Raw genomic sequence first — 72,089 nt, 5'->3', positions numbered from 1 at the left:
TGGGCATGAAGTAGCGATCCTGCAGTCCTGATTTACGTTTTCATTAGTTTTTTCCAGATCGAGTAACACGAGCGCCGATGTCATTTGAAACGATCACTGCCAATTTCCTTCGCTGTCCTTGCCCAAGCCGATGCTGAGCTCCTATTTCAATAACCTTGTCGTCGACTCTGATTTAAGTCCTGTCTGTCCGTTCTGCCCTCGACTATTTAGAATGTACCAAATGTTATTTAAAGAAATGTATAGCTTTACAATAAAACTATGTGAAAGCTTCGAATCTACAAGCTCCTACTCTTCTCCTTAATACCTTACTGGATATGCACACGAAATAAGAATGAATAAAAGATTCATTCGCGTTTAAAAGACTATTTCCTCTACATGAATGAAGATAGAAACTTAAGTAAATTTTAAGCATGGAAACTTAAGTGTACCTTGGCGCCCGCTTTAAGTTGATGGTTCGTGTGTTTGCTGTCAGGGATCTCCCTGGAGGTGTGGGGGGGGGGGGTGGTGGGTGGGTGTGGGTGTGTGTGTGGGGGGGGCGTGTGGGGTGGGGTGGGGGGTGGGGGGAGGGGTGGGTGGGGGGGTGTAGGTGGGGTGCGGGGGGTGTTGGGGGGTGTGGGGGTGTGGGGGGTGGGTGGGTGGGGGGTTGTGGGGGGTGTTGGGGGGGGTGGGGGCGGGAGTGGGGGTGGGGGTGGGGGGTGGGGGGGTGGAGGGGGTGGGGGGGTGGAGGGGGTGGGGTGTGTGTGTGTGGTGGTGTGTGTGTGGGGGGGTGGGGGTGTGTGGGGGGGACGTGGGGTGTGTGTGTGGGGGGGGGGGGTGGGGGGTGTGTAAAATATAATGCAACTTCCAGAAATATTAAAGCAACCATGAAGTGTGCAAGAATGTTTCAGCTGATACAGGAGTTGTTTCCGAAGTGCGAAGTTCTGTATTTGAGTCCATTCCCAGCTATAATAACCTTGCAGAAATGCCCACTTCACATTTCTGATACTTAACATTCAGAAAAGCAGATAGTGGTAAATTACAGTGAGAAATTTTTACACTGCACATAATTACCTACGAGACACGCTGTTTGAGGCTTTCCCAACGTAATGATTACTTGAATGCCTCACAATATCTCCACGAGGCAGCTGCTCTTTATCTTCAGTTGCAATTGACATAGTCCTGTTTTGGCTCCCCATCTGAGGCGCTGGCTCGCTAGAAAAACAGAGGTACCAAGCGGAGAGACAGTAACGCTACTGTACACAAATCGTAGAGGACGTCGACATTCAGAGCCCCATGCGCTGCACGCGAAGCCGTGGTCATAGCGTACGCGTGTGCGTTAGCTGTTGGTGCACGGCGTAACTGTCCTGTCTTCGATTTCCCACTAACTGAATTAGTTTTTCTGAAGCCAAAGATGTGTTAGCGCTTATAATACTTGTTCACATGCTTTGTAGAGTACAAATTCCGTGTCTCTGCCAATTAAGTCTCTAGTTACGCATATTGCTACCGTTACTTTAGTGATCGAGACGCAGCACTTGGGCGTGGACGAGAGGATTGCTCTCTATGCGGAACAGGCCATGTTCCTTGTTAAGTCAGTGCTCAGGAAGAGCAGTTTTTTTTCCTGACCCAGTCTGTCATGGTGTCTACGTTAATCGCTTCTGTAATCGCTTATGTGGAAGAGTTTGACGACAAAATATTTCAATCGGCGGTTGTTAAACCTAAATGTTTTTAGAGATATGCAGACGATATCTGTGTGATTTGGCCACATGGGACAGCAATGACTCCTTCATTTCTGGAACATCTTACTTCCATCCAACCGAGCATTTGCTTCATCATCGAAGTTGAGGAAGAATGGAGACTTCCATTTTCTGGTTGACGTGGTTCGTAGATAAAAGATGGCTCCTTCGTTCACACGGTGTTTCATAAACGAACACACAGCGACCTGTATCTACGAGCACCAAGCTGTATGGTCGGCCGTTGTGGCCGAGCGGTTCTAGGCGCTGCAGTCGGGAACCGCGCGACCGCTACGGTCGCAGGTTCGAATTCTGCCTCGGGCATGGATGTGTGTGATGTCCTTAGTTTAAGTAGTTCTAAGTTCTAGGGGACTGATGACCTCAGAAGTTAAGTCCCATAGTGCTCAGAGCCATTTGAACCAATCTGTATGACTCACCCAGAGCAACTATGTATTACAGACTTCCGTTCACAGGGTTAGAGCTATCTTCGATTCAGAGAGCTAACCAACAGAGTTATCCATCTCCGCTTTGTCCAGAAGGGTATTGATAACCGGATTAGTAATGCATTTCGACAATCACGCATTGAGCCTCAAGAGCGGGCAGGAGAAATGCAGAACTTCACGAGGATGGTTTTTCTGTATTATGTTCGTGTTATGTGCTTAAGATTGGCATTGTTAAGGATAGATACATCACACCAAATTTGGTCAGCCAGAAAAAAGTGTTCTGTTGCTGTAAACTGTCATGATACGAGACAGGGCACGAGCTACGGAGATACAAAGATCATCTCTTCCTCAGTGACGTACTCGGACGCCACCATTAAAGAAACAGCTTCGTTAACAGAGACACTGGATTTCAACTGAGAAAAGTTGGCACTAAGACACCGTCGACCGCAGACAAATGAACGCAAAGAGTTAACAGAGATGGGAAATCGAACCCAGGCCAGATATCGACTTAACCATATTCATGCTCTGCAGTGAACTGTGCCCTGAAATGAAACTTCTTGGTGGATTAAAACCGTGTTCCGGTCTCGAACCCTGGACTTTAGCCTTTCGTGGCCAAGTGCTCCACCAACTGAGCTACCCGAGCAGGATCCACAACTTGCCCTCACAGCTTTACTTCTACCAGTACCTCAACTCTTGCCTCCCATACTTCACTAGCACTCATGAAAGGAAGGATACTGCGCAGACACGGATTAGCCACACCGAGGTGCTGGATTCGTATGATGATCACAAATGCAGTAGTGCAGCAGCAGTGCAGTAGGGAGTCGCATATTTAGCTTTCATATTTGTTTTGTGGTTTGATTCTTAATTTCTTTCCGAGTGTTTGTGCGCTTGCATATTTAATTACATAAAAATCCTTGCGTATTCTCGTATTTGAGATGAGTTATATTGCGTATTGATAGCTGTAAAGTATAAATTCTCGGAGTCGTTAGTCAGTTGTTTGTTTTGGACAGCCAGTGCTTTCTGATTAATTCTTAGAGTCAATTAGCAGCAGACAAAGGCCAGTGCAGTTTCATCTGTGCTTGCAGAGTGACGTGTGCGAGCAGCAGTAGCAGAAACTGGTCGTATTCAGTTTTTCGTATTAGTTCCGCAGGTTTAATTCAAATTACTTTGTGCTTTTGTGTGCTTGCGTGGTGAAATTTTTCCGATATTTGCGTATTTTCGAATTAGAAAGGGGTAGTATCAAATTTTAATAACGGTAGAGTGTAACATCGCGTAGGCGGTTGTCATTTGTACTAAGACAGGGGTAGGACCGCATTGTAATATCTGTATAGTGGCGTAGTCGTGGTCATTTGATTGCTTAGTTCGTAAGTAATTGTTCATATATCGCAGCTCAATCTGGCGCTGGTGACGCAACTATGCAGTCGCATATTGCTGTTATATTTGTCGCAACTCTATACGTTCAGGTATTAGCAGTAGGATGGATAGGGTGTGCGTGCTGTGTGCGGGCGCAGGAGGAACTGGCCGCGATTCGCAAGCAGCTGAGCGTGCTGTTGGCCACGGTCAGCCACCTTCAGGCTGCTGCCTCGAGGTGCAGCGACGGCGGAGGGTCTGGCGCGTCGCTTGAGACACCCCAGGTGTCGCTTGCTGCTTCCGCTGACTCAGCCGCTGAAGTACCTTCTATTGTACCCGGCGCGTTGGGGCCGCCCTCACCTCAGGGTGAGTGGCGGTCTGCAACGCGTTCGCGTCGCTCGAGGAGGGTCAATGTGGAGGCTGGCCGGCTGGCCTCGCCCGTTCATCTTGTCAGTGGGCCGGTGGCCGCTCCTTCAGCAGGGCCCGAGCAGGTACAAGGGGGCAAAGGCTTGGTGGTTATTGGGAGCTCCAACGTTAGGCAGGTGATAGAGCCCCTTAGGGAAATATCGTGCAGGGCTGGAAATAATTCGAACGTGCACTGGGTTTTTCTGCCGGGGTGCATCATCCAAGATGTGGAGGTGGCCTTGCCTGCGGCTATCGAGCGTACGGGGTGCAGTCGTCTGCAAGTAGTTGCTTACGTCGGCACCAATGATGCCTGTCGCTTGGGTTCTGAGGCGATCCTCAGTTCGTACAGGCGGCTGGCGGATTTGGTGAAGACCGCTGGCCTCGCACGCGGGGTGCAAGCAGAGCTCTCTATTTGCAGCATTGTTCCCAGAGTGGATCGGGGTCCTTTGGTTTGAAGCCGAGTGGAGGGTGTCAACCAGAGGCTTCGTCAACTCTGTGACGGTCAAGGCTGCAGATTTCTAGACTTGCGCTATTTGGTGCGGAATTGTAGGACGCCCCTAGATAGGTCATGGATGCACTACACAAAGGAAGCGACTACTCTGGTAGCAGAGTACTTTTGGCGTGCACATGAGGGTTTTTTAGGCTAGTGCGAGGTGTCCTGATGAACACTCACCAGTCGACGTGCAAGCAGGGAAATCTGGACGCGCTCAGTGTAAAGACACTTCAGCTATCAAGATATTATCAGTAAATTTTCAGTGTGTTCGGAATAAAGTTCCTGAATTTACTGCCCTCCAGGAAGCGTGTGGTGCGCAAAGTATTCTCGTGATTGAGACCTGGCTGAACCCTGAGATAGGAAGTTCTGAAATATTTAGTGAGGGTTGGAACATGTATTGGAAAGACAGATTAGACTCCGTAGGAGGTGGTGTCTTCATTGCAGTTGACAAAAATATTATGTCTACTGAGGTCGAAGTAGAGTGTGATTGTGAAGTTATCTGGACACGTTTAACAGGGCTAGGAGAAATGAAGTTAATTGTTGGATATTATTACCGGCCACCAGGTTCCACCGTGACAGTTCTAGAATCATTCAAAGGGAGTCTACACTCTGTATCGCAGAAGTACCCGGATCATGCTATATTAGTCGGAGGCGACTTCCGCGTACCTAGTATAGACTGGGATGTCTATGGATTAATTACAGGTGGTACAGACAAGCCGTCGTGAGAATTACTTTTGAATACATTATCCGAAAACTGTCTTGAGCAGCTAAATCGACAGCCAACGCGTAATGGAAATATTTTAGATCTGGTAGCCACGAACAGACCAGACCTCACCGACGGTGTCAGTGTTAAGACAGGGATTAGTGATCATGATGTTGTCATTACGACTATGGTTACGAAAGTTAAAAAGTCGGTCAAGAAGGCTAGGAGAGTATTCTTACTAGAAAGAGCAGATACGCAGTTGTTAGCATCCCACTTAGTAAAAGAATAGACTTCATTTACTTCCGGTACGATGGACGTGGAAGAATTGTGAGCAAATTTTAAACACATTGTAAATCACGCATTGGAGAAGTATGTGCCGAAAAAGTGGGTTACGGACGGAAAAGACCCACCGTGGTTCAACAGCGCAATTCGGAGAATGCTCAGGAAGCAAAGACAGTTGCACTCGCGGTACAAGAAAGATCGGGAGAATGAGGACGGGCAAAAGTTAGGAGAGATTCGTGCTGCTGTAAAGAGCGATGCGCGAAGCATACAACCACTACCACCGTCATACCTTAGCAAAAGATCTTGCTGAAAACCCAAGGAAACTATGGTCTTACGTAAAATCGGTAAGCGGGTCGAAGACTTCCATCCAGTCACTCACTGATCAGTCTGGCCTGGCAACGGAAGACAGCAAAACGAAAGCTGAAATTTTAAACTTAGCATTTGAGAATTCTTTCACGCAAGAGAATCGTACAAACTTACCGCCGTTCGAGTATCGTACAGATTCCCGTATGGAGGACATAGAGATAGACATCCCTGGGGTTGTGAAGCAGCTGAATGGGTTGAAAGTAAATAAATCGCCAGGTCCTGATGGGATTCAAATTCGGTTTTACAGAGAGTACTCTACTGCATTGGCTCCTTACTTAGATTGCATTTATCGCGAATCTCTTGCTCAACCTAAAGTCCCGAGCAACTGGAAAAAAGCGCAGTCGACGCCTGTATATAAGAAGGGTAGAAGGACGGATCCTGAAAATTACAGACCAATATCCTTAACATCGGATTGTTGCTGGATTCTCGAACATATTCTCAGTTCGAATATAATGAATTTCCTTGAGACAGAGAAGTTGCTGTCCATGCATCAGCACTGCTTTAGAAAGCATCGCTCCTGCGAAACGCAACTCGCCCTTTTTTCACATGATATCTTGGGAACCATGGATGCCGTATTCCTTGACTTCCGGAAAGCGTCTACTCGGTGCCCCACCGCAGACTCCTAACTAAGGTAAGAGCATATGGGATTGGTTCCCAAATATGTGAGTGGCTCGAAGACTTCTTAAATAGTAGAACCCAGTACGTTGTCCTCGATTGTGAGTGTTCATCGGAGGTGAGGGTATCATCTGGAGTGCGCCAGGGAAGTGTGGTAGGTCCGCTGTTGTTTTCTATCTACATAAATGATCTTTTGGATAGGGTGGATAGCAATTTGCGGCTGATTGCTGATGATGCTGTGGTGTACGGGAAGGTGTCGTCGTTGAGTGACTGTAGGAGGATACAAGATGACTTGCACAGGATTTGTGATTGGTGTAAAGAATGGCAGCTAACTCTAAATATAGATAAATGTAAATTAATGCAGATGAATAGGAAAAAGAATCCCGTAATGTTTGAATACTCCATTAGTAGTGTAGCGCTTGACACAGTCATGTCGATTAAATATTTGGGCGTAACACTGCAGAGCGATATAAAGTGGGACAAGCATGTAATAGCAGTTGTGGGGAAGGCGGATAGTAGTCTTCGGTTCATTGGAAGAATTTTGGGAAGATGTGGTTCATCTGTAAAGGAGACCGCTTATAAAACACTAAGACGACCTGTTCTTGAGTACTGCTCTAGCGTTTGGGATCCCTATCAGGTCGGATTGAGGGAGGACATAGAAGCAATTCAGAAGCGGGCTGCTAGATTTGTTACTGGTAGGTTTGATCATGCGAGCGTTACGGAAATGCTTCAGGAACTCGGGTGGGAGTGTCTGGAGGAAAGGAGGCGTTCATTTCGTGAATCGCTACTGAGGAAATTTAGAGAACCAGCTTTTGAGGCTGACCGCAGTACAATTTTACTTCCACCAACTTATATTTCACGGAGAGACCACAAAGATAAGAGATTAGGGCTCGTACAGTGGCATATAGGCAGTCATTTTTCCCTCGTTCTGTTTGGGAGTGGAACAGGGAGAGAAGATGCTAATTGTGGTACGAGGTACCCTCCGCCACACACCGTGTGGTGGATTGCGGAGTATGTATGTAGATGCAGATGTAGAATGATGTCTGGAAACATTTGTTCTCCTGGGAGCCTCCACCCCCAGACAAATTTATTGCGATACTGTACGTAGAAGCAGGATTCGTCTGAATGACAACGTGGTACCAGTCCTGCGTCCAGCGCTGTCATTTGGCGCATCACTGTCAGAGCGCGTCTCTGCTGTTACATCACCCAGTCCTACAAGCTTTGGCTAAGCGATCTCTATGCAGTATCCTTTCTTTCAGGAGAGATAGTCTCTCAAGTTTCTCAGGAGAATTTCTCTGAAGTTCACAAGGTAGGAGATGTGCTACTGGCGGAAGTAAAGCTGTGAGGATGGATCAAAAGTCGTGCTCTCTTAGCTCAATTGGTAGAGCATTTAACTACGGAAGGTGAAGGTCCCTCATTCGAGTCCTACTCCGGCGCTCAGTTTTAATCTGCCAGGAAGTTTTAATCGACATGTCGTCTACGATCTTATTACCGAAAAGGTTAACTTCCTCAGTCTTTCTCATAAACTTTGAGCAGCCAAAACTATTTGTACATAAATAGAATTGTAAAACTACTGCAAGTTACCATAGACTGAGTATGCGCAGACTAAGATAGTTTCCTTTACAGCTTTCATAAATTAATATAGTAACCACGTGACCTGTACGTTAGATGTGTTGCATACGTATCGGGAGTTACTTCATATGAATCGCTTCGTTTACTTATGCAGTCAGTGCTGTTCTAGATTCCGCTAGAAACCGGAACTGGTGAATGCTCTAGAAACTGAATGTGGGTGTACAAAAGGCCACGTAACCTGTAGAACATTTTTGTTGAACTCTCTTACTTAAAAATTAAGAGTATTTATAGCAAAATTGAAGCTATTATCATTTCATTCAGGATTATTCGAAAACTTTTGATTTTTAACGTAAAACCGAGGGGGGAAGAAGGGAGGGGGTTTGTGGTAGACGCGAAAAAGAAACACATATTCATATATAGCACCAAAAAAAAACACAAATTCCTCAAAAAAAGGTAAAGTTAAAAATAATGAAAAACAAGATCACATCAGACGTAGCTTCAATGCTTCGTCCAGCTTATATTGTAAATGTTTCTGTTATTGCTATACAACTTTCGCACTTGTCAGTTATAATAGGAAACTCTTGCCTTTGATCACGATGAAGATCATTCTATTGAGTACAAAATAACAATAACAATTATATAGATTTTCTATTGTGTTTGTGCTTGTAAATTGTACTTGCATCAAATTTAATAGTTTTGTGAGCATAAAAGCGCAGAATTTACGTGAGCAGCTAAGTGTAATTTACTTTTAAAACGTAATTTATATGGTTCTAATTACGTACAAAACAAGTAAACAGACAAAAATGAAAACAAAGAGAAGTCGTTGGCTTCCAGTTCCTTTCTACCACTTCCAGTTATTTTTCTTTCCCTACCAGTATTATCAATATTGTCGCTAATCTTGCCGTTTTCCTTGCCATTTATGTACAGGTTCAAAACTATCGGAATGTAGTTTCGCAAGAACGCCACTCTTTGCGTAAGTTATTATATTTATGTCACAGTCTTTAGCTTTTTACAGTCTCTCAATGCTGATGTTACAATCAGTAATCGGCGATATTATTATTAGACGCGCAGTGACTCAGTATCAACTACCCGCGCACTACGGGCGACGCGCATCAGTTTTACGGCCTGTTATTTATCGCGCAGGGTCAGGCCAATTAGTAAACACGGCGCGATGGTGAATAATGCGATAAAAACACTTCCCGACGCCGCGTCATAATAATTCCGCACAAACGGGCGCGCGCGCGCCGCTGACAAACTGCGCGCCGTTCCGGCCCGCGGCCAGACAATGATCATTTATCTGTGGATCTGTTCCGGGCGCGGCTCGCCAATCGAATCGAATTACCGCGCCGCGCGCGCCGCGCCCTTGTTCACGCACTTCATGTAAGCTGCTTACGGGCCGTGTAAAACTGTCTGTTCTGTAAAACACAATGTTTGCAGAGCGCAGCACAATGCCCCGTGCCGAGGCATTCACACAGCACTCTTTAGGCCGAACACGCTGCTAACTAGTTCTGCACGGGCTGAATTCCATATCTTTCAGCAGTGAATAATAAAAATATAATAATTTCAATAATACAGATTAATATTTTGTAGGTATTGTGCTCATTAAACTATCCAAGAACGGAGTAAATATGTATTCCGCTGCAGGCGATTAAACCTGCATTACCAGAAGGATGGAAAATAACAAAATTTTATTTATTGTCCGAATACAGAATGCGGTATCATTTTTCGATACCACCCCATGGCCTCGTTATCTTGGTATTGGAATTTCAAGTTTCCATTGGATGGAAACAGCGGTGCACGTCTGGTGAAACACACTTTCAGGTTTGCTCTTCAAGCGCCCTCTGTCGCCGCAATACAGGACGGCCAGGGGTATCCACCCATCCACTCGCACTTGCGACCTCCTCGCTGTGGGACGCCACGCAGACTCCGCCTAGTAGTGTCTCCAACCTCATCATTGTTACTATTGTATGAGCTGGACTCATTTGTTTCCAACCGATTTCTCATGCTCAAACAGCAGCTGACCGGCGCTGCCTGGTGAAACGTTGTTGTGATGCCTCGTGTAAGGAGGAGAAATGCGTACTATCACGTTTCTGACTTTGATAAAGGTCGGATTGAAGCCTATCGCGATTGCGGTTTATCGTATCGCGAAATTGCTGCTCGCGTTGGTCGAGACCCAATGACTGTTAGCAGAATATGGAATCGGTGGGTTCACGAGGGTAATACGGAACGCCGTGCCGACTCCCAACGGCCTCGTATCACTAGCAGTCGAGATGACAGGCATCTTTTCCGCATGGCTGTAACGGATCGTGCAGCCACGTCTCGATCTTTGACCAACAGAGAGGGACTTTAGCAAGACAACAACCATCTGCATTAACAGTTCGACGACGTTTGCAGCAGCATGGACTATCACCTCGGAGACCATGGCTGCGATTACTCTTGACGCTGCGTAACAGACAGGAGCGCCTGCGATTGTGTACTCAGCGCCGAACCTGGGTGCACGAATGACAAAACGTCATTTTTTCGAATGTATCCAGGTTCTGTTTACAACATCATGATGGTCGCATCCTTGTTTGGCGACATCGCGGTGAACGCACATTGGAAGCGTGTATTCGTCATCGTCATACTGGCGTATCACCCGGCGTGATGGTATGGGGTGCCATTGGGTACACGTCTCGGTCACCTCTTGTTCACATTGACGTTACATTTCAGATGTGTTAAGACTCGTGGCTCTACCCTTCATTCGATCACTGCGAAACCCTACATTTCAGTAGGATAATGTACAACCGCATGTTGCAGGTCCTGTACAGGCCTTTCTGGATACAGAAAATTTTCGACTGCTGCCCTGGCGAGCACATTCTCCAGATCTCGCGCCAATTGAAAACGTCTGGTCAATGGTGGCCGAGCAACTGGCTCGTCACAATACGCCAGTCACTACTGTTGGTGAACTGTGGTATCGTGTTGAAGCTGCACGGGCAGCTGTACCTGTACACGCCATCCAAGCTCTGTTTCACTCAATGACCAGGCGTATCAAGGCCGTTATTACGGCCAGAGGTGGTTGTTCTGGGTACTGATTTCTCAGGATCTGTGCACCCAAATTGCGTGAAAATGTAATCACGTGTCAGTTCTAGTATATTTGTCCAATGAATACCCGTTTTTCATCTGCATTTGTTCTTGGTGTAGCAATTTTAATGACCAGTAGTGTACGTTTAGAAAAATGCAAGTTAAATAAATCCGATTTTATGTTGTGTTAAATTGCTCGCTAATGATTCCTGTTCCTGTCCAAATTTCCTACGGAAACGGTTTCCGCACCACGCTGTAGCCCATCTCTCCTTAACGCTGTGCACGAAGTCACATACAACAGAGTATACTGGGAAGAAATCGGGAATAAATTTGAAGGTTGCGTAAAAGCGCAGAATTTACATGAGCAGCTACATTTTATTTACTGATCAAATGTAATTTATATTTTGCAACTATATAAAATACACGACGGACTAACACTGAACTATGTGCGGCTTCAATTACGTGCCAGATAAGTAAAAATAGAGAAAAAAAAACAGAAATCTTCGGCACCCAGTTCTGTCACACATTCATTTATGTTTCATTCCCTACCAATACTACCATTAGTGTCGGTAATCCTACAATTTACCACGTCATTTATGTATTGTACCAAAACTACCGAAACGTAGTTTCGCTAGAACGCAATTCTTTGCATAAGTTATTATTTTGATGTCACATTCTTGAGCTTTTTACACAGTCCCTCAATGCACCGCCCATTTGTGACTCCGGACTCATCATTGTTGCCATTTTACGAGGTGGACTCTGTTTCTTGTTGCATCTGTTGTGCTAATTTGATCGATAATCATTTTTGCTCCTGAACAGCTATCGTACGACAACAGCTGCGCACCACTCTGTAGCCCACCTCTCCTTAACGTTCCGTACGAAGTCGTACACAACACAGTATACTGGGAAAAACCGTGATTAAATTTGTAGGTGATTTGGGGGTATATGTGGCGTGAAATTTATTCAAATAATTGCCACTACTGGCTGCAAGAATGACTTTAAGGAGATTGAATATCTAGTGGAACAGGGCGTCAGTGACAGACATGGGTACATCATTCCAGGCTTTATTAATTGTGTTCCAAATTTCATTAATTGTCTTGGGTTGAACATTCACTGAGGTGAAAAAGTTATGGGATAGCGAAATGCATATTACAGATGGCGATAGTATTCTGTACACAAGGTACAAAAGGACAGTGGAATCGCGGAGTTGTCGTTTGTACTCAAGTGATTCATGTGAAAACGTTTCCGACGTGACTGTGGCCACACGACGAGAATTAAGACCTTGAGCGCGGGATAGTAATTGCAGCTACACGCTTGGTACATTCAATTTCGGAATTCGTTAGAGGATTCGATATTCTGACATCCAAAGTGTCAAGAGTGTTCCGAGAATACAACATTTCAGGCATTACCTATCACCACAGGCTGCGAATCGGTCGACTGCCTTCACTTAACGACCGAGAGCAGCGGCGTTTTGATTTGTCAGTGCTAACAGACAAGCAGAAGTGCGTAAAAGAACTCCAGAATTAATGCGGGACGTACGACTAACGTACCCGTTAGGTCAGTGGGGCGAAATCTGGCGTTAATGGCCTACGGCAGGAGATTATGAGCGCGAGTGATTTTGCTAACAGTAGCACATCCCTCGCAGCAACTCTCCTTGGCTCGTGACCAAATCGTGACCGCAGTCTAATCAACAGTGTCCCGATTTCAGTTGGTAAGAGCTGTTGGTAGGAGCCCACTTAGCCATGTATTCAGGTTGACAACAGGGCACTGTGCAAGCTTTTGGTGTCTCCATAACGATGTCGGCTGTGTTTATATGGAATGGACGGGTCCTCTGGAGGTCATCTGGTACGATAATTGACGGGAAATGGTTACGTTGGACTACTTGGAGACCTTTTGCTGCCATTTATGGACTTCATGTACCCAAACACCGATGGAATTTTTATGGATAACAATGTATCATGTCACTAGGCCACAATTGTTTTTGATTGGTTTGAACAGTTAGAGAGAATTATTTGGCCATCCACCAAACATTTATGGGACATAATAGAGAGGTAAGTTAGTACACAAAATCCTGCACCGGCAACGCTTTCGTACTTATGGACGTCTACACAGGCAGCTTGGCTCAGTACGTCTACAGGGAACTTCAGATGAGTTGCTGTGTCCACACCACGTCGAGGTGCTGCACTAAGACGGGCAAAAAGATGCCCGACAAGGTATTAGGGAGTTTCCCATGACTTTTGTCAACTCAGTGTACATCGCATACAGTAAAGGCGGTCCTTGATTAATCACACAAGTCTTCAACTGAAGACGGTTGACTGAACGACTGTCGTGCATTTTTCTTGTGTTTCCACATTTTTACTGTCAATGCCAACAAGTGGAAGAGTTTCATTGCCCCAGGTTCGTGCACTGCGTGCTAGCACAGGAAACTCAGTTTTCTGTTACATTTTTTATAGCGTCATGTTTACGTGATTACTACACTGTGATACTATAATGGTTACAAAAGGTCTTCAGGGTAGAAAGAGGATTGTAGAATAAATATATCGGATACTATTTGAAAACGTCCTACTTCTGTTCATATTTTAGTAATAAGCGGTTACAAGAAAGGGAATCATGATGATTAACATCCAACTCGTAGCTAAGAAACAGTTTCTTGAGACATTGTTATTTTGCTTCTGGACAAAACGTTACTTTAGCACTCAAGATAAAGGCGAGACCATTTATTCGTCGAGATTAGAAATTGGATTATTAGCACGAGCAGTTGCAGTAACCATTAGTCCATTCAAGCGCGCCTCCTAGGCTTTCATTCTCACCGAACGAAGTGGAACAGAGGTAGTACAACGAACACGAATTAGGATGGAAGCTGGTAAAATCCTCGTCCAGCCCTCCAAATTTAGGTCTTCTGAGATTTCCCTAAATCGCTTATGGCAAATTCTGGGCGGTTTCTTTGAAAGGACACCACCGGTTTCCAACTCGACCCCTGTAATCTGTCTCTAATGACTTCGTCAACGGTGGTTAAATCCTAATCTTCCATTCCTCAATGCAGCATCGAATGTGTGAGAACATCAGTAACAACGAAAGCTAGTCAGTCTTGGATCCCTGCACATAGTAGTAGGAAAGTAAAGAGAGGACGGGAATAGAAGCAGTCGGTATAGGGAACCCACACTTTCAGTAATAAGATATGACCACCGGGAAAGCCCCATCTGCCCACGCTTCCGAGTCAACTGCGTGAGGTACAGTTAAGTTCCTGCACCCTTCCTCCTGTCCCCCAGGCCCGGATCAACAGGAATCGTGGCCGGTCGGTGTGGCCGAGCGGTTCTAGACTCTTCAGTCTGGAACCTCACGACCGCTACGGTCACAGGTTCGAATCCTGCCTCGGGCATGGATGTGTGTGATGTCCTTAGATTAGTTAGGTTTAAGTAGTTCTAAGTTCTAGGGGATTGATGACCTCAGAAGTTAAGTCCCATAGCACTCAGAGCCATTTGAACCATTTGAATAGGAATCATGTTCCTCCTCCCCCTATCTATTATAAATTCAACAGTGTGAGCATCATCATTCGAAGTCTGTATGTGGTAGCGAAACGCCCAACATGGGACAGCATTTGTGGCGCCCTCTTTTGCTGCCTAGAGTCGCTTGCACGATCAGCGAATGTGTAATGCTCTTTTTCTATGTAGGTACAGTTAGTGTTCTTTACCTCGTCGAAATACGCGAAAGCGAGGCGGCACAACACCATCTGCCACTGCAGTCAACATTTGTTGACGAATATGCTTAATTTCAAATTATTACCCTCGGCTAGCTGCGCCGGCCGAAGTGGCCGTGCGGTTAAAGGCGTTGCAGTCTGGAACCGCAAGACCGCTACGGTCGCAGGTTCTAATCCTGCCTCGGGCATGGATGTTTGTGATGTCCTTAGGTTAGTTAGGTTTAACTAGTTCTAAGTTCTAGGGGACTAATGACCTCAGCAGTTGAGTCCCATAGTGCTCAGAGCCATTTGAGCCATTCGGCTAGCTGCGCTCTTTAGCGGTTGCTGCCAAAGATGCTCATTATCAGTTACTAGGTGGCCGATCACTGTTTCAAAATGAGTTGATATCTTTGATTTTACGAAGCACATGTACACCGAATTAAATCGTTCAAAAGTCAAAGGGTTCGCTTAACTCAGTTTTTCTGATATGATCTACTACGATGGCTAGTCATATTTAAGCGCGATAATAAAAGTCCAAACAGGGTCTACAATCGAAAGTCAAAGATATTTACTTTTAATCAGCCCGGCTTCCAATGAGATTAAGTGTTTCACACAATGGCGTATGAACTCAAGAGCCGCAAATGTTTAGAACTAGAACGCTTACAGCTCTTACACTAAAATCTGGAACACAAAGACTCCCAGACGCTAAGACCTCACTAACGCTAGAGACTAACAGACGCGAAAGACGTTTAAAATCCGTGCGTTGGGTTTATATAACAGTTATGAAACAAAAGGGACATTCGTTAGAAACTCTTCCAATAAAGCCCCTTGGTACTTTGCTTATGGTACTCTATTCCATTGACTCTTACTCTCCTTTTATTAAATTTTTTCTGCTTTAAAAAATAATTCGTGATTTTATATGGAATATGGGAGTTGTTTGTGGCCAGTTAGAATAAATCTTAGTTTCAAAAAAGACTAGATATGTCGTGAGGGGTTAGAGTGGGTCGACTTCCAAACCCTATCCCAGATCTACCCTTGGCTGTGGGGGTCCACCGCGAGTTGGGCTGTATTCTCTGTGATTAACATACGAGAAAGTACAAATGGATATCACCCTTGTTAGATGAGATGGTCATAGCGTGAAATTCTTTAAGAAACAGTAACCATGAAGCCATCATTAAGGTAACATAATCCGCCAATAGAAAATTCGGATACAGGCTGAGTTGGCATCCCTTTGCTCCCAGCTTCAGGCAGTGTTGGCTTCGGTCACACAGCTTGAGGCTGTTGTCAATGGGCATCACTGTGGGGGTCCGGATGGGGGTTTGTCGGGGACGGCCAGCTCCTCCCACGCATCCCTCGATCAGACTACGACTGTGGCTGCCCGGGATTCTGCCGACATTGAGGCTGATCCCTCACCTGTGGTAGAGTGGGAGGTCGTCTCGAGGTGTGGCAGAGGGCGAAAGACATTCCGGAGGGCTGAACGGAAGGCCTCTCCAGTTTGCCTGACGAACCGGTTTCAGGCTCTGTCTCAGGCTGATACTGGTCTTCGGCTGGACATGGCTGCTTGTCCTGTTCCAGAGGTTGCCCCTCGGTCTGCAAGATCCGGGCGGTCGCAGAGGGTTGGCTTACTGGTAGTTAGGAGCTCCAACGTCAGGCGCGTAATGGGGCCCCTTAGTGATATGGCAGCAAGAGAGGGGAAGAAAACCAATGTGCACTACGTGTGCATACCGGGGGGAGTCATTCCAGATGTGGAAAGGGTCCTTCCGGATGCCCTGAAGTGTACAGGGTGCACTCATCTGCAGGTGGACGCTCACGTCGGCACCAATGATGTGTTTCGCTATGGATCGGAGGAAATCCTCTCTGGCTTCCGGCAGCTATCTGATTTGGTGAAGACTGCCAGTGTCACTAGCGAAATGAAAGCAGAGCTCACCATCTGCAGCATCGTCGACAAGACTGACTGCGGACCTTTGGTACAGAGCCGAGTCGAGGGTCTGAATCAGAGGCTGAGACGGTTCTGCGATCGTGTGGGCTGCAGATTCCTCGACTTGCGACATAGGGTGGTGGGCTTTCGGGTTCCGCTGGATAGGTCAGGAGTCCACTACACACAGCAAGCGGCTACACGGGTAGCAGGGGTTGTGTGGCGTGGACTGGGCGGTTTTTTAGGTTAGATGGCCTCGGGCAAGTACAGAAAGGGCAGTAGCCTCAAAGGGTGCGGGGCAAAGTCAGGACATGCGGGGGCCAAGCAGCAATCGGTATTGTAAATGTAAACTGTCGAAGCTGCATTGGTAAAGTACCGGAACTTCAAGCGCTGATAGAAAGCACCGAAGCTGAAATCGTTATCGGTACAGAAAGTTGGTTCAGCCAGAGATAAATTCTGCCGAAATTTTTACAAAGGCACAGACGGTGTTTAGAAAGGATAGATTGCATTCAACTGGTGGTGGAGTGTTTGTCGCTGTTAGTAGTAGTTTATCCTGTAGTGAAGGAGAAGTGGATAGTTCCTGTGAATTACTATGGGTGGAGGTTACACTCAACAACCGAGCTAGGTTAATAATTGGCTCCTTTTACCGACCTCCCGACTCAGCAGCATTAGTGGCAGAACAACTGAGAGAAAATTTGGAATACGTTTCACATAAAATTTCTAAGATTGCTATAGTCTTACGTGGAGATATCAATTTACCAGACATAAACTGGAACACTCAGATGTTTAGGACGGGTGGTTGGGACAGAGCATCGAGTGACATTATACTGAATGCACTATCCGAAAATTACCTCGAGCAATTAAACAGAGAATCGACTCGTGGAGATAACATCTTGGACCTACTGATAAAACAGACCCGAACTTTTCGACTCTGTAAGTGCAGAACAGGGAATCAGTGATCATAAGGCCGTTGCAGCATCCCTGAACATGGAAGTTAATAGGAATATAAAAAAAGGGAGGAAGGTTTATCTGTTTAGCAAGAGTAATAGAGGGCAGATTTCAGACTACCTAACAGATCAAAACGAAAATATCTGTTCCGACACAATGTTGAGTGTTTATGGAAAAAGTTCAAGGCAATCGTAAAATGCGTTTTAGACAGGTACGTGCCGAGTAAAACTGTGAGGGACGGGAAAAACCCACCGTGATTCAACAAGAAAGTTAGGAAACTACTGCGAAAGCAAAGAGAGCTTCACTCCAAGTTTAAACGCAGCCAATACCTCTCAGACAAACAGAAGCTAAACGATGTCAAAGTTAGCGTAAGGAGGGCTATGCGTGAAGCTTTCAGTGAATTCGAAAGTAAAATTCTATGTACCGACTTGACAGAAAATCCTAGGAAGTTCTGGTCTTACGTTCAATCAGTAAGTGGCTCGAAACAGCATATCCAGACACACCGGGATGAGGATGGCATTGAAACAGAGGATGACACGCGTAAAGCTGAATTACTTAACACCTTTTTCCAAAGCTGTTTCACAGAGGAAGACCGCACTGCAGTTCCTTCTCTAAATCCTCGCACAAACGAAAAAATGGCTGACATCGAAATAAGTGTCCAAGGAATAGAAAAGCAACTGGAATCACTCAACAGAGGAAAGTCCACTGGACCTGACGTGATACCAATTCGATTCTACACAGAGTACGCGAAAGAACTTGCCCCCCTTCTAACAGCCGTTCTAGAGGAACGGAAGGTTCCAAATGATAGGAAAAGAGCACAGGTAGTCCCAGTCTTCAAGAAAGGTCGTCGAGCAGATGCGCAAAACTATAGACCTATATCTCTGACGTCGATCTGTTGTAGAATTTTAGAACATGTTTTTGGAAACCCAGAATCTACTCTGCAGGAATAAACTTGGATTCCGTAAACAGCGATCGTGTGAGACCCAACTCGCTTTGTTTGTTCATGAGACCCAGAAAATATTAGATACAGGCTCCCAGGTAGATGCTATTTTCCTTGCCTTCCGGAAGGCGTTCTATACAGTTCCGCACTGTCGCCTGATAAAGTAAGAGCCTACGGATTATCAGACCAGCTGTGTGGCCGGATTGAAGAGTTTTTAGCAAACAGAACACAGGATGTTGTTATCAATGGAGAGACGTCTACGGACGTTAAAGTAACCTCTGGCGTGCCGCAGGGGAGTGTAATGGGACCATTGCTTTTCACAGTATATATAAAGAACCTAGTAGATAGTGTCGGAAGTTCCATTCGGCTTTTCGCGGATGATGCTGTAGTATACAGAGAAGTTGCAGCATTAGAAAATTGTAGCGAAATGCAGCAAGATCTGCAGCGGATAGGCGCTTGGTGCACGGAGTGGCAACTGACCCTTAACATAGACAAATGTAATGTATTGCGAATACATAGAAAGAAGGATCCTTTATTGTATTATATGATAGCGGAACAAACACTGGTAGCAGTTACTTCTGTAAAATATCTGGGAGTATGCGTGCGGAACGATTTGAAGTGGAATGATCATATAAAATTAACTGTTGGTAAGGCGGGTGGCAGGTTGAGATTCATTGGGAGAGTCCTTAGAAAATGTAGTCCATCAACAAAGGAGGTGGCTTACAACACACTCGTTCGACCTATACTTGAGTATTGCTCATCAGTGTGGGATCCGTACCAGCTCGGGTTGACGGAGGAGATAGAGAAATCCAAAGAAGAGCGGCGCGTTTCGTCACAGGGTTATTTGGTAACCGTGATAGCGTTACGGAGATGTTTAGCAAACTCAAGTGGCAGACTCTGCAAGAGAGGAGCTCTGCATCGCGGTGTAGCTTGCTCGCCAGGTTTCGAGAGGGTGCGTTTCTGGATGAGGTATCGAATATATTGCTTTCCCCTACTTACACCTCCCGAGGAGATCACGAATGTAAAATTAGAGAGATTCGAGCGCGCACGGAGGCTTTCAGACAGTCGTTCTTCCCGCGAACCATACGCGACTGGAACAAGAAAGGGAGGTAATGACAGTGGCACGTAAAGTGCCCTCCGCCACACACCTTGGTTGGTTTGCGGAGTACAAATGTAGATGTAGATGTAGTTGCGCAAATAATATGGAAAAGATCCCGATACGAAATGGAAACAAAAGGTATCTACATTTTTACGGAGACAGTAATGGAAATTTGTGGCATAATCATTAGATACGTAGCAGGAAGATTACACAACATACACTTAGAAGAAAAGCATTATCTAGACGGAGTATTCGGAAACTGAGGTAGAAGGGGCAGGACTTCTTAATGCAATCACTACTTAGATACAGAAGACGGATGTCACCATATACATATGCATTAATAGTGGAAAAACAGGACATTATAGAGACGAAACTACCATATTCATCTCCATGTGGGCTGTTCTATATCATCAACAGGAATATCGGAAAAAATGTTCTAGAAGGGAAACGCTGGACATTGTTTCGACGAAATATAGAGATCCTATGGCTATATCACTGGCCAGCATCGAAATACGTATTCTAGTTGATCAAGTGGGTCGAATATTGCCTGCACTTCATGGATGTAATCCAAGACGTTGCTGGGATTTTTAACAAAATGAAGATATGGGGCCACGTAACATCATACCACAACTTTGCAAGAAGAGTGCTACCAGGGAAGCAGTAATGTTTGTAGACACATTATAAGTTTTATTTTTCTAGGTGGAGAAGTCCGAACCACCGTTGAGTGCTAAGGAAATGCAATAGCGTAAGCAATAAAAGAACAAATGTTCTTCTACATTTACACATAGTACATGGGAAAAGTATGGAAGAAATGTAGAAAAATATAAGAATACAGAAAATATGGATAATACGGAAAATATGGCGAAAATGAAAAATACGAAACCAAAGGTAAAAATATGCTTGATGGATGAATACTAGAACTTAGCGGTGATAACTGCATTGTAGTCATTTTCCCTTCAGGACACTAACCACCTGTGGAGGAACATAACACACCTAAAATGATGGATTTCGTACTGTATACCATACGCATACTTCTTTGTTATACCCTGGACATGAGGACTCTGGAAGATAGTTCGGTTTTTTGGATGGTTTACAGTGCATTAGAATACACATCCGCAGATTAAAAGCCATTTCTTTGGGGACAGCCGTATCAAGCAAACTGTAACTGTTTCCGCTTGATCATAGTGCTGCGCTGAAGGTTAGGGTATTGGCATTCCCTAGTCAGCGCCGTTCCTCTCTGAGATGGTAACGCTATCTGTAACAGCGAACTAGCGCCTCTGAGCGTCTCTTAGTTTAAAGTTTAAGGTTAACCATTATGCTTTACTATTTTAAATAAACAGATTCACTTTTGCTACAAAGTGGAACTGACCGTCCGTAAAATGAGTGTTCTAATGGAATACTTTAAATCTTCCTAGGACGATACATTTATTATCCATACGTGCCACATTGCTGTAAATCTTGGGAGACACGTTTTAGACACGGTCTACACCATACCACAGCAAGTAAACACGTGGGGCAGGGTTCCTGGGAGAGAGGGTAACTTGTTTGGGAGTATTTTACTGGAAAAGCAATTACTGCATATGACTAAATTGCCTTTAGTAGGTGAGTCTCTAACGTTATCTGTTAGGTATCACGGGTGCTAAGGATGCATCTACATTTGAACAACTAAGAAGCAGAATACCTTACTATTCTTTCGAAAGCTCCTGGCTGGTGTATTGCACAGATTGGACGGATCAATGGAAATTTTTGTCTATAGAATAAGAAGAACTGACGTAAATACATACGAGTTGGGGAGGGTTGTTTGATGTAGAAGTACTCCCTCCTGACAATCAAAACTGAGAGAAGATTATAATCAATTACGTGACTGTCTATAGTTTTAATTACTTAATCTGAAAATTTATCACACAAACTAATACAGTTCGTGCACTCGCATGAAATAATGTGTTCTGGGACTTTTACTACACAGGACGCGTAAGTATGGGTTTCTCTAATTATCCTATCTGATTGGATTACCATACCGCATAACAGCACTTTAGAAGAAGACAAACGATATTAATAGCTTTATACAACTAATATGTGTTTTGTAGACTTTTGTCTGCTTTTTCCCATGATCTAGATACTGCTGTATAGGAGATGTTAACACTTCTTGCAGAATATGGCTGATCTTACACACATGCACACCCATCGAGTGCCCTGTCTATTTGGTGGTGACACCATATTACAAGGCGAACCAAAATCATAAAAAAATGTTGTAGATACATGGGCTATGCTGTAGGTATAAGTAAACTGTGCAAGGATGTAATATAGGTATCTTATTAGTAGACGTGTATGTAAGGAAATATACACAACATTTTTCTCACGAAACACTAATGAGAGGAAATGCATTCAACTAGGAATGTGATTCCATTATGTTGCCACGAGTATATGTCATGTGTAATGATGAGAGAAGGGATTCGGACATGTGCAGAGGCCTACAGACTTTTTCATCGATCATTATATTGGAATGGGATAGAAAATAAAGTCAATAATACTGATAAACTGTGCCATCCGCCAGGCACTGTAAAGTGGCTTGCTAGTTTTGTAGCTTCTTAAATGCGAGATTTAATTCCCATGCGAACAGTGTATCCCATACCCGCTACTGTACAGAAGAACCGAAGTAAAAACGGAGATAAGACCGTCCCAATGTTAACGCTGGACGTTGCCCTAGCATGAAAGTTCTCCATAATGTACGAATGACTTTGATGTTGAAACTTCCTGGCAGATTAAAACTGTGTGCCCGACCGAGACTCGAACTCGGGACCTTTGCCTTTCGCGGGCAAGTGCTCTACCAACTGAGCTACCGAAGCACGACTCACGCTCGGTACTCACAGCTTTACTTCTGCCAGTACCTCGCCTCCTACCTTCCAAACATTACAGAAGCTCTCCTGCGAACCTTGCATATCAGCGCACACTCCGCTGCAGAGTGAAAATCTCATTCTGGAAACGTCCCCCAGGCTGTGGCTAAGCCATGTCTCCGCAATATCCTTTCTTTCAGGAGTGCTAGTTCTGCAAGGTTCGCAGGAGAGCTTCTGTAAAGTTTGGAAGGTAGGAGACGAGGTACTGGCAGAAGTAAAGCTGTGAGTACCGAGCGTGAGTCGTGCTTCGGTAGCTCAGTTGGTAGAGCACTTGCCCGCGAAAGGCAAAGGTCCCGAGTTCGAGTCTCGGTCGGGCACACAGTTTTAATCTGCCAGGAAGTTTCATATCAGCGCACACTCCGCTGCAGAGTGAAAATCTCATTCTGGAAACGTCCCCCAGGCTGTGGCTAAGCCATGTCTCCGCAATATCCTTTCTTTCAGGAGTGCTAGTTCTGCAAGGTTCGCAGGAGAGCTTCTGTAAAGTTTGGAAGGTATGAGACGAGGTACTGGCAGAAGTAAAGCTGTGAGTACCGAGCGTGAGTCGTGCTTCGGTAGCTCAGTTGGTAGAGCACTTGCCCGCGAAAGGCAAAGGTCCCTAGTTCGAGTCTCGGTCGGGCACACAGTTTTAATCTGCCAGGAAGTTTCATATCAGCGCACACTCCGCTGCAGAGTGAAAATCTCATTCTGGAAACGTCCCCCAGGCTGTGGCTAAGCCATGTCTCCGCAATATCCTTTCTTTCAGGAGTGCTAGTTCTGCAAGGTTCGCAGGAGAGCTTCTGTAAAGTTTGGAAGGTAGGAGACGAGGTACTGGCAGAAGTAAAGCTGTGAGTACCGAGCGTGAGTCGTGCTTCGGTAGCTCAGTTGGTAGAGCACTTGCCCGCGAAAGGCAAAGGTCCCGAGTTCGAGTCTCGGTCGGGCACACAGTTTTAATCTGCCAGGAAGTTTCATATCAGCGCACACTCCGCTGCAGAGTGAAAATCTCATTCTGGAAACGTCCCCCAGGCTGTGGCTAAGCCATGTCTCCGCAATATCCTTTCTTTCAGGAGTGCTAGTTCTGCAAGGTTCGCAGGAGAGCTTCTGTAAAGTTTGGAAGGTAGGAGACGAGGTACTGGCAGAAGTAAAGCTGTGAGTACCGAGCGTGAGTCGTGCTTCGGTAGCTCATTTGGTAGAGCACTTGCCCGCGAAAGGCAAAGGTCCCGAGTTCGAGTCTCGGTCGGGCACACAGTTTTAATCTGCCAGGAAGTTTCATATCAGCGTACACTCCGCTGCAGAGTGAAAATCTCATTCTGACTTTGATGTTGTTTTAAATAGTACTAAGACGAGATTTTTTTATAAAATTATACAGGTAAATCAGAATTTGGTACAAAGATCAAACTTTTTATCCCAAGAATTCCCCTTAACGCGAACTTCAGGATCATATGTTTATAAAGTACAAATGCTTTAAAAGTTATTGCTTTTCCATACATATTTCCAGCAAATACACTGTGTAACAACTTTTAACTGTGTGGAACTAAGGGACAGCATGGGCTACGAGTTTGCAGTTGGATTGCAAGTACGACCAAATTTACAAGGTATGATCGAAAAATCATGTGACCAGATGTGTCACCATCTATGATCCTTAAGAGTATAAAAGGAGGCTTGACGGCCGCATCTGAGCAGTCTTCTGTTGCAGCGGGAAGTGTCAATATGGAAACCTCCCTCAGTTGTTGTGGAGGAAGACGAGACAAAACAATGAATGCTTTGGTTTTTGGTTATTATTGGAAAACCCAGGCAATTTTGTAACTGACCCTTACAACATAAATTACACTGAAAGTGGCCTGCACCTTAGCAAAGAGAATTTAAATGTATTTACATCCGTTACACAGACATTTTGTGATAACATGATGGTGGTTAAAGTTTGTGATCATGTGAACTGTCAAGAACAATTAAGGAATGACAATTTTCGTAGTTCTATAATGTTAAAGAATGAGATGTGTGTGTCATTTAATAATTACCTACGTAGTACTATCTCCAGCTTCATCTCCGTGAAATACTGCATAAAATCGGAGCTTCCATTTCTCCTACTTGGCATCAACAATGTGGCTTCAAGAGGAATATTGAAAAAAATCGGCTGTGAAGTGCTGGAAATCATTTCGAAGAAATAGAAAAATCTTGTGGCTACACAATATAAAATGGAATTGGTTGACAATAGAATGGATGCATTAATGGAAGAGCTTTCTGGGATACTGCAGCAGTTTCGTGTAGATGACTTATCCTATGGATCTGGATGTAACGCCAAATTTTACTGAGATTTTTAACTAAATGGAGATTTGCATCTACCTAACAATGAAACTACGGTTTCTTTGTTCAAGAAGACTGCCAAGGGAACACAAGTATGATTGTCAACAACGATAAGACAGTTGGCACTGACTGTAGGGAACAGCGTTACAGACTTTATCTAGTGCTTTGATACCCATTTACAAGAAACGTTTATATCTTCCTTGGCTAAAGAACATAGTATTACCAGATTTAAGGCTACAATATATAGCTACATGTTTGACCCTGTGCAAGACTGTATACGTGCATTAAATGCCGACAAACAGGATTTACAATGTGCACCATTGTACTCTGTGCCAATCACTTCTACGTGGTGTTAGCTAACGAATAACTTACAGAACAGTTTCTGTGTGGTTTTTAATGGTGTTCTGTACTCTGTTTACTGGGATAATAATAATAATAATAATAATAATATGTGGAAACTGAATGGTATGTAGGTAAACCTTCCAGAAAATCAAGACCGAGAAAACATAATAATCTATGTTCTACATGCATACGGTTTCAATTAATAACCTGTAAACTACACGGAGATACTTAACACAGACTCTAACAAAGACGAAATAAGTATTACACAGAAGTATTATATTAAATCAGGAGAAAAAAGTTCTTCACAATCCAGAAAATTGTTTTCCACAAATAGTATGAAGGCTTTCACGACCGGATGACATATCTTCCGGTAAACCTTCCGGGATGTAAGGTCGTGGTCCATGAAACTCTTCAGCTCCCAACGGAAGGTTTACCAGAAGATATGTTTAAAAACAAAGCCATTTTATATAGATATTGGTGAATTAGGTTTGTTCCAAGAAATAAGGGCACTCTTCAAGTCCTAAGAAAAATACAAAATATATCCAACAGGCTTCAGCCATTTCCCATCTAAAGTAATCACTCCTTTAAACGTAGTTAGTATGGGTACACAAAGGAAAGATGGAAATGAAAGACGCTTAGTTAAGAGAACGAAAACTGGTGAAAATGGCGAAAGCAACTGCTATGACAGAAGAATATAAACTGCAGTTGGAAAAAGAAGTATCGTTGAAGTGCAGTCAAGGATTACACACTACTTTAAATACAGTGTATGGAGAACTTTGGATGCATGTCAAGAATACCAGATTTTACCGTTAATAGCAATGGTAGTCGGCCATGCTTAGGGGTACTGGTTGAAAATGACAGGTTGACATTTTTACTAAGGTAAAAGATGGATAGAAAATCTGTTTATAAGACCCCACTCCTGTTTGGATCAGCTTACAAGGTATGGTTATACCGTATGTAAATGTGGCAGATTGTACATTGTGCATCTTGCAACAGAAAAGCCATTTTCAGGGTTAGAAACTGAACTTTATTCAAGAGGCACTAGTTTCTGAAAGTTAACTGATTGTTCTATACGTAAATTTTACGTAAATGTGGGACGAGAGAGTTGCCAGCGTACACTCAGACAAATGTAGAGTGTTTTAATAGTAGAATTATGCAGGAAACAAGCGGTAAAACTGAAATCCTCGATTGCTCTTGGCCAACAGAATTGCGGGAGGGAACGGAGCTAATTACTAAAGCCATAAAAAGGTATTTTGTAGCGAACGATATATAAATATTGGAATTCGAGAACATAGCTTCTTTGTACTTGTCAAGTTCTGGCTGAAGAGAATATTAAGATTCTAGCATTCATTCAAATGATAAGTTAAAAATTAAGCTGGATTTTATTACAACTACACCAAATGAATGTAAAGAAAACGTTGTTTCCTTGCGTAAGAGTAAATGCAGAAATTAATAAAGATTTTATTTGAGAGTTTTGAGCCGTGGCTGCTGTCTCGCAGTGTATCGATATCACTTTTCATACGATCTTTGACTGACATGTTGCCGTTGGAGCGCAGCGCCCTCGGGTGTGGCGGCTCCAGCCGTGGTGGCCGGTTTGGTAGTAGCCTGAGCTGAGGAACGAAACTGTAATCAACTTTCCGTGGGGCGCCATCGATGTGGTGTTCTCCGTTGGCGGACGATAAATATCGCGGTGATGTTACCCCGTGTAAGTTATCGAGTACTGATGTGGCTTGTACAGCCATTTATCAGGAGGGTGCAGAGCTGTCAGGGCAGTGTTCACTGTCATTTTGGTCTGTCTTTCTCCTGTTTGTTGGGTATGGATGCCCGTGTGTCCATGGTATTCGAAAGGCGATGTACTTGCAAGATCTGGTAGATACGAGGGCAGTTAAATAAGTAATGCAACACATTTTTTTTCTCGGCCAATTTTGGTTGAAAAAACCGGAAATTTCTTGTGGAATATTTTCAAACATTCCCGCTTCGTCTCGTATAGTTTCATTGACTTCCGACAGGTGGCAGCGCTGTACGGAGCTGTTAAAATGGCGTCTGTAACGGATGTACGTTGCAAACAACGGGCAGTGATCGAGTTTCTTTTGGCGGAAAACCAGGGCACCTCAGATATTCATAGGCGCTTGCAGAATGTCAACAGTGATCTGGCAGTGGACAAAAGCACGGTGAGTCGTTGGGCAAAGCGTGTGTCATCATCGCCGCAAGGCCAAGCAAGACTGTCTGATCTCCCGCGTGCGGGCCGGCCGTGCACAGCTGTGACTCCTGCAATGGCGGAGCGTGCGAACACACTCGTTCGAGATGATCGACGGATCACCATCAAACAACTCAGAGCTCAACTTGACATCTCTGTTGGTAGTGCTGTCACAATTGTTCACCAGTTGGGATATTCAAAGGTTTTTTCCCGCTGGGTCCCTCGTTGTCTAACCGAACACCATAAAGAGCAAAGGAGAACCATCTGTGCGGAATTGCTTGCTCGTCATGTGGCTGAGGGTGACAATTTCTTGTCAAAGATTGTTACAGGCGATGAAACATGGGTTCATCACTTCGAACCTGAAACGAAACGGCAATCAATGGAGTGGCGCCACACCCACTCCCCTACCAAGAAAAAGTTTAAAGCCATACCCTCAGCCGGTAAAGTCATGGTTACAGTCTTCTGGGACGCTGAAGGGGTTATTCTGTTCGATGTCCTTCCCCATGGTCAAACGATCAACTCTGAACTTCAGAAATTGAAGAAACGACTTCAACGTGTTCGTAGACACAAAAATCTGAACGAACTTCTCCTTCTTCATGACAACGCAAGACCTCACGCAAGTCTTCGCACCCGAGAGGAGCTCACAAAACTTCAGTGGACTGTTCTTCCTCATGCACCCTACAGCCCCGATCTCGCACCGTCGGATTTCCATATGTTTGGCCCAATGAAGGACGCAATCCGTGGGAGGCACTACGCGGATGATGAAGAAGTTATTGATGCAGTACGACGTTGGCTCCGACATCGACCAGTGGAATGGTACCGTGCAGGCATACAGGCCCTCATTTCAAGGTGGCGTAAGGCCGTAGCATTGAATGGAGATTACGTTGAAAAATAGTGTTGTGTAGCTAAAAGATTGGGGAATAACCTGGTGTATTTCAATGCTGAATAAAACAACCCCTGTTTCAGAAAAAAAATGTGTTGCATTACTTATTGAACTGCCCTCGTATATTAAATTGATTTATTGGCTGATATTTCATTATAATTTGTTTTATTTATTAACCTTATGTATCCGTAGTGCTTCTGAACCTTTAGCCAGTTTTAAGCGACTTGTTCTAGAAGAAAGCTTATTTTCAATATTGGCGATGTACTCGTACGTTAGTACATGCTTTACTTGTTCTTGTCCGCCTTGCCTTAATTCTTCTCATTCTTAAAGTAAGTATTGTATCACATAATTTTCAATTCGAGGCGGAGTGAAATGTTTAGTATTTCCAGTTACCACAGATGATTAGTTGTTCGTGTCAGACTGTGTGTCTGTTCTGCTGTGACACCGGCCTATTTGAAATATGCTTTCGCGTTCTGGAGTCTTCGAATCTAATGCCAAAGGCGTATGTTATCTAAGAAATTATATAATGCGAGTGTACTATTTAAGTGGCTCAGATACTCCTTTTTATCCTCAGAGATCGTTTGCCGAGAGGATTAATAGGAACCTTAAATTGTTGCTTATCATCTTCCCCGATTACGCCCAGAGGAAGTGGGACAGTTCTATCCCGTGGCTTAATTTTGCGTTTAATACCACTCAGCATGAAGCTGTTAAAGCCACCCCAGCTTCTTTGATGTTGTCTTATCCTATTAACCCGCCCTTGGCCAGTTTATGGTCTCTTGATGAAATTTTGTCGCACAAGGTTGATTCGGGCATTATAGAAAATAAATGGAGTTAGGCTAGGAAGAACAGCGACTTAGCCCATCGAAGGCAGCGCGGTTGGATATAAGTGCGGCAGGTACCCCTGCAAAAATAAAATTGGCGCTAATGTGTTTATACATACCTTCGCCATGGGCAGAGGGCGACAGCTAGAACCTTTTGCTAAATTGTCTCCCCGCTTCGTGGGTCCTTGTCAGGTTGTTCAGTTACTAAGCACAGTCAATTTACTTGCGCGTATCCTTAAGACTGGCAAGTTACCTACCGTACATGTTAGCCAGGTTAAGGAAAGTCGTGAGTTTTAACCCCGAGCCGCACTAAGTATTTGTTATTTCTTGTTTACTAGTCTGATAAAACTCCTAAAAAATTACCTATTTACGATGATCAACTTTTTTTTAATTTTTTAGGGGGGGGGGGGGCGGTAGTTGGATAACGAAATAAACACCAAGATATTAATGTATAGAGATACCAAAGAGTTTCCAAATTTTCACCTTCATACTCGCTGAGAATTGCCTGTAGCGAAAGAGCTTCACAACGGGCAATGTGCTTCACGTGTACAGGAAATGAGAGATGAAAAAAGTGACACACATATATATTTACTAAAATACGTCTTCATGATACGGAACGCCTCCTATTGTTGTTGTTGTTGTTGTTGTTGACCGTCCTGTAATATTCTTATGATCCTATAACAAATCAAATATCGCAACTTTCATTCACCCAAGCTGGTAAGAGTCTCTGGCCGATGAGCAAATACTCATAAAAAAAGGGCGTGGATGTGTGCGTGGGACTACACCTCACATTTGTCGTTTGTTTCAAGTAAAGTGCTTGCTTATCCCATCCTGTGGTTCTCATAACTGTACATGGTGAGTAGATAGCAATGTTGTGTGTCTATTCCTCTTCCACAGCGACTGATACGAGACCACAGTCGTTATAGAAATGTAGGTGTTGCTGACGTCACCTTGTTACTATAACGGCTTTAAGAGTCAAAATGTGAGCTTTCTCTACCTCTCGTTCCAGTACAAATTTCAATTTCCTGTTGCAAAACACTCTCGTAAGTGGGGAGGATCTGGCAGAATGCTTCAGAACGTGGCAGTGTCCCCTCAGCCATTCAAAATGCCAGATACTTCTGGGTGAACTGTTACGTGTAGAAAACCATCTCGCAATTTTTAGTTAGTTTTTTTAATTAAGTGCTTTTTCATTCCATGCCAGTGAAATTTGCTGATGATGTAAATTTGGAGATGTGTTACGGATGTACATACCTTGATTTTCCGTCATTATTCACAAATATACTACAGTATAATCCCATAGTGTCATTCCTCGAAAGTATCAGTACAGTGACGTCACACAGTAATGCTGCAGAGATAATATAGACTTTGTATGTATTTGTTGCAGTGTGTTATGTAACGGGGGATATGAGTCTTTGTTAAACTCATGCACTATGCTAGATGTTGTAATAAAACTGGTTATGATGAGATAAATGCACGAACCCGTATGGATCGTAAGTAATAACCGATTCCCAAATTGAAGACTCAAAATCAGAAATCCACTACATACAGCTATACGAAAATGTATAAACATCAATATAAATAAACACTGTACGTAATTACTATGATCATTACGGATTTCTTAAAAAGTTAAGCAATGATAAACAATTGTTTGTACTTTATTTTTGTGATGTATGTTCCAAAGATGATTTGGCATGTGATGCAAAATGACAAAAAAAAATATATATATATATATACACTCCTGGAAATGGAAAAAAGAACACATTGACACCGGTGTGTCAGACCCACCATACTTGCTCCGGACACTGCGAGAGGGCTGTACAAGCAATGATCACACGCACGGCACAGCGGACACACCAGGAACCGCGGTGTTGGCCGTCGAATGGCGCTAGCTGCACAGCATTTGTGCACCGCCGCCGTCAGTGTCAGCCAGTTTGCCGTGGCATACGGAGCTCCATCGCAGTCTTTGACACTGGTAGCATGGCGCGACAGCGTGGACGTGAACCGTATGTGCAGTTGACGGACTTTGAGCGAGGGCGTATAGTGGGCATGCGGGAGGCCGGGTGGATGTACCGCCGAATTGCTCAACACGTGGGGCGTGAGGTCTCCACAGTACATCGATGTTGTCGCCAGTGGTCGGCGGAAAGTGCACGTGCCCGTCGACCTGGGACCGGACTGCAGCGACGCACGGATGCACGCCAAGACCGTAGGATCCTACGCAGTGCCGTAGGGGACCGCACCGCCACTTCCCAGCAAATTAGGGACACTGTTGCTCCTGGGGTATCGGCGAGGACCATTCGCAACCGTCTCCATGAAGCTGGGCTACGGTCCCGCACACCGTTAGGCCGTCTTCCGCTCACGCCCCAACATCGTGCAGCCCGCCTCCAGTGGTGTCGCGACAGGCGTGAATGGAGGGACGAATGGAGACGTGTCGTCTTCAGCGATGAGAGTCGCTTCTGCCTTGGTGCCAATGATGGTCGTATGCTTGTTTGGCGCCGTGCAGGTGCGCGCCACAATCAGGACTGCATACGACCGAGGCACACAGGGCCAACACCCGGCATCATGGTGTGGGGAGCGATCTCCTACACTGGCCGTACACCACTGGTGATCGTCGAGGGGACACTGAATAGTGCACGGTACATCCAAACCGTCATCGAACCCATCGTTCTACCATTCCTAGACCGGCAAGGGAACTTGCTGTTCCAACAGGACAATGCACGTCCGCATGTATCCCGTGCCACCCAACGTGCTCTAGAAGGTGTAAGTCAACTACCCTGGCCAGCAAGATCTCCGGATCTGTCCCCCATTGAGCATGTTTGGGACTGGATGAAGCGTCGTCTCACGCGGTCTGCACGTCCAGCACGAACGCTGGTCCAACTGAGGCGCCAGGTGGAAATGGCATGGCAAGCCGTTCCACAGGACTACATCCGGCATCTTTACGATCGTCTCCATAGGAGAATAGCAGCCTGCATTGCTGCGAAAGGTGGATATACACTGTACTAGTGCCGACATTGTGCACGCTCTGTTGCCTGTGTCTATGTGCCTGTGGTTCTGTCAGTGTGATCATGTGATGTATCTGACCCCAGGAATGTGTCAATAAAGTTTCCCCTTCCTGGGACAATGAATTCACGGTGTTCTTATTTCAATTTCCAGGAGTATATATTCAACAGTGTTCATAATATGCATCAGTGTTCATAATATTTAAGAAAACGAGGTCGACCATCCTTTAGACCAGTATAAAAAGTTGCATGAACTACAGGGCCAATATCAGATGAGTTCTATAAAGACAGTTTGTTTAAATTCTACCATTACTACCTGTTACTGCAGTGTGTCGCCATCTCAGCATGCCAAGTGCTGTGAAAATATGGCAAGCCACCCAAATTCAAATTTACTTTAAATTAATAAATCGATTTTGGATGATAAGAGGGTGGTGATGTCAGAATATGGTGACGTCATCTGGGATGTTATGAAAGTGAAATGCAAACATTGTTCTGGGCTATTTTCTTGTTGCAGATTAAGTATGTGTATACTGTGAAAATTTTATATGGGCAATCACCCAAGTGTGAACCACAGTTGCAAAACAGCAACAACAACAGCAAAAGAAGTTCGCAATCGTCAAGAAGAAAACGATGACAAATAAAAACAGGTGAACAAGAAACAATGTCAACATTCAACAACAGGGTTAAGTACTGGAAATGTTTTCATTATCTTTCTTCTGTAATTTTAGTGGTGAAAGGTCTCATTACATTATCATTAACAGTGACACTGATTGAAAAGGAATCTGAAACAGTGATTGGGGGAGAGGGGGTCAGTAATACAGGCATGGGAGAGTTGAATAGTGCCATTAAAGAACAGGTAAACTTTATTGATGAAGCAGTAAAACAGGAAAAATACACTGATGAATTGTGTATGCTATTAAAATGAAATGATAATAATGACATAAGTATCATGTTGGCATTGTTCGAAAAAATGAGTACTTAGCTGCTTAAAGATAATGGTGGCCAGTTTGCAGAAATTAATGAGTAGCCTGAAAATCGTAAACAAGGAAGCAAAAACCAGTTCACAGAATTCAGCCATTCAATACAAGCTTTATTTGATTGTATCAATAGAGATATAGCTCAGCTAAATGACATCAACCTAAAAATTCAGAGGTCAGATGGTTGAGTAATCTGCTGAATCCAAGAATAAATGAACTGACTTAAATTTAACACTGAAGTTAAAAACATCAAAAAAGATTTCACTGAAGAGGGGCAAAACAAAACTGCTTTCGAAAGACTGCGTGTGGAAATAAGTACTGTTGACAAAAATGTAAATAGTCAAATCTGGTCTTTCAGAACAATGTAGATACCAAACAGCCATCTGATGAAAGGTTTGTCGAACAGGTGAAGACAGTAGACAGCAAATTCACAGAATATGTATTATTAACAAGAAACCTGCATCCTAGAAAGTAGCATTTCTGTTCTGTGCAAAAAAATTTGATGAATTGTCCAATAATGTCCAATAATGTTGGTACCATGTTTTGCAACATTCCACTGAAAAACTTTTCAGGTGAAGGCAGTTTACATCCTGTACTGTTTACAGTACTGCAAAAATTGTTTTCTGTCTAATATGGCTGACATTATGAAAATCAAATTTGTTAAGAAATTTCCAGAAGGCGAAGCATTAAGTTGGGCTACTTGGTGTACTAATAACATAACATATGCTAATTTCGAGAAAGATCTTTTAGACGGGTTTTGGTCAGAGACTGAACAAGCTGGGAATTCCTCAATGGATCAAATTACACGTAAGGGCATATTAGCATGAAACAGTTCTATAGAAATCAACTTAAAAATTCGCTCATTTTAGCAAATCTTCTGATGAACTCACCCAAATCTGTGCTTCAAAAAGGTTACCAGGTGGCTTACAGTGGGACCTTGTTTATAGGCCAGACAACATGATAGAACAGTTTTTGACATATGTAGATAATATAGTCTTGGAAAAATAGGAAAATTTTGAAAGTGGTGGTAATGAAAACTGCTACACTAATAATCGCAACAAGAGGGAACATAGTAACCAAAATTGTAGCAGTTATCAGAAGGAACACAACAGATCAAATAACAATTTTCATTCTGGAGAGCTACATCTAAATAGTTGGAACACATGTTGCAATAGAGATAATAGAAACACAAGGAAACAAGATGGGAATTTAATTCAGGAAACAAAGAATAACTTAATCACCATTGTCAGTCCACAAGTTAGGGGCCCATGAAACAAATAACAAATGGATCAGAAATCACATTAACATTGACACAGAAGGAAAACATTCTAGTGAAGTGATCAGCAGCTATCTTAAAGACATGTACTATGCTGTTGATATTATCTGTTGAGAATTATATATGTTCACCAGTAAGACAAAATATGCAAATAAAGTAAGTGATCACACAAACTGAAAAAGAGGGTACAAAAGAAATTAATTTATCTGAATTGTGTAAATGTTTAGAGACTTATCATTTGTCAAATGCAGAAGTCTTCGATTTTGATGATTTTGAAATTCAGAAACCAATGGAAGAACCAGGTAAGAAAGAAGTGAATAGTCATTAACTAACAACAGCTTAAGTGAAATTTGTTATTTAAACAGTAATGAAGTAGGGAATGATGTTGGTAATATGTGTGGTGATACTGACATTTTTGGTAATACTCATGATAATTCATTGAAGGTAAGTGATGATGAGCACTGTAATGAAGAAGAAAAGTAGTTTTTTGTTTTAAAGAAGAATTGGAATTATTAGGTATTAGAGAGGAAATGTGTAACAGTGGCTATAATGGTGCTGAAGTACCTAAGGACACTGTTAAAATATTAAGGGCCCTTGACAGTATCGCAAAAAATAGAACTCTTTCTTATTTACTAGTGAGGAGGCTTGCATATATAATCATACTAATTTAGTTATTATTTATGATGGTGACCATAAGCTACATAAAGTTATGAATGAAAATGAACCTTTTTTATACAGTATGTACTTAAACAGTGATGCCATTGACAAAGATAAACCTTAAAAACATGATTAAAAATCTGTGTTCAACTGTGTATCCAGACTATTGGCATAAAATTAAATGTTATAAGTATAGCAGTGCTAATCTATGTGAAACAAGTAAGTGTTCATAGACTGATTAAATTCTCAGTGCCAATGATAATAATGTCCATGTTAATCTAATGAAAGTGTGCCAAAGCAATGGAAATGGTAAGAACAGCAATCATTCTGGAGGCTTTGTTTTTGGAAAGATAGATAACCTGCTATATGAGTATGTTGAGGCTGATAAATGTATTGATGTTTGTTGTCCATTCATTAAAGTCAGAATGAGTTCATTGGAAAGCTGGTGTCTCATTGACACAGGTAGCCAAATTTCAGGAGTGTCTAAATACTTAGTAAAAATTAGAAAATAGCAAGAACTATGTACAATTACTTTTAATTGGAATACAAATTAAAAGTGCAACTGGGAACATAGTAAACGGGTTAGAAGTCAGGCTTAAATAACTTTCACAACTAAGGAAGTAATTTTTACACTTGGATGTATAATAACTCAAGGTAACAGTGAGGTATGACATAGATACTTAGTGCGAATGCAGGTTTTGATTGGGGAGGGCAGAAGTTGATAGTCAGTGCACCTGATGGAGATCACATTGTACTAATTTTATATAACGAGCTGTATCTTATAAGGAGGATAAAGTTAATAGTATACAATTTTTAAAAGACAGTTGATTTTTAGTCAAAGATATGCCAGAATCAGATATAGATGAAGCAGAATTTAAAGAACTTTTACACTGAAAATTTTGGAAGCATGAGATTTAACTGATAATCAGAAATGGGATTGGAATCTTTGTTCTGGGAGTCTAGTGATGTGTTTCATAACATTCCAGGGAGAGAGAGAGGATATCAATGTACTTTACAGCTAAAACCACACCAACCATTTTTGATAATGGCCCGTTATGTACCTAAAGCTAAAAGAGCTGCAGTTGAAGAAAGAGCTGCCTAAGGTGGAGGTGTGTGATATCATTGAGAGAAGTGTTAACCCATATAACAAGCTATTAGTAATTGTTTCAAAAAGAGATGGAGAAGTGAGATTGGTTATGGGTTCTAGGCATATGAACAACTTTTTGTAGAGGGCAACTGATCACCCTGAAAACATTGATGAACTTTTACAGTAATTAAAAATACAGATCATGTATATTTTGGATTTAACTTCTGAATTTCATCAGGTACATTTAGCTCCAGAATCATGTAAATATACTGTCTTTCTTCACAGTGGTAGATGTTACCACTACCATGGTTTGAACTCATCTGTAGCTGAATTTATAAGAGCATTAGATTATGGACTTGTCCAAGATCTGGCAGGAAAACATGCTGTTTATATACATGAAATTTTGTTAACTGGACAAAGTTGGGAAAAGGATTTTGAATCATTGAGAAACTTGACTCTGAAACTTGAAACATGTAAATTCTTTGGTGATGTGAATACTAGGAAGTGAAACTTCGGCAGAACCTGATAAAATAACAGCAATTTCAGATTTTCCAGCACCAAATAATACAAAAAATGAAGTCATTTGATGGTTTATGTGGATTTTATTGAAAATTTGTGAGTAGATAAAGTTTGAACGCACCCTATAAAAGCAATTTACTGAAAAAGATCAGTAATTCGGTTTGAACCCAATAATATCAGGAAATATGAAGATATTAACGAAGAGTTGAATAATTAAAATTTCTTACACAGACCAGATTTCAGCCAACGATTTTTTTGCACATAGATAGCAGTGTTTATGGTTTGGGAGCAGAACTATTTCTGGAAAATGAAGTTAATGGGGAAATCATATACTACATAATAGATTTTTCAAGCAAAATGTTGTTAAAATGTGTGTGAAATCTTACACACATAAAAAGAATTATTAGCGGTTTACTGAGCATTTTCCGAAGTCAGGATTGTACATTATATCACAATAGACTTACTAGATGGGGAATGTATTTGGAACAATCTGACTTTGAAATTAAATATATCAAAATTTCAGACAGTGTTACTGCAGATGCTTTGTCAAAGATGACATTGGGTGGGAGTAATGAAAATGTTGATGAAAATCAGGAAAAAGTTTAGAATCAGATATATGAACGTTATACACTATGGTATTCAAAAATGAATACAGACATTACAAAAAATGATTATTTCGATAATATGGCTAAGAAGGTTAGGAAACAACTGGCTACTTGACAAGTATCAGAGAGGCAAGTTAAGGAACAGAACTTGTCAAGGTGAGATGCTAAATATAATACCTGAGAAACCAATGGATTTAGTTGCTGTGGGTTTTTGTGGAAGTGCACCAAAAAGTAAAAATTGTTATTATATTTTTGCTGTGGTTGATGCTTTCTCCAAAGGTAGAAACTCATGTCCTGTCAGAAGAGCGAAAAGTAAGGAGATTATTGCTAAAATTGAAAAAGATTACTTCAAAAACACAGGAAAAAGTAATCTAGTACTGTCAGACAATACGATATTGCCTGTGTTATTCTGATGGCAATGCACTGTGGCGACCTCAACCATTATAAAACACATCAGATGAATTCACATTTGGGAATAATGACTACCACTGGCTTTAGAATGGAATGATGAGAATGAAAATTTGTGTTGGACTGGGACTCGGATGCGAATTTCCCACTTATCGCGAGGGGTCGCCTTGCGATTTGGCTATCTGTGCACAACTCACAGACAGACCCAAACTTCCATACGTTATCAACCATACATCTATGATCTACAGGTTCAGTTCTCAGTATCTGTCCTTGCAGTACATAATGAGTTAGTACTTGTGACACTTGAATGTCAAGTTTTAATCATCATATTTAAAAAAACTCTGTAATCTGAAAAAAGACCATTGCACCTCTTCTTGCTGTCTAAAATTAGTTTTCATCCAATGAAACTTTAATATGTATTATGTACTAGTTTTGGGAATTTGTGTGGGAAGCACCACATTGTATCTCACAAAATAAGTGCAATTTTTTGTGCTGTACATAATTCACTTATTTTTATGACAGAATTTTTTGACATTTAATGTTACTATTGTATACATATTGAATTTTCATGTTACCCCCTTTGAATCTGTGTGCATTATGTACATGTAAATGAAGAATTTATAAATGAGAGTGGCAAATAGTAAACGATCAGGACTTCAACAAAAACTTTAGTGAGGTTGACATTTTTGCCAAAACTTACGCCCAGTTTTCTGCAAAAGTTTTCAGAAAAACATGTAAGAATGAGGAAGTTGTCTTATCCTGTAACATGATTTGAAATGCTTAAAAACAAATTTTCATGTGTTGCAGTATTAACCATTATGACACAAGAGAACTAATAAGTGGAAAATGTTTGCAGCAATCTGAGACCAAAGGATAATATTAGCAATAAAAATGACAGACTAGCACATGGAATAAAAGTCCAAAATCTGATTAACCCTAATTTCTCAGGTCATATACCTGGTGATGTGAAGTACTGTGGAGGACATGAAAATGTTAGTCAAAAATGTAGAAGACATTATAAAGTACTATTGAAAAAAATTTCATTTATGTTCTAAGCAAAAGGAGTAAATTCCTAACTAAGTTCGTTAACTTTTTTCAGTGATTTAAAGTATTTTGCTATATTTCCTCTGTCATGCATAGACTAAGATGTTTTCATCATAGTGAATCAGCAATACATAATATATTACTAATTGAAGTCAGATTTATAAATGTTAGTATATAAAGGAGTGTAAAGAAATGTTTTTGCAGTGATTATTACAAATATTTGTTGATCACAGTAGTTTTACAAGTAGACACATTTGTTATATGTATCATATTTTGCTTATCCCATGTATGTTGCAACATTTGGTAACAATTTAAGAGTTATAGAATAGACATAAAATGAGACTTCATAATTGTTTTGAAAATCTGTAGGAAAAGAACTTGGTAAAGTGAAATTGTTGTCATCTGAATGTAATAATAATGCTAAGACAGTCGAAAATGTTGCAAATCATGTAATGAAGAGCCTAGGAATATTGATTTGTTGTACTTCAAAATCTCGTTGAGATAATACGATTACTTTGTATCAACATTTTTCATGCTCTCAATTTTTTTTAGGTGGGGTAACTGCAATAAAACTAGTTATGGTGAGATAAATGTATGAACCCATTTTGATCTTATGAAATGACTGATTGCCAAGTTGAAAAATCAAAACCCAGATATCCAGTACCATACAGCTCCACAAAAATGTTTAACTTCAACATACGTAAACACTTTATGTAAATGCTATGATCATAGACTTCTTAACAATATTAGCAATAATAAACAATTATCTGTACCTTTTTTGGAATGTTTGTTTTAAAGAATTATAATGCATGAACAGATTGGTATACAATAGCGACTTCTTTGCCATTTGTTGTTACAGGTAAATCTGTGTTCTAGTTCAGTACCAGTTTGCAGTAAGAGTTGGGAGTCCAGGTATGGAGTAAACGTTATATGTATGTGTGTTGTGTTAGTTTGGCGGTTGATGTTAATTTGTATTGTGAAGCGAAATGTCTAAAAATAATCTAACAGAAAATCCACCAGTGTTCATATTATTTAACAAAATGAAGCCAAGCATCCTCTAGAACAGTATAAAAAGGTTCGTTTCAGAATGGACTATGAACATACAGCTTTCAACAATGAAGGACAATGTCAGATGAGTACTATAAACCTATTTGTTTAAATTATACCATTGGTACCGTTTTCGGCAGTGTCACAATCTCAGTGAGCCTATTGCTCTGAAAATGTGACCAGACACCCAAATTTAAACTTACTTCAAAATTAATAAATCGATTTTCGATTATAAGAGGGTGGTGACAGTCTGAATGTTTAACATGGGTATCGACATAATTTCTGTAAATATCAGTCTATAGTAATTGCTCAGTATTGTATTGGTGTGCTTGTCTTTGGAATACTGCAGGAGAATCAAGAAATTGTAATGAATTGTAAACACAGGGACAGTCATACATAATTGTGGTTGCAGAAGATTCAAACTAAAGAATCTGCGCTGGCAGAATAGAAATGCGGAAAACACAAGTCCAACAACAATTTACTGGACTCACCAAAACGAAACATCTCCAAAAGAACAACCAACTCGATCGCAACTGTGGATCGACACACATGCAAAATAACAAATAATAATAATATAAAAGACCCGACTCTTCACGGAATGCAAACACAATAATCAATTCTACAATGTCAAGAGGTTCGTCGACTATACCAAGTCAATCTACAAGAGATCGGTCAGCTAGAAGAGGCGTCTGGCCGTGGCTGCCAGGGCGGCAGTTCTTTATCCTTCCAAGTGGTGCGTGGAACTGCATTTTGCCGGCAGTGCCCCGCCTTATAAGATCCGTTGACGGACGTATCTACCGGAACTATTTGTGATCACGTGCCTGGCGTATCAAAGTAGTTCCTGGGCTAGCTGCGACCTCTGGTGAAGCTGTTCTGCAGGATCTGCGAACGGGTAGCGATCCCTAGCGGACGTTAGTGGAGAACTGGTGTTGTGTTGTGGGTACCTGTAAGTATTTGTGTTGACAACACGGACGACGTAGGTTTCCCTGGTGAATATCCACCCTGTGATGCAGTCATCTCGTATTAGTCGGACGTGAAGTGCGATGCCGATACGGTAGGCGGTACGAAGTACGAAGCAGGCGGCCACAGCACAAACCGTAGTGTATTTGTTGTTAGATAATTCACTGTGGAAATTGTTTAATGCATATGTCATATATCATGTCATAGATCAATGTGCTTGTTGAAGGTACAAGCAGGAACGTATTTGTTGTTAAATAATGCACTGTGGAAATTGTGTAACGTAAGGTATTGGTGTAGTCGGTTAAATAATGTGCTGCAGTAATTATTAAAGCTTTTAAATTACTTATTTACATATATCTTCGAAGGTAAACACGGATATTAGTGGAAAAATTGAATTAAACTGTAAACAGGAATGAGAGGTAGAGAACTTACACAAAGTGCCGAACATTATGCCGCAAATTGCGTTATTAAGAAACAAACGTTGAAGGTGATCATTTTGACCATTAATTACAATTAATATGGCCTGAAATAGTTAAGCAAAGTGAAAGCCAGTCACATAAAGTGTGATGAAGTAATATTTTTTGCCATTTTGAAGAATATTCCATGTCATTAAATTGTAGTAACTCACACTCTGTAATATCAAAAATTACGATAATATCAATCACTATTTTGAAGAATACGCCATGACATAACTAAATTATAGTAATTCAGCCACACACTGTAGTACCAGAGTATCTTACGGCAATATTAGCAGCCGTTTTTTTAAAGTGGCATAACTGCTGCTGATAGTTTTCTAATGATGATGCTGATGCACTTGGAATAGCATTAAAAAGGGGGAAGGGGATGGAACTTGATTGCTATTGGTTCAGAGGGGAAGCGATGGATTTGTTGCATTTTTAACACACGCTATTGGCCTGGATCTGTGTCAGGACTGGAACCTGCTCAGTGCTTTGGTGACCTCAAATATACAACATACATTAGCCCGAGATGCAGGGAACCCCAGGGGGAGGGTGTGAGGGGTGTTCATAAAAATAACAAGTCCAGTTGCATGAGTTGTAACGTGACACTTGAAGTGACCCTGAGATGAGATCATTACCAGCACTCGTATCAGCTTTGCTGCAAATGCTCTCGATAAAAGGACTGTCCAGGTTCTAGTCTTACGGTAGTATGCATGGAAAATTCGGGCAATAAATCTAGAATTACAGTTGAGACAGAGAATTGTACGAACTGTGTGCCTAAGATTACGGAGAGGTGTTGGTGGTGAAGCAAGATCACTAGCCACATATTACGCCAATCTAAAGTGCCATCAGGTGAAATGGTAATGTTAATGTAACACTTACAAAAATATTCCGAAATATAATGGCGTGGTGGGATGAATTTCCTGTTCAAACTCAACGGTTCGTCCCAAATTGCGAAGGTTATATTCAAGGGACATTGGAGATTTTTTAAAGTCTGAGGCACAACATGGCTCGCTACTGAGTCAGAGTGTGCGTCAGAGCTTCCAAAAACCTAAAAATCTGTTTCTTTCCATTCGAATATGTCCTCTGCTGAACGAGACAAAACATTCAGTTGCAATAATAAATTCATCCAACCATAGCATAGAAACCCGAAATTTATGTGTGACATTTCCGGCAGTAATAGTTTACATTTTGCAAGATGAAAGTAAATCCTGAAATTCCTTGTTGACGGTTGAGGGTCCTACAACACAAGGCAGACAAATCTGAATTGGGAGAACATTTCTCCGTATAGTGGCAATTTGTCTAGTATAGGACACGGTGCTCTGAGAACGGCGCGAGCTCCTCATCAGTGGATAGGCGAAGGTCTTGAATGAATGCCGTTACTCTACGCTACAAACTTTGGCCAGGAATTCTACCTTTGCAGTTCATTCATCCCCGTTCCTGTGATGATCGTCCGCAGCGGTACACGAAAGACAGAAACTGTTCCTCTTTTGTTCTGAAGCTCGAATGGCTGTCACATAAACGGGTATAAACACCTTACCCGAGACCTGCTTCCAATTACATACCATTCGAAAAGAAGAACTCAAACTACAAAATTCGTAAAAGGCACAAGTACAGCAAAAATGTTTTACTCACTGCGGGCGAATCTTCGGAATAGTCAGAATAATAGTCCATTTTAATAACGAGGAAATAATGGGTCGAGCAGAGTAAGTTAACATGACTACAGCTAGCTTTATGCGCTGTAAAGGCAAATTAAAATAATTTCTCTACAAAAGCAATGAAAATTAGAAAGCCTTCTACCTACGTTTTAAATCTAGACTTTAATAATAAAATGGGAAGGTACTGTTATTTAGAACTCAGAGAGTAGCTGTGATCTCAATGACAATAGATTTATTCACCCTTAACATCACAAGACGACAAAAAATGGCTAAAGAAAAGCCACACAAACATTTTTAATTGCCAAACGCTTTCACTAACATGGGGTTTATGGTGGACGACACACGACACTAACCGGAACACTAATCGCTTTATCTGACTTCATACATGCGAATCCGGGTTATGGCACGAAAACTACGCCACCATCAAGCATCTACACTTTACTATTCCAACGCAGGAAAAATATGATTCGAAAGAACAGGGTGCTGAGAAACATATACTGGAGTCCTACGTCATAGCAGCGAATACCTTACCCTCCTGCTGGTCAGGGCGGCAAACCACGATGCGTTCGGCGACTGAAGTCATAGACGGCCGCAATCTGTTATTAATGGCGCGCGCCTGAAAAATGCAAGTAACCGGTCTCGCGTTCGGTTAATTCGGAACACAGATACTCTTCTGTGAGCCTCTGAAACCCCGGTGGATTCCAGGGTGCAGGTGGACCCGTTTACTGGTCTGCCAAACCAGTTTGACTCCGTGGTACGACTACGCGTGATGGAATTTGTCAAATGTTCAGACGGCCGACTGAAGACAAATAAATACACTCGACAGCAAAACAAAGTGGGTCACGCCCGAATTCTAGCGTGTAGGCTGCACATGAATGTATGCAACCAACATAACATATCTGTGTTGCACACCGTCGCAACCCTCCACAGTACAGTCGTTGTAAGATACACAATGGGTACCACTAGAGACTACTAGTGAACACCGGTCTTTATGACAGTGCGTCCAGATGTAAAGTAACACCACGTTAGTACAGAAGAGATCAGACAGTCCTTAACGTTTGTAAACTAAACTTAATTACAATAAGTGACATTTCAAACGTTATGGGACAACTAATTTTGTCACATAAATCGTTCAGTAATTCTTAGGCACAGTTAAATATTTGATACAGTATATGGATTTATAAAGCTGCATGGCAATTGGAAACAAGTTCTTTGCTGTCTAAAAGGTTTACCCAACACATGCTGAACGTCGTTCAACGTTCAACGGGGAGTGGTTTCGCATCAACTTCATGTAACACTAAGCAGTTAAAAGAAAACGTGATTAACGGCGGCAAGCACTCTACGGAAACCCCAACATTAACAGCGAATCACAAGTAATACCATTGTTCACATTATTCATCACAGTTCCTTGTACACAAAGTTATATTTTAAATGACATGAGCAACGTCTTCGTTCTGGATGCGGATGCAAACACAGAACGTAAAGCCATTGTTAACCAAGCAAAGCTTTGTGAATTATCGAGACTCGATCACTAGGCAAAAAGAGACGTCAAATATTGACGTTTGAGCCAGTATCAGTCATCAATTCTCAACTTGAACGTAAATGACGATAATGTTTGTACGAAACCAGGAACCCTAACATGACAATTACCTTTTTGGTAATTAACCTCGAAAGACGTTGTATATTGTTGCATTGTCAAGGAACAAAGGAAACACATTTTTAAAATTGAAATGCCATCATGTAATGCTGGTGACAATGATGCGAACATAGAACCTAATCGGATTGTTGAATAAGTACGTAAAATCGAAATGTAGATATCACAGTTTGTCAAGGAACAAAGGATACACATGTTTAAAATTGAAATGCCATCATGTAATGCTGGTGACAAGGATGCGAACCCATCACCTAATCGGATTGTTGAATAAGTACGTAAAATCGGAATGTAAATATCACAGTTTGGCAGCAGTAATGAGGTTGGAACCTTAAATGACGACTGAAGTTGTATTGCCTGATCGGGATTCGAACCTGCGTCTACAGCCGACGTTGTCTGACCAGGAACAGACGAAATGTCCAATGTTGGTCCACCATTAGCGAGATGTGCGCACGTTTAACTAGAAATAAGGCGACGAAAACGCTTATGCTGACTGAGACTCGAGACCCGCACACATGGTTATGAAAGACGTTAATAATCAAATTCTTATTCAGTAGTAGCTAGGAGTAGCATGTTTAGTTGCAAACCTTAAGGCCTTTCTCATCCCTAGTAACGTGTTGCTTAATATCTGCTATATCATGGTGTTAGTTTACAAGTGAATTGACTGCTGTAAAGAGCTATGTTCTCTAATAGTCGTGTATCATTGACATGTAAATGAAGTGCCTCAGCAGAAAGTAGTTTCCGTCGTGCACCACGTATTGTTTCAGAGACACTGAGTACATGTTATAAGTGCACAAAACGTGTATTATATACTACGTATATACTATTATTTGGAGAAGCTGCCGCCAAACCTGTTTACTTTTACATTCCGCTTAGTTGTCGTGGTTGAATACAAGTTTTCTTAAGGCTACATCTAATACAGAGCGCTTACAAGAAAGGATAGTTTCCTGCGTCATGCTGTTGCTAGCTGGGTGAAACATTTTGTGGTAGCTATGTTTAAAATGAATGTATTTTTGAACGTATTGTTCGTCAAATATTTGAATGAATCGTCAACTGTAGGTGTGCCTGCAAATGTTACCGCATAATAGCTGTAGCTGCGTTAGTTTATACTACAGACTTGGGTAGGTTAGGTGTAACGTTTGATCCTTCAAGGGGAGATCGTGGCCTTGCGGCCCGAGTCTGTACTAGCCGCAGCTAGCGAGCTATGGGCCAGCCAGGCTGGCCGATGCGAGACGGAAGTAAGCGGGCTGGCGGTGGCGTTGGTGTGCCAACAGCCCGGGACGAGCCAGCACGGCTGCGCCGCATGCCTCTGCCGCTCCGTCTGACGTAAATACACTCCTGGAAATTGAAATAAGAACACCGTGAATTCATTTTCCCAGGAAGGGGAAACCTTATTGACACATTCCTGGGGTCAGATACATCACATGATCACACTGACAGAACCACAGGCACATAGACACAGGCAACAGAGCATGCACAATGTCGGCACTAGTACAGTGTATACCCACCTTTCGCAGCAATGCAGGCTGCTATTCTCCCATGGAGACGATCGTAGAGATGCTGGATGTAGTCCTGTGGAACGGCTTGCCATGCCATTACCACCTGGCGCCTCAGTTGGACCAGCGTTCGTGCTGGACGTGCAGACCGCGTGAGACGACGCTTCATCCAGTCCCAAACATGCTCAATGGGGGACAGATCCGGAGATCTTGCTGGCCAGGGTAGTTGACTTATACCTTCTAGAGCACGTTGGGTGGCACGGGATACATGCGGACGTGCATTGTCCTGTTGGAACAGCAAGTTCCCTTGCCGGTCTAGGAATGGTAGAACGATGGGTTCGATGACGGTTTGGATGTACCGTGCACTATTCAGTGTCCCCTCGACGATCACCAGTGGTGTACGGCCAGTGTAGGAGATCGCTCCCCAAACCATGATGCCGGGTGTTGGCCCTGTGTGCCTCGGTCGTATGCAGTCCTGATTGTGGCGCTCACCTGCACGGCGCCAAACACGCATACGACCATCATTGGCACCAAGGCAGAAGCGACTCTCATCGCTGAAGACGACACGTCTCCATTCGTCCCTCCATTCACGCCTGTCGCGACACCATTGGAGGCGGGCTGCACGATGTTTGGGCGTGAGCGGAAGACGGCCTAACGGTGTGCGGGACCGTAGCCCAGCTTCATGGAGACGGTTGCGAATGGTCCTCGCCGATACCCCAGGAGCAACAGTGTCCCTAATTTGCTGGGAAGTGGCGGTGCGGTCCCCTACGGCACTGCGTAGGATCCTACGGTCTTGGCGTGCATCCGTGCGTCGCTGCGGTCCGGTCCCAGGTCGACGGGCACGTGCACCTTCCGCCGACCACTGGCGACAACATCGATGTACTGTGGAGACCTCACGCCCAACGTGTTGAGCAATTCGGCGGTACGTCCACCCGGCCTCCCGCATGCCCACTATACGCCCTCGCTCAAAGTCCGTCAACTGCACATACGGTTCACGTCCACGCTGTCGCGGCATGCTACCAGTGTTAAAGACTGCGATGGAGCTCCGTATGCCACGGCAAACTGGCTGACACTGACGGCGGCGGTGCACAAATGCTGCGCAGCTAGCGCCATTCGACGGCCAACACCGCGGTTCCTGGTGTGTCCGCTGTGCCGTGCGTGTGATCATTGCTTGTACAGCCCTCTCGCAGTGTCCGGAGCAAGTATGGTGGGTCTGACACACCGGTGTCAATGTGTTCTTTTTTCCATTTCCAGGAGTGTTTGTTTACCTCCTCTCCTCTCCTGGCATCAGTATAAGAGCGGCAAGCTGTCTGCCGTAATGGCTCACTGGGAGATGTCTATTCGAGATAGAGTCGTCGCTCTCATTGAAGGAGGATGTTCCATCAGAGAAGCTGGCAGACGGTATGGCGTACCACATACCACTGCAAAGAGATGTTGGAGAATCTGTCTTGAAAGAGGCACTACCAACAGGGCTCGAGTCTCAGGCGGGAAGAGAGTGAACTCACAGCAGGAAGACTGGGACCTAGCGTCTAGAAGAAGAGAAAATTCCTTTCTGAACGCGAAGCAGTTGCGGCGGGAGCCGCCCGGGATAGCTGAGCGGTTCTAGGCGCTACAGTCTGGAACCGCGCGACCGCTACGGTCGTAGGTTCGAATCCTGTCTTGGGCATGGATCTGTGTGATGTCCTTAGGTTAGTTAGGTTTAAGTAGTTCTAAGTTCTAGGGGACTGATGACCTGAGAAGTTAAGTCACATAGTGCTCAGAGCCATTTGAACCATTTTTTTTTTTTTTTTTTTTTTTTTGCGCCGAGAGACCAACTCCTCCAGCTCCAGTGACACGTTTCGCCGAAGGCTTAGGGACGCTGGACTGCATGCACGACGATCCGCCGTGAAACAAGAGCTCAGCGAAGACAACGTTTTATACCGGCTAGCATTTGCGGAGCTCCATCTGAGGGACAACGTCATTTTCACTGATAAGGTGTTTTCCACCAGTAACGACGGTCCACGAACCGTTTACAGGCCGCAAGAGACTCGCCATCGATGCGAATATGTAACCACGACGAGAAGAAGTGGACGGCTATCTGTTACCTGCTGGGGTTGGATTTCTGCGAGAGGGGCGGGAATTCTTCACCAAATAGAAGGAACTCTGGACAGCGTGCAGTATGCCGACATACTGGAAAATTTGATGCTCCCGTCAGTGCGATTGCTGTACGCAGAAAGGGACGTCACATTACAAGAGGACCATTCTCCCATTCACAAGTCTGCATTTGTTCAGCAGCGGTTCTCCACGATTGGCGTCAACGTCATGGACTGGCCGCCACGGGCGGCTGATACGAACCCCATGGAAAACATGTGGGCTGAGGTCGCCAGAACATTAACAGAGAACTGGCCACGAAACCCACCAACTACTGCGGACGCTCTTTGGGACTGTGTCCTGAAAGCCTGTGAGAAAGTTGCTTCTTCAGGCTGTTACGTCCGACGGGTTATACATTCTATGCCAAGACGCATAATAGAAGTACAAAATAATGAAGGATTCTGGATGAAATATTAGAGTCCTTAAAATGTTTTGTTATGTCTTCTTTTTCGTAATTTTTCCTCATTGGGGGATAGTGTAAGATCGCGTGGCAACAGGAAAGATACAACATCGGTTAGTTTTCCTTTGAGTTGCCTTTTTAATTCAGGTGGGTTTCTTTTGAATATACAGTTTGTTAAATATTGATTTCGTTTATACCCTGTCTAGACACTTACAAACTAATCAGCGTGGATGGACTCTTTCACAGGAGTTTTTGTTATTCCAAATACATCTCTCTCTTCCCCTCCATCCATGAATACACCCTCCGTCCTCCACACAATACGCAAACGATTTCATCTTATGTTTACTCGTTGTTAATATCTCCTCTGTTCTCTCTCACACTCTCTCTTTCTGACACTATCGCCCCAAGTGCCCTTCTATTCCATTCCCCCAAAACTTTATAAACAAATCTAGCGGTTTCCATTGACGATATATTTTCTCTTTTAATTGCTGCTGTCTTTACTCTCTGTCATTCCTCTCAACACCTACGAAACCGTATTCTTTGATCTCCCCTTCCCTATAATCCATTCTTCGTTCTGAAAACAGTCCTTCCTTACCTCTCGGTCCTAAGATAAAACGAACTGTGGCACACATCTAACTAAGCAATACTTTTCAAGCATTTCACGCTTATATTTTGCACTTCTGCACTTCTATCCATTCCCAGATCCCGCCCTCCTTCCTGTTAGCAGTCCCTTGACATCTGCATCTACGTCTAAATGGATACTCTGCAATTCGTAATTATGTGCTTGGCAGGGGGTTCTGTGGTCTGGTGGATTAATCTTGTATTAATGTGTAAAACGTGTAGGTTCACATCTCACGTCAGGTGTAGATTTTTAACACACGCTAGTAACTCTCCTTCACCCCTAGTAACGCCAAGTGCAGAACGCTAGTAAGCTCCGTAGTTCAATATCCGCAGTAAAGATAATATCTCTTCGCTGCCGACTGGGGCAGAGCGGCATTCGTTTTAGCTGTGATAGATGGAGAAACCCAGGAAGGCAGAGAGTCTGTCACCAGCAAGCCGTCGTAAACTAGAAAAGGTATTTCATTAATGAACCAATGGCCAAGTAAGTTCACAAGGCTCTTACTTTATTTGAAACTGAGACGATTAAAATTGTGGTGCTGGACTGGGATTCGAATTCGATTTCACTGCGTTCCCCAAGATTGCAAACTCTCCTAGGCCTGCTCGAAAGGCACCTATCTGGTTTCGAATCCTGATCAGCACAAAATATTCATTATTTCATTTCAAGCCCTAGCATGTGCACTCCGAACTACTAGTGAAAAATAGTCGCATTTTCAACGTCTCTTTGTGTGTTGTCAGCTGTAACGTGTTCGTTCCAACTCAGAGTCACATGATGAGCTTCCTATCACAACATTACAAGATCAAACGTTTCCATACATCTTTGCAAGTTCAAGTATTCCTTTCCATCCTAGTAGCGAAAAAGGATTTTGGTTTGACGTTGTGTTCGTTGTGATCACCAACGACGATATATTGTGGATTCAACTTCTAGCGAGCAGAGTATTTTCCATCACATCACTGAAAGTACAAACATGCCACTCCTAGCTATTATTGGAAACGAATTTGATAGTTGAAGTGTCTTCATGACCACGTGTGCGGGGTCTGAATTCCATTCAGCACAGAACTGTTCGTCTCCTGATGTCTAGCTAAACATGGGCACATCTCGCTACTGGTGAACCAACAATAGCTATTTATCGTCTGTTCCTGGCTAGACAACGACGGCGCTAGATGCTGGATTCGAATCCCAGTCAGGCAAAAACAATTCTATCGTCATTTTAGGTTCCAAGATCTCGCTATTGGTGAAAACATTTGATATTTAACTTCTGATTTTACGTACTTCGTTAACAATCCGATTAGATGCTGGGTTCGCATCCCTGTCACATGCTTTACATGATGGCATTCGATTTTAAAGACGAGCATACCTTGTTCCTTGAGAATGACACCATATTAAACGTCGCTGGGGGTAGTTCCCAGGAAGATAACTGTTATGATAGGATTCCCAGTTCAGTACAAACATTTTCGTCATTTATTTTCAGGAATTGAATTGATAACTCATACTGGTGCAAACGTCTATACTTCATGTCTCTTTATGCCTAGTGATCAGGTCTCAATATGGCACAAACAAAGCTTAGCTTAGTTACAATGGCTATAGGTGCTGGGTTTGAATCCAGGTCCAGAACGACGACGTTGTTCATGTCATTTAAAGGTCAAATTTGTGTACTCGTAGCTGCTGTGTTACGAGAACAATGATATTACTGGTGATTCGCTGTTAATGTTGAAATTTCCGTTCTAGGCGCTGCAGTCTGGAACTGCGAGACCGCTACGGTCGCAGGTTCGAATCCTGCCTCGGGCATGGATGTGTGTGATGTCCTTAGGTTAGTTAGGCTTAACTAGTTCTAAGTTCTAGGGGACTAATGACCTCAGAAGTTGAGTCCCATAGTGCTCAGAGCCATTTGAACCATTTTGAGATTTCCGTAGAGTGCTTGTTGCCGTTAATAGCGCTTTTTACTGGTTCGTTCAATATTCAGTTTCCAGAGCCACTCTCCGTTGAGCATGGGAAACCTTTTCGAGAGCCAAAAAAATTTTTCCAATTGCCGTACAGCTTTGTAACTCCATGTATTGTCTCAAGTATTTAATTTTGACTAAGGATTACTGTACGATATATGTAAAATAAACCGTTTTCTCAGGATTTTTGAAATGTCTCTTGTTGTAATTAAGTTTGGTTTGAGTGATATGGGGTGTCTCATCGCTAAGAGCATGTTTCCTAATATGTTTTGTATGACGATATTAGTTGACGCTTAGACTGACTGCCATAAAGACCTTTGGTCTCTAGTAGTCACTTGCAGTACCCATTGTGTGTCGACAAATGACTGTACACCCCGTGGTTTTGGTGTTTAGAGGACCTGCAACACAGCTACGTTATGTTGGTTGTATTCAGCAGTGACCCACTTTTTTTGCTGTCAAGTGTACATCCACGCATCACTCGTTGTGTGCGTGATTCTAGAAGCAGTACCTCTGATGGTTCAGAAGGTGATTGGCACAGGCTGTAAGTGGCACACTAGCAAAGCACACAAGTCTCACTGTGTAGGTAGAGACCTGCAGTTGTTTACTAGCGAAGTGCCAGTACAAAAGTGATCTCGTTCTGTCTGCTTTCGTCCTCAGCTCGGTAGCAAAAGCCCAATTACCTCTTAGACTTCGCCCATTTTATCACAAGCCAAACACGAGGTGGAGCATGGCATTCGAAGCTCGGAGAGAGCCCCTTGCTCTGCATACACTGATTCGACCAATCAGAGACCACCAGCCGGAGTGGCCGAGCGGTTCTAGGCTCCACAGTGTGGAACCGCGCGACTGCTACAGTCGCAGCTTCGAATCTTGCCTCGGGCATGGATGTGTGTGATGTCCTTAGGTTAGTTACATTTAAGTAGTTCTAAGTTCTAGGGGACCGATGACCTGAGAAGTTAAATCCCATAGTGCTCAGAGCCAAAAAATCAGAGACTTTAAGGTTAATTGGGAGAGAACGAGAAAAGATTGATCTTCTTTTTCCCGCGCGTTTACGCCGTGTCTTTTGCTAACAACACGACCAGGATGAAACTACATCCCTCCATAAAAAACTTGTTATCTCTCCTGTTGTGTCCGTTTTGAATTTTTGAAAGAGCGGCCATAAATTCGCTAAACGCTTTGTGTTATGGAAAGTACTGAGCTGCACATTATACCAGCCAGCTAATACTTATTGATACGCTGACAGAAGTTTCGTGTAACAGTGATGAATAATTTATCCGGTAGAGCATGGTACGTCACGATACTGGTTCTTGTCAGTCATTGCATAAAGGAACTTGACTGGGCTTTTGTAGCCTGAAATCTCGAAATCTTTGCCAACAATCAACTTGTATTTTATGCGCTCTTACGTCTCTTTGGAACAGTAGATAATTAGGAAGCTGTCGTCGAACTCCTGGTAACTTTTACACGTTGCTGGTATTCTGCGCATTTTCTACGCAACTGGGATAGAAGATTACAGTTAATGAAGTAAAAGATCCACGCTGTGGATACCAAATGAAAAAGCTACTCCTTATGTTTCTGATCTAGACTGCCATAAAAATGCGAAGGAACTGTTAATGAGAACTCAGGGAGAAGTTGTAGTCTAATTCACAGCTGATTTATTGATTTTAAACAAGACAAGACAACAAGATTATTAAAGAATCATCATACAAAAAAGTATTTATTTAACAAAAGCCTTACTAAAATTGGATCTATGGTGGACAAAGTGATCTGCTGGGGATAGACACACGACACTAACCAGAACACTACTCGCTCTATCTCACTTCATACACGTGAATCCAGGTTATGGCATCAAACTACGCCACTACCAAGCTTCTATATTCTACCATACAAAAAGAACAGGGTGCTGAGAAATAGATATTATAGCCCTACTTCGCAGCAGCGAATACCTTACCATCCTACTGGTCAAAGCGCCACACTGTGATGCGTTTGGAGACTGAAGTCATGGACGCTGGAAAATTGTTATTACATGCCCGTTCCCGAAAAATGCAAGTACGCGGTCTCGCGTTCAGTTAATTCAGAACGTAGGTTCTTCCCTAAGAGCCTCTGAAACCCTGACGGATTCCAGTGTGCAGGTGGACCCGTTTGCTGGTCTGCCAAACCAATTTGACTCCACGCCACGACTGTGCATGTCAGAATACGTCAAATGTTTAGAGGGCCGACTCAAGGTACCTAAGTACACACACATGTCACTCGTTGTGACCGTGATGATATAAGCAGTACCTCTGACGGTTCAGAAGGTGACTGGCACAGGCTCTAAGTCAAGCCCTAGCAAAGGACACAAGTCTCACCATTTAGGTAAAGACCTGCAGTTCTTTACTAGTAAAGCGCCAGTATAAGAGACTTGTACAAGAGTCCATCTCACTTTTTTCTATGTTGCCTCCTCAGCTCTGTTCCAAAAGCACATTCCCTTTTTTGACTTCCCCCAATTTCGCACTAGCCAATCATCATCTGGAGCCCAGCATTCTAAGCTCAGTAAATGGTCCTTGCACTGCAAACCGATCTGACCAATCAGAGACTTAAAGTTAATTGGTAGAAAATGGAAAAAAATTCAGCTTTGCAGTCTCTTTCCCACACGTTTGCTGTGTCTTTTGCTAACACAATACAGGGTGAAAGCACAGCCCTCCATAAACAGCTTGTTATCTCCCCCGTTGCGTCCATTTCAAAGTTTACAGGGAACGGCCATAAAATCGCATTGACAAAAGATGCTTTGAAATAGAGTCTGTATGTCTGGACGTCCGCTTTCCCTGTCCCATGGACATTTACAGAACGTTTCTATTGGTGGCTTGCTCGCCAACAAGGCCTACCATGCGCTGTCGGCGACTTTTCGGCGCTAGGCCGTATACCTGGACGTCTAGCGCCAAAGCTAATGTGTTTTTGCACAATACGACCACGGCACAGGGACATCTGGAAATGTCTCTTCATCGTTCTCCAGAAAAAATGCGCTTTGTCGCCCCACCAATGCCATGCTTTTACTGTAGTCGTTAAAGTCTGCACCCTGTTTCTTTGAACGCAGGTATAGCTTACTGTATTTCTTTCCCTAGAGCACACAACCAAGACCATAAAAGCTGCCCACCATTTCATCACAATGTACGAGGGCTATCCACAAAGTACATTAAGTTTTGGAATTAAAAATAAATAAAGTATTGGAAATTTTTTTTATTATATACAGATGAAAGCCACACTTAAATACTACTTTTCTACATAGTTGCCATTTACATTAAGGCACTTATCGTAGCGATGGACGAGCTTGGAAATTCCTTCGTCGTAAAATTCGGCCGCCTGCGCCTTCAACCACGTGGCGACTGTCTTTTGGGACAGAAAAGGTGTGATTTTTGTGGATTTCCTGGAAAGAGGCACTACAATAAACTCTCAAAGGTATTTCCAAACTCTGCACAACCTCAGAAGAGCAATACAAAACAAGCGCAGGGGAAAGTTGGGCTCAAAGATCTTGCTGATTCACGACAACGCCCGGGCCCACACGGCAAATACCACTCGTGAAATTCTCGAATCTTTTAAGTGGGAGTTGTTTCCTCATCTGCCGTACAGTCCCGACCTGGCACCGAGCGACTTCCACTTATGCCCAGCAATGAAGAGGTGGTTGGCTATGCAGCATTTTGATGACGACACACAGCTTCAAGAAGAGGTAACCACGTGGTTGAAGGCGCAGGCGGCCAAATTTTACGACGATGGAATTTCCAAGCTCGTCCATCGCTACGATAAGTGCCTTAATTTAAATGGCAACTATGTAGAAAAGTAGCATTTAAGTGTGGCTTTCATCTGTATATAATAAAAAAAATTTCCAATACTTTACTTATTTTTAATTTCAAAACGTAATGTACTTTGTGGATAGCCCTCGTATGAAGTCAAATCGCCGTAGATCGTATTCCCTACACCAAATCAGAAGTGAGAGTGCCCTGCAATCTCTCAACTGAACCTTGCAAGAGTCTGCAAATAAAGTCCAGCTTGTATTTTAACGGTCAATTTGGAGGTAAAGAGAGGTCAAATTGTGATATCCAAGTGCGCGGGTGAGTAAAATTACCCTCATCTCGGCAAATTTCGAATTTTTGTACTTGTAAGAAGTGTTTAAAATCAAATGTTTTTTCATCGACAACTTCTGTCCTTTAGAAAATATCATACCTATCGATCTCCTCGTTTGATGTCCCCAATTTGTGCTCCCTCATCGGCCTCGAGAAAATGCAACGTTCATCTCACCATGTCCTCTGCTCGCTGCTAACAATATGCAGTTATCCGTCTCGTCTGAATTTGTTTCTGGTTCTGTTACATTCGCGCTTGGCCGCATTGGAATTTGTTTCCTTAGCGCCTCCAATTTCTTCTCCGTACGCATGTTGATCTCTTCCTGTTGCTATTTGAACGAATGGAGGGTCCAGACCTCATCAGTCTCACTCACTGGAGTTGCAGTTGTTACCTCCGAACCAGTCCCTAATTTGCGCAACTCAAATTCTAATTTGTCAATGGCCGCTGTCGCCCGAAAATCCGCGGCTTCACGTATTTTCGGGTCTATGCGCTGTTCCGCGTCATTTTGACGGTTTTTCATGCTTTCGACCTTCTTGTTCAAATTGATCACTGGCTCTCGTCCTTGCAGTCCTATGCATTTACTCGCTTTCGATGCTTCAGCTGCTACTCGTCTTGCAAAACTTGCAACTGTCTTGGGGCTCTCTGCAGTCTTCTTAGCATCCTGTGCAGTCTTTAGACCTTTCATTGCTTTGGCGTTTACTTTCTGTAGGTTTTCCTGGAGTTTATTTGCACATGACTTGTGTTCCTCTCGCATCTGATTTATCTGAGTACCGATATTTTTTGTTGTGACTTGGCAAGACAGCCAAGCCACTAGGAGGTAGCCGAAAGCCACGCGTTTAGCTCACGCAGGCTGGTATGAGGTCTGGAACAGATCAAGTAATTATACTAGCAAAAAAAGTACGTAGCTGATGGAACACTTAACTTTAATTCATAATTGGTGAACATCGGTCTGACGGTACATGCATCACAAGATAAATAGCAAATGATAATGGCTCCTTGCTAGGTCGTAGCAAATGACGTAGCTGAAGGCTATGCTAACTATCGTCTCGGCAAATGAGAACGTAATTTGTCAGTGAACCATCGCTAGCAAAGTCGGCTGTACAACTGGGGCGAATGCTAGGACGTCTCTCTAGACCTGCCGTGTGGCGGCGCTCGGTCTGCAATCACTGATAGTGGCGACACGCGGGTCCGACGTATACTAACGGACCGCGGCCGATTTAAATGCTACCACCTAGCAAGTGTGGTGTCTGGCGGTGACTGTTCTCGTCTCGTTAATTTTCTCCTCCATTCCCTTTAGTCCAGCCTCCATTCCGTTTAGTTTCTTCTCCATTCCCATCAAAAATGCAACTAGATTGAAGTCCTCTTCATTTTCCTCAGTATTGTGATCATCCAAACTCATACATGATTTCCGGGGTGCTGTGTCCGCATCATTGCGTTCTGATACCGTCCTTTTTTCTCTGTCCGGATTTCTAATAAGCACACTTGCCTAGATATGTTGTGGTACGCTCACATCTTCTATCGCACGCGATCTGACAACTGCCTGTCCCCTCAAGAAAAGCCATATCGCTTTCGTCTCCCTGATTTCCTTGTTGTACGACCTCGTTGTTGCTAACGCCGTTCAACAGCAACGTCTTCCTACGTTCAAACTGTGCCTCAAACCGTTTCACTGCGCTCTTCCTCCATGACACATGTTTTATTTTCGCACTCCCAGTCCACTTGTCTAGCACTACTTCTTGTTATCATTCAAATTCTCTATCAGCAACAACTTTAATTATCCGTGCAACACATGAACAACGTATTATCTAACTCACAAGATGTATACAGTATAATACAATGACTTTAGTACACGAGATTAAGAACCAAAAACAAAAAAACAAAAAACAAAGAAAATACAATTGTAGACACCACAAACATAATACGACAACGCCGTTAGCAACGACGGGAAATCTGTCGACAAATGACACAGAAGTCGTTGACACAAACGCGCTATAAATAAAATAGATAAACAACACAATCAGAGCATTAAATATCTACATCATACTAACGAAGAATATTTTTCTGAATAATATGGTCCCGGTCGGCAAGTACGCAAAATGACAGCATCACAGAAGTGCCAAGAACCATGATCCTGGCAGCGGTTCGCCAATTGAAAGCCTTCTACTTACTTTTCGAATCTAGACTTTAATAATAAAATGGGAAGGTACTGTTAATCAGAGTTCAGGGAGAAGTTGTGAACTAAATGACAATATATTTATCCATTCTTAACATTACAAGACAACCAAAATGACTAAAAAGACGTCACACAACCATTTTTATTTGAGAAACGCTTTACTAACGTGGGGTCTATGGAAGACACGGGGATCGACACACGACACTAACCAGAACACTAATCACTTTATCTGACTTCATACACGTGAATCCGGGTTATGGCACGAAAACTATGCCACCATCAAGCATCTATACTCTACTATTCCAACACAGGAAAAATATGGTTCGAAAGAACAGGGTGCTGAGAAACATATATTGGAGCCCTACGCCGTAGCAGCAGGAAGGTAATTCCTGCTGGTATGGGCGGCACACCACGATGCGTTCGGCAATTGAAGTCATGGACGGCCGCAATCTGTTACCCTTTGTGCGTCACATTCAGAATAAAATTGGGGAAATTTTTTTGTGTTGAGTATTTACTGTATATGTTGCACTTATGCCATATCCATTGCAAAATTTCTTTTGAAGCTATTGGTTAATAAATAAAATAAGATTCCAAATGGCATCATTGTCACAAAAATTTACCGTAAGTATTATTTAGGTGTAAACTTGTCAGTATAAATACATAAACTAATTTCTTATTTATTTTATTAGTAAATGTTGAGACTCTTTATTGTTTTGTTAAGGAATAAAGCAGCATGTTTGTTTGAACCTTTCGTTTATTTTTAACACAAAACCATGCTAAAAAAATGATATTTTTACTGATTAATTTACCATGAAAATTTCTGAAACAGTCGTTTTGTTTGTTAAAACACAATGCAACATTGCACTTGGAGCATTTAGCTTTTGAATATGCCTTTATACAAAATCTGCCAGTGTCCTATTTGAACAAAGCGCATGTCAGCGATTGGGTGAATTGCCTTAGGCTTTCTTTTGGGAGCAGGTAGACTTGGAGAGTCTGTGGTTGCATGGCCCCTGTTTCTTGCAGGTGTACCAATTCCTTTCTTCAGAAAGTCACTTGCTATTTCCTCTCGAAACGTCAGCAGTGGTGTATATTTCTCATTTTTCTGAGTGCAATGTCGCCTGTAAAGCAGCCAAGCGTTCACACAAGCCATGTCTATGAGCTGGAAAACAATTCTCAGGTAGTTCCTCTTGCTTTTCATCTTTATTCTGTATATTTGGACCAACATATCATTGACGTCCAGTGTTCTCATGTGCATGTTGTATTCCTGCACAATGTTGGGACATTGAATGTCTATATACAAAATTTTTGTTTACTCCAACGTTCCACATTTTCAACAGGTTCCTTGCCTTTATAGGTAGAAATTAGTGAACAGCTTTATTGTCATACCATTTCAAAATTATAATTTTGTTTTTTTTTTTCATCTACACGGTAACCACAGGTTCCTCTGCCTTCTTTTTCACCTCTGCATTACTTTCCACACAGCATCCACCCAATCTGTTCTTTCTGATAGTTCCCACAACATATATTTCTTCATTTCTAAGCTTTACTGCTAGGTTGAGGGAAGTAAACCAATTTTCCATAAAGAGTTTGAAACTGGCGTGCTTAGGCAAGTTATCAATCAGCCAAATCACTACAGTTCCACTCATTCCTAACTCAGGATTACTTGCAGTGTTTGTTCCCATCCCAACATACATTACAAAATCATAAATGTAGTCACTTACACCAGCTCAAGCAAATACTTTTATGCCCCATTTGTGTGTCTTTGATTTTATATACTGGCACAGAGATGTATGTGATTTTAGAGGAATAATAAGTTCATCAATACTATTGTATTCTTCAACTTTGGTTTTTAGAAAATTGTTCTTTAGTTGATCCAAAAATGACCTGACCTTGAACAACTTGTCATGTTGAGGGTCATCCCTAGGTAACATATTTGCATTGTCATTCACATGCAAAAACCTCCTCAACTTGTAAAATCGACGGAGTGGCATCATGTCAGCTACTGATTATACCTTCTCTCATTTGTCCAGTACATCTTGTAACTCGGTACACTCACAATACCACTTAGTAAATAAATGCCAATGAACTGTCTTATTTCATTGTGAAACGTCCCCTTTTGAAAAAATTATACAATATTTTTAGCGCAACGCAATCTGACTTTCAAAAATCCCTACAAAACAATGGCCCTGACTAACATTAACCTATACCTTTCACAAATCACTTACCTCACAAAAATCTTCGTTACTCGAATTACTGCAATACAACAAGCGCCACTACTGCCAGCTAACTAAAAGAGTCCAACTACTGAAGGCACTAACTACTGATAGACATAGTTAGCAAATGAAAGATTTTAATAGAGAACAAACAACGTATTTACCTTAATAGTCATAATATATATATAGCAGTTCATGACATCTAGTCTTACAAATTTCAAAACTCCGCCATCTCTCTCCCCACATCCACCACTGCTGGCGGCTCACCTCCAACTGCGCAACGCTACGTGCTTTTCGCATCCAGCTGCCCAACACTACAATGGCAGACAACAATGCAAACTAGCCACAGGCTGCACACAGCACAGCCAGTGATTTTCATACAGAGCGCTACGTAACGTTGCCAATAAGAAAACATAAACAGCCTACTTACATAGCCCCCATGCTCCCCGCAAAAAAATTTACAAATTGTTTTGGGCAGTGGCCAATAATGATTTGAAAAAATTTTTCATAATTACAATAACAAAGATATCATATGCACACACTTATTGATACAATGTTGGTCAAAAGCTAAAATTTTCTCACAGTCCATAAAGACAGTCCTGATCATTCATCACAGTAAAATTGCAGGTTTTTCTCAAAGTCTGAGCAGTAAAAGAAAATGCACACCGAAGTAGAGGATTTCCATGCAGTCTTGAAGATGTAGTCTTGTCCTTCCAACAGAAAGACAGTGCTGACTCTCGATGTGCAGACAGGTAATGGGTCACAACAGAGCACACCCACTGCAGAGTCAGTCGAAGTTTTGAAGAATATTGGTAGGTAGGTCATCACAGAGTTGACCCACTGTAGTCCTGGTAGAGATACGGTATTGGTGGGCCATCAAAGATGCAGACCCACTATAGTCCTTGTAGAGATAATGGTATTGATGGATCATCAAAGGTGTAGACCCACTGTAGTCCTTGTAGAGATGGCCAGCAGCCATCTGCTGCTACTGTGCAGGTTCACAATCACCATCGAAGAGTCTTGTGGACAATATAGCAAACCACCACTTGTACACTCACAAAGTTTTTGGAACTATCCTTAGAACCAGCAATGCTGTTATCCAGTCCCTTGCTGTATTATTAACACACGTGCAAACACTAACAGTCCCTACTTCTCACATATTGTCCATATACTATGACCAACAGAAACGTGTGCAGTGAAATGAAACTTACAAGTTAATAAAATGATGAACTGGTGTCAATTACAATTTTATAACATAAGAATACAATTACAAAGGTACAAAGTACATCATTAAAGGACATAACAATACAGATAACATTTGTAGTACAGGCTTTACAAAAGAATAGAAATAACATATACATCAGTGTTACAGGAGTTATGACATGAGTACATACATAAAAGATCAGAATAACTTTCGAAACATCAACTTCACACATGAGCATTAAAACAGAACAGAATAAATAATGTCTAAACACCTTTACAATGAAAATAACATATTATCAGAAAAATTCTACAACATAACTCTTATTAGCTAAACACATTAAGACAGGAAAAACACAAATTCACATAGAGTAGTAATACACAAATACAGGACAGGGTTTGTTTTCAGTGTGACATTTGGTACTGCAGTCCACCCCAAAACTTCATTCCATATATCTTTCCTCTTATTTCAACATTTGTTTCCACCAAAAAAATTCTATCCAAGCTTGCTTTCTGTATTTATATGTTCACACATTCCTTACCTCATTATTTATTTTCCATTATTTTACCTCATCATTTATTTCCAAGAAAATCCTACTCAAACCAGTTGTTCTTAAACACTACTTTTTTGGTTCATATCCTCTTTCAAAATACTTCCTTGACCAAACCATTTTTTTATAGCTTCTCAATGCATTTCTTCCAATTCATCACAACTTGTTCTCTTATATGACCTACCCCATCTTAAGCTAACTTAAACCTACTGAGCTCAGATGCTAAACTAAGGGATGAGGCAATGCAGCAGCACCAAATAATTAACACAAACAGCAATGACAAAAAAATGCAAATTGGCAAAGCAAGCAGCAACATTACAACTAATTTAAGGCAATAAGCAGCAAACAAGAAAAATAAATCAGTAGTAAAACTGGCTTAACAGAGTAATGTAAAGTGAAATTTAGTAGCACTATGCCCGGCAAACAGCAGCAGCAAATGAAATAACTTATACCTAAATATGACAAAGCTCAAGCAGAAAAAATATTACACTAAAAATGGCCATGTTTAATACCTATGTAACATCTTAACACTAGAGTGATGCATCACAAAAACTTACTCTGCAAGAAAGTTACCAAGTCATTAAAAAAATTATTTATGCAATTCCTGTGAAGGGAAATGTCTATTTGTGCTCTCTTTTCTAAGAAAATATATCAAAACGTATTCTTTCCTGGGTCTGTAGACAGAAGATAGTGATATTAGTACATCCATTAAATTTTATAATAACCAATGCTGCAGTGCAGCTAGAAACTAGATATTAAAGAAAATGAGCAAATATGTACAAAGGAAGGCATGAAACATCATTCATTAGCCATATGGCATTTCATAAGGTAGTACAAAAAATCTCTCAACTAGAAAGACAGTAGTCATAATCAGGTGTATAGACACAAAAATATTTCTCGTCATTTCTTTAGGCATTTAAGTAAATATCATAAACTAAGACCTCCACAGTGTTATCATAAGTTTTCAAGTTTGAGCGTATCGTATTTGCGATGCTTTCTACAAAGGAATGTCAATAGCGAGGATAATGGCCTCTTTTTTTTCTACCTGTGCCTCTGAAAGGCACACACTAATGGCTTTTTTCCAGGCGACTGTCGCACAGCTGGGTGCCCACGACGCATTACGCGAAGGTGGTCACTTAACTTTCTTACCGAAATATTTACGACACCAGTTTGCACTACAGTGACAGTCTCATATAAAAATTTCACAGGTCAAGAATTTGCGTTGCAAATCTGTAGAAACAAAATCCTGTAAATATAACAGTGTCCAAAAAATTTTGCCGGCATTTTGATACATTCACGCATTTACACACATTTTATAACTCTTAAAGTACGTTTCTTGGTTTCCAAAAACCATTTCAGAAGTCAGAGTCCCGAACCACTACTTATTATTCCTTACCTTATTACACATATACATATTCGTTGACACTTCTTCAATATTTCATCATAATAAATACATAGCACAAGCAAATTCCTCATATAGCATCAGCTTATTGATCATAAACATACCTCAACAGCATAATACACGTTGTGTTCACAATAATAACATCATAACAGATCAATCACATCTCAAAATCGTCGCAGCTTCTTTCAATAGTTTCAAGACCTTCAATAAAGTCATCTACCTCAAACGTACTTTAAAAATCATGATCCCATACCAAATACATCATTCAAAGCTCTCATAGTATCACAATGGTTCCAAAAAAATATGAACCGTTCACAAAATAGAGTTTCATAAGTGTGAAGTTATCCAACTGTGTAATTACGTAAACATCTGTCACTGATGTAGTAAAATAAATATATGTCTCTCTCAGTTAAATGATCAGCTAGCTGTGTAATTCTGTGTTAGAGAAATATGGTACCGATGTGTAAAGTTGTATAAGTAAATACCATATTAGCTAGGGATCGTTGTGCTTGCTACACACATGGTACACAAAGTAGGCGTGTACCCCCTGAGGATTAATGTAATTATACCCTCAGGTGTTACAGATTACAGCAATGGAATGATATGTATCACGGAAAACCTTTGTATCATTGTACTTCAAATATCTTTAGATATAAATGTTTTAAGTACAAAATTAATCACTCAAATACGTGTACTGTAGCGCTAAACTGTGCGTCTTGTTGTAAGATAATCTCTGTGGAAGTGTCGTAGTTGTCGTCCTCCAAAAGCTAAGTTCTGCAGAAGTCAATGTACTTACCTCATGATAAACAAAAGTGAAATTCTTTGCGTATAGATATCTTAGTTATTACGCTTGTTGCCGTGATGAAGAAAGTGCTGTGCTGTAACGTATTGTTGTGCTACAGAAAAGGCTGTCTCCCTGTAGCTATACCACAAAAGTTACTACTAAAACATGTTTTACTTTCCAGAGGAATTCAGAAAAACTGTGCAGATATAAAACAGATACACCACAAAAGCAACATTGTACATTGTCACTCGTTAGTAGTGTCGTGATAAAATCGTGTAGCTGGCACATAAACTAACCACTGTGTCATCTGGTATCTCACAGAAAGTACTTTAAATCCAGAATGTATTTTCAAGTAAACCAAAATGTTGTATTAAAATCTCATTAGCAGTACTGGTAAATGTTCTAAGTATGTGAGCCTTATAGTCGTTACGTAATCGTGCAACTAACAAGCAAGAATGTACACACACAATAACACTGTGTCGTCTGTTCACAATAACAATGCATTCGTAATTTCTGTTTAAATAAGTTCTCTTGGTTCTTGACTGGATATTTAACTTCAAACATTGTTGCATGTTGCATGTTAACAGATTCTAAGTCTGACAAAGCACTGTAAAGTGAAAAGTTATATGGCAAAGACAAAGTTAAAAAACAGATTATCTTTCAATAAACGGTTTTACATGTGAAATGTGGTGTAAACCTTTACTCTTCCTAGTACGCAGAGTTTCAACTTCAACACTATTATCATGTGGTATCTGTAAGGTCCATTGTAAACTAGAAAGAATTTGTGACTCAAGTGTTTCTTCTTATGTGACAATGAATGAGCTTTAATGAGAACTTTCTGACCAATATATATAGTTTCTTTGCATTTGCTTTCCCGTGTAGTTTTCTCCTTTTGTCTGCTGCAGATTTTATATTTATAATAGCCAAATCAATTATGTCTTTGTGTCGAAGTTTACGTGTATTCGGGAAAGGTACAAGCTCTCTGATTCTGTTCGGTGGTTCTTCATTCTTCAGTACAAGAGTAGGTGGTAAAGCAGTGGAGTCATGAGGCATTTCAATCAGCACATTTTGAAATAAGTGTAAATATCTGTCCCAATGCTGATGCTTTCTGTGACAATAAAGTCTGCAAAGCTTATTGATTTCTTTCATAATCCGTTCGGAGGGGTTACAATGTGGTGAGTACAATGAAAAAATGATTCCAAAGCATGCGTGACCAAACAGCAGATCTGAATTGCGGTCCGTTATCTGAAATGGCTTTACTAGCATGTCCAACTTCACGTAAGAAATATTTAACAAAGGCGTTGGATACAGACCGTCCAGTGGCTTTACGTAATGGTGTGAAAGAAACAAACTTTGAAGTAAGTTCAACTCTTCAGTGTCCGTGAAGGCTACAGGTCTTGTGTCATTCCGATCATCATCTACCTTTGTAGATAAGTTAGTGAACTGATCTGAAAGTTCGGCTACTTTATCCGATAGTGAAAATATTTCCTCTGTGTGTTTTTCTGAACCAAGTTTCAGAGTGTCCATTTGTGTTGAAATCGTATCTACTGTGTCCTTTAAGTTTTCCTGAGTTTTTGCAAGTTGCTTAACCGAATCGGTAGATACAACTGAGTCAATTTTAAGTTGCAAGGTGTCGTGATTTTCATGAACAATAGTTTGCAGTTCTTTTATGGCTGCTTCGTGATTCTGTAATGCATTTTCATGACGCGAAAAAATAGGTTGGAAATGCTCACAAATTTGTGTTTTTGCGTCTTTACAGACTTTTTGACATTTCGATTCAATGTTATGTAACTCAGTAGTTAAATCTTCACGTATTTGTTCAAGTGTGGTGTCTAACTTCCGAAGATTTTGTTCCATTGTGTCTAACTGTTGCTGTGTTTGTCTCTGGTGTAGTTCCATTGTGTCTAACTTTTGAAGATTTTGTTCCATTGTGTCTAACTTTCGAAGATTTTGTCCCATTTGTTTCTGATTTTGTTCAAGCGTTGTGTCTAACTTTTGTAGCCTTTGTCCCATTTGTTGCATTAACTGTAGTAACAGTGCACTGGTGTCTGAAACATGTTCCTCAGTGCTATTCGGTAGTGCATTTGAACCGGCAATTTTCGCATTTTGAAAAGCAGAAAATGTGTCTTGATTTATGTCAGAAAACGGTGAGGACGCAAAACCTGAATCTACAGTATTTGCAAGATTATGTCCTGTCATTTCAGAATCCTGAGGCGAGCTGTTGCCGACCGGTAGATCGATAATGCTTCCATGTTCACTAATTGTTTCACTGCCTACACCATTATTTGCAGCCCGCTCCATTTCCCTATGCACAATTACCAAATTACTACTTTGAACATTAGTTAATTCATTACATGGTGGCGCTAACACACTGCTTTCGTCTTCACTGTCATTTCTCAGTTTACTTTGGAGCCTAGTATTACGTTTTCAACACGCCATTATTGCCACAATATTTCACACGACAACACTGAAAAGCACAATTTGAAGAGCAATAATAAGAGAACACATTAACATAGCACTGAAAATAATGTCTAGTTAATTGCAAGCGCAGCTGCGAAATACTTGGTGCAAATTTACATGCACGTTTCACAAATCACTTACCTCACAAAAATCTTCGTTACTCGAATTACCGCAATACAGCGAGCGCCACTACTGCCAGCTAACTAAAAGAGTCAAACTACTGAAGGCACTAACTACTGATAGGCATAGTTAGCAAATGAAAGATTTTCATAGAGAACAAACAATGTATTTACCTTAATAGTCATAATATATATAGCAGTTCATGACATCCAATCTTACAAATTTCAAAACTCCGCCATCTCTCTCCCCACATCCACCACTGCTGGCGGCTCACCTCCAACTGCGCAACGCTACGCGCTGTTCGCATCCAGCTGCCCAACACTACAATGGCAGACAACAATGCAAACTAGCCACAGACTGCACACAGCACAGCCAGTGATTTTCATACAGAGCGCTACGTAACGTTGCTAATAAGAAAACACAAACAGTCTACTTACAATTGGCACTAGTGTTTATACTTTGTCGTAACACTTGAGTAGGGTCAGATTTGTCTGCATAACTAAACTGTGAATTATTCACTCGTCAATAAAACTTTCAAACTATTGGAGGGGAGAATGTTCGTCTCTTGGTGGATCCGAAAACTACACAGCACACTGTAGATCCATAGTCTGCAGATCCTTGCTTATCCACGTATAGCTCAGGCAATTTGCATTTCCTGCTCCTAAAGTTTCAAGGCGCACAAATAGGGGAGTTACATCATCAGTAAGAGATTCTTCTAAACTGTCCACTTCAGGTTCTGTCTGTAGAGGCAATACTTGCTGTACTGATGGATCATAATCACTTTCATCATCCAAAACAATTTCGTCATCTGATATTTCAGTGTCATCGCAGCACAGAAGAAGATGAAGAATTTCATCATCCTGTTTTCCACGCTTAACCTATAAAGAAAGTATGATGCAAGAATGAAAACTACGAAGTATTATATAAGAACAAACACAATTCACTCTTATGATACAAATTCGTTTTTGCGTACCTCATACATACTAATTTATAAATGACTCCAAATGGTGTCATTAGAAATTACGTAATAATTACTCAAAAATGTATGCATAACTGTATTGTAAACTTACCGTATTTATTTCCCTTTCCCTTAAGGAACTAGGTAAAGTTGGCTCCATAACCAATAATTTCAGTATACACACAATAAAACAAAACACAACAATCGTTGTGCACTCACAAATGCAGTAGCGCAACTCATAACGCTTCTTTGTTCTGCACTTCAAACAAACAGGGCGTCACGAAACCAAACGCCACTGCAATCTGATGGTTCAACTTGAAACTACGCGAAAAAAAGCCAGACGGTATCACTGAAGCATTGGAAAGCTCAAAAACGCCAGGAATACTTAATGATGCCATTTGGAATCGCAGACGCGGAAAGGGTTGGCGCGTGTCCGATAAATGCAAGTAAGCGGTCTCGCGTTCAGTTAATCCAGAACGCAGGTACTTTCCTATGAGCCACTGAAACCCCTGTGGATTCCAGCGTGCAGGTGGACCCGTTTACTGGTCTGCCAAACCACTACACTTCCCCCATTTTAACAGAAGCCAATCACGAGCTGCAGTGTGGCATTCGAAGCTCGGAGAGCGCCCCTTGCTCTGCATACACCGATTTGACCAATCAGATACTTTAAAGTTAATTGGGAGATAAAGAAAAATGATTCAGCTTCGCGGCCTCTTTCCTGCGCGTTTACACAGTGTCTTTTGCTAATAACATGACCAGGATGGAACCACACCCCTCCATAAAAAGCTTGTTATCTCTCCTGTTGGGTCCATTTTGAAGTTTCCAAAGAACGGCCATAAACTAGCTAAAAGACTTGTGCTTTCACAAATATATTCTGTAACAGTCTGGACGTCTGGGCGCCAGTGACCCATCCCACGGAAATTCGCAGAACGCTCACAGTTGTTTTGTCGGCTTCCTGCCTAACAAGAGCCCATCTTCTTCTTTATTGCTGGTCTACAATGCGCTGGCCATTGCAGAGGCGACTTCTCAGCGCTAGTCAGTCTACCTGGATATGGCTGCCACTGACCAGCGCCAACCAACGTGCCTGCACAGTGAGGCTGCAGTACTCGGCCGTCCGGAAATGTTTCCACCCAGGTTCCACAGAAAAAAAAGCGTTTCTCTCAGCCCATCGTCGCTGTGCTCTTTTACTGCAGTCGTTTAAATCGGCACCCCTTCCTTTGAACGGAAGTAAAGCTTACCGTTATTCCTTCCCTAAAGCACGCAATCAATAGCATGAACTACTGCCCACAATTTCATCAAGCTGTATGAAGTCAAATCGCAAACCCAAATCATATTCCCTAAGAACATTGAAACCTTCTCGTCTCCTCTATATCTCTTTTGTTGTTACGCAATAACCTTCTCCTCAATATCTCTTTTGTTACGCAACCTACCCTTCTACAATAACCTATGTAACCTTCCCTTAGGAATTCTATCTCTTGCTTAATAATAACAAATAAAATCTTCCCTTTGGAATTTATTCTCTTCCTCAATCTTCGCATACAAATTTAAATGCTGTTTGTTGAAAGTGATTTTATGATTATTTCGACGAAACACAGAATGTGTCGTCGTCGTGGCCCTCAGTCGTTATCTGCAATAACCCAAAACTGTTCCTTACCTTTTTTTTTACTGTTACTGGATCGCCATCTGACTGCTACATCGAACTGCGACATCAATATACTTACTCTGATTTACTATACTCTATTAACTGCAGGTGGGCTGTCATAATAAGTGGCTGTATTTATTACCAAAGCTGACGTTATTCTTTAATTAATTTGACTGAAGTTACGTAATTCATAGTTACACTTTTTCTTGACAACAATAACATTTTTGCGAAGTTTTACGTTGATGGTTTTTGGGATGGATTATAATCAGTAATGCAACGATGATGGCAAAAATTAATTATATTCTGAAAACGTTTCTTCAAATATTTACTGCTGGTAATGAAATGATTTTACAAACGTTCAAATGGGACTTACTTTTTACAATAATCTTACGACTAGCATTGCGCAAACATACCTTCAGTAGTCTTGAGTTTCTCAAAAAAATAATTCAATAATATTAGTTCCTCTTACGATAATAGTTAGCTGATGTCTCTGTACATCCGTTTATAATCTCTTATAAATCATAGCTGGTGGCTGGCAGGCACACTAAACCTGTCAAACTCTCGCTTCAGACCTGCTACCAACTCGCTTCATATCTCGCTTACTACTGACTTCCTACGAACGCTAAAGTGCGGTCTCTCCTGCCAACAATGCTTTCTGGTGCAGACAATCCCTGCTACCATTACAAAATGTAGCAATGCGCGGTCTTTCCCGCTCTTTTCTTAAAAAGTATCCATACGCGGTCTCTCCCGCCCTTTTTAAAATTATATCAATTTGCGGTCTCTCTTGTCAACAATACTTTCGTGCGGACATTCCCTGCTACCACAATTATTTCCAACATGACAAATATTAATTATTCCTACTTAATCCTGTTAATAAAATATAAACATCTTTCATAAATTGTGATTTGACAATAGACAATAGAAATATACACGTCTTACAACATGAAGTGGCATAACACCGAATCAGAAGTGTGAGTGCCCTGCAAAGTCTTAAATTAGGCTTCAGAATTAGGAGAAAACGAAATAGGAAAAATATAGTAATTCAGTGATGTCATTTTGGGCTCTAGACACTGAGACCTTTGGCACTGATATTCCATAAGAAAAGGGATGTCGTTAAAGCGGTAAAATATTTCACTGTTATAAGTACAAAAATGTAATCCTAACTCGCGCACACATGTGCACATACTTGTACACGTACACACTCATTGAAAGAAAAAATTGAACTCGGCCAAGTCTCAAAACTTGCCATACGGTTGTTTACAGATGACGCTGTCGTACATCGACTAATACAGTCATAAGAAGGTCAAAACAAACTGCAAAACGATTTAGAAGAAATATCGAAATGGTGCGAAAAGTGGCAGTTGACCTTAAATAACGAAAAGTGTGAGATGATCCACATGAGTGCTAAAAAGAACGCGTTAAACTTCGGTTACACGATAAATCAGTCTAATCTAAAAGCCGTAAATTCAACTAAATACCTAGAAATTACAATTACGAACAATTTAAATTGGAAGGAACACGTAGAAAATGTTGTGGGGAAGGCTAACCAAAGACTGATTTTCATTGGCAGGACACTTAGAAAATGTAACAGACCTGCTAAGGAGACTACCAACACTACGCTTGTCCCTCCTCTTTTAGAATACTGTTGCGCGGTGTGGCATCCCTACCAAATAGAACTGACTGAGTACATCGAAAAAGTTCAAAGAAAAGCAGGACGTTTTGTATTATCGTGAAATATAGGAGGAAGTGTCACAGAAATGATACAGGATTTGGGATGGACATCATTAAAAGAAAAGCGTTTTTAGTTGCGATGGAATCTACTGACGAAATTCCAATCACGAACTTTCTCCTCCGAATGTGAAAATATTTTGTTGAGACCAACTTACATAGGGAGGAACGATCACAAAGATAAAATAAGGGAAATCAGAGCTCGTACGGAAAGATATAGGTGTTCATTCTTTCCGCGCGCTTTACCAGATTGTAATAATAGAGAACTGTGAAGGTGGTTCGATGAACCCTCTGCCAGGCACTTATATGTGATCTGCAGAGTATCCATGTAGATGTAGACAAAAACAATATCAAAAAGAAGAGTTTAAATTGCAATACTAGATTCTTGTCGTAGGCTCATCGTCGATACAATAAGTATGAGCCACTCAGCAGTTCAGTAAAGCCTCAGCGTAAAATCACTGAGTCTGAAAACTGTACAAAAATTTAGAAACTTTGTCAACACGTCTCGTCGAAAGTTAAATTAGCGGACAGGCCTTAGTTAAGGATCTAATCTCTTGCCTAATTCACTCATTCTTATGGCTTGCAGCCAGTAACAGAACTTCTGGGCCCCATGCTTCCAACAGACGAAGGATCTATGAAGCTGGAGCAGAGGAACTCAGTCCACACTCCGTGCTGTATCCAAAATGCATTTTCAAATATTAAGCGCTTCGAGGGACAGTATTTCCATATTCCTCGTGTGTGGAATTCATGTACATTCTTGCAGAAAATAAAACCAACAAACCACGACGAATTTTAAATTTTGAAGTGTGTCCCCACTGAACGTTAAGGAAGAGTGTAAACATGATGACAATGGTTAGAATGAATACCTGTGGTTTCTCTTACCACAACTAAAAACGTTATTTAATGCCTATCTTTTTCTGTAATAAGCCACTGGCACATGCTGGCAGCAGTGGCGAGGACTAACTAAATGTTCTATTATCGCACATTGACAACTAATACCGTAGAGTGCTCTTTACTAAGGACCCAATGTTGTCTACAGCTACTGCAAGCGCCGTGATTCTTAGTTATACCTAGAAGTCTCTCCTTTACAGCAACACGATGCTAGATTACCACTAGTTTTTTCGTTTGACGCTGATTTCGTGATATATTTGGCTCGGTCACGATCAATGGACCACCCTATATACAGTACTCTGGGTTATGGTAGGACACACACCCGTACGACCTCACATGACTGCAACGGTTATGGCATAGTCATCTGTAAATATTGCCTTGAGACGTTGGGGAGAACGCTGCCCGGGTAACGGCCTCGTCGTAATGGCGAGTTGCCGAGCACGTTCTTCCGGTGGACGCGGGCGGCGAGCGCGGCTAATTCTGAATAAAGCACGGCGTCAGCTAATGCGGGTTTTTAATCTCGCAGCGACAAGGCCGCGACGCCCCTGCGAGCCTGATGAAGCCAGTTAGGCGAGCCCGGGGCCGGGGCCGTTGTAATCTATCAGCGAGTTATTGCGCGTGACGGCAGCTCGCGACAGCCAGAGATAGATTAGTGCCCGTGTTTTTTGCGCCGCGCCTGATAAATAAATCACCATTCGTTCGTCGCGATGTGACACGGTAACCCCCGGGGCCCGGATTAATAGGGCAAGTAACGCCCCGAGGATCGAGGATCGGGTAGCCCGCGCGCGGGGTGGCTGCCTGCTCCCGAGGCCTGGGATTGAATGGACGCTAATTTGTAGCGGGCAGCTGCAACTTGTGACGGGCGGCGCTTACTGGACAAAGGACGCGGACTGGCGTATCGCACACGACTCCGTACTGTCACTTACTTCGGTTTACGCGTGTCTCTATTCGCTTAGAGCT

This window comes from Schistocerca piceifrons, chromosome 4, assembly GCF_021461385.2.
Source record: "Schistocerca piceifrons isolate TAMUIC-IGC-003096 chromosome 4, iqSchPice1.1, whole genome shotgun sequence".
Taxonomy (NCBI): Eukaryota; Metazoa; Arthropoda; class Insecta; order Orthoptera; family Acrididae; genus Schistocerca; species Schistocerca piceifrons.
Note: the sequence above shows the minus strand (reverse complement) of the source record.